The sequence below is a fragment of the Eucalyptus grandis genome, chromosome 7 (assembly GCF_016545825.1).
Source record: "Eucalyptus grandis isolate ANBG69807.140 chromosome 7, ASM1654582v1, whole genome shotgun sequence".
Lineage (NCBI taxonomy): Eukaryota > Viridiplantae > Streptophyta > Magnoliopsida > Myrtales > Myrtaceae > Eucalyptus > Eucalyptus grandis.
In genome coordinates this window covers 18880650-18941597 of record NC_052618.1, presented here as the reverse complement: position 1 = coordinate 18941597, position 60948 = coordinate 18880650, and the positions used below count along the sequence as shown (strand labels likewise).

The following is a 60948-nucleotide window of genomic DNA, read 5'->3' as shown; positions in this document are numbered from 1 at the left end:
TTGTCTTCTTTTGTATGGGAGGATGGTTATTCTCTATAAATGATGATAGAAGGCGAGTCTTTACACCTAACCATTATTTTTTCTGTTTTTAGGAAGTCATATTTTGGCTTTTGACATGTCCATGATCTTGAAATTTTGGTGATGGAAACACAACTTTTCGCTGGAATATTTGGTTATCAACGGCAGAGTTTTAGAACTAGAGATCCAACAATTTAGAACCTTAGCAAAGAGCTGAATCATAAGGTAGAAAGGGGAGTTGGGTTTAGCCTTTGGAGCTTGTTAACCTAACCTTAGTTAGGCCTTAACTAAACACCAACCAATTCCTTAAGCGTAGAAATGGATGCTTTTCTGCATTATTGTTTCTTCACTAGACGAGTCACCATCATCAATGTTCATGTCTCCATCCCTTCCTCCACCACTAATGGACAGATACTGTAGAGTTATCCATCATTTCATCCTTTGCCATCGATAATGGTCCTTCCATCCTTTTCCACCACTAATAGATTAGGCCTAATGCATCTTTCATCCTCTCTTCCACCATTAACGGACAAACATTGATTACGTACTACTCCTAGGTCTGCTCCTTGCGCAGGTCAATGAAATCATATTTAAGATATAGAAGCAACATTATAATTAAGCTAATTGTTCGATTAGAATGTCAATTGTAATTATTGAAACTTCAATTAGAATTATCATTAAACTTTCTCCGTTATTTATTAACATTTTAAACATGTTTGCTTTCTTAAATACTGCAACTCTTTAAATGACAAATCAATATATAAACAATTATGAGCATTTAACATCTAAATTTTTAACGATTCATATTAATTACATAAAAAATTATGAATTAATTTTTAGTGTTTGAACAAAAACGATTTTCATTAAATTGCAAAGCATATAGATATTATGAGTATTTGCATTAATAGCAATGGAATCTACTAAAATTTAGTTAAAAAGAAAGAGAAAAAAGAAAACGAAAATAAAGAAAAGAAACCTGGCACGCTTAGGCTCGGCCCACATACCAGCCAGCCTCCTTTCATTTTCCTTTCCCCTTTTCTTTTCTTTCTCCCTTTCTCCCCATCCTTCACTCTACTACAGTAAGGATGTCCTCACGAGAGGATACAGAGCAACGACAAGCGTCGAGACCAGTGGAGGACCGTAACGACGACAACCCCCCCTTTCCTTTCCCTTGTAGCATACTTTGTTTTGCCTCGCCTCGACCAACCGAGGCCCGAGACTCACCGGCGACTATTCACGCTCGGTTTCGAGTGTCGGCAAGCCTCATTGTCTGTTGTGGCGTCGACTATAGGCATGGAGTCGAGCTCTAATTGACTCAAATTTCCCCTTTCTATTCCCGTCTAGCGGGTGTTCGATGAAATGCCTATGTGAATTTCATTGCCCATCTTCTTTGTTCATGTTCAAGTCCGGCACCCATGTGGCGTTCGAAGAAATCGTAGTTTCTATTTTTTATTATATTATGATCTCTCTTGTACAGACTGTATATAAAGATATTACAAGAGCTCTAAATTAGGGATGATTGAGGATGCTTAGAGAAATTATGGGAACAATATCAACAATATCTTAAATTAGATACAAGAAATAAGATTGCTGACTAGGAACGTCCACTAGGTGTTCTGGGGGCTGATCCTGTCCGGCGTTTTTGGGGCCATTCGTGGTGTCGTTTCATCTTGGCCTCCCTTTATTTCGTCATTTCTGGTGTCTGGCCGGGAGTGGGGTTCTTGACCGAAGGAGTTGAGCCGACCTAGCAGTGGTGACTCGGGCGGGTGTCAAGTAGTGGTTGTGTCGAGGCTGGCCGCGTGGTTGGACGTGGCCTCGGCCGAGCAGAGAGTCTAGGCCGAACTTTGGGAGTGAGGAGGCCGAGCCTAGTCTCGATTAGTGGCGGTGGCTGGACGGGCGGAGGGCGAGCCCTCGGCCTAGGCTGGCCGAGGTGATGCCGATGTGGGCAGGCAACCAATTCCAGACGTGCGTTGTCGCTCGCTTCAACCATTCTCATCGAGGGGGCGAATAGCAAGGGGACGAATTAGGCATAGCTGCATAATGGGCTTATTTTGCTTTCTTGGGCCAGACTTAATTCATTAAGTTTTTTAGGGGATTGGACCCAAATTTTTTCTTTTTTTGAGCTGGATTGGGCCCGTGAATCAAGTCTAGTCCGACTGAGGATCCTGTGACCTGGATCGGTTGACCCAAGCTGATCTCGAAAAGGGCCGGACCGCACGTCCGACCTGATTCCCTATTTTCGGGTTAAATTAATTTTAAAAATTCTTTTATAAAAAAATTATTTTAAAGATTTTTTTATATATCTTTTAAAAGGTATTGTTTTTAAAAAAATTCTATAAAATTTCATTTCTTAAAAAATTAGAAAAAAAATTTAAAATTGGTTTTTGAGTTCTTTAAAAAGTGCGAAAATCCTTGATAAAAAATTACGCTCAAAATAATACAAACTCTTTTGGCTTTGCCATAAAATTTAAATGTTCTTAGAAATAAATGTTAAATCGTTGTTTGTGCATTTCTATTTCAATAATCACTTTATCGCGCACTTCCAATATGTTGATTGTGATTCCCTTTAGCTTAGCGTTATATTCTTGCTTTTCCTTTACAATTTATTTAATGCTTCATTGGTTGTTTATTATTATTTTAATAATTACGCACCAGCATGATCATCTCGAATATTAGTAGATAGGTTTAAATCCAAACTGCTTGACAAACATTTTATTCAATTGAACAAGTCTATTTGCCTTTGCATCCTTTACACTATCTATTATTACACATCTTTTTGCTTGACCGTAACCGTTGACAATTGCTTTTCTGGATACATGTTGGCAGCCGAACAGGAACTCTTGTTGCAGCTTATTTGTTTCTTGTCCTTGGCTTGATGGGTCTGACATGGGTATCACTAAAGGCAGGACATTTGCGTGCGATGCTGTTACTCACTTGTGCTATTGTCTGTGGTTATATATATAACGTAGGTACTCGGAAGTGTTCGTTAAAACTTGTACTTTGTTTAGTTGGAATGCACAAGCGTCTGAGCTGATCTTGTGAGGTTGAAAGTATAAGATTGATGTTCAAAGGGCAGCAACTTCGTCTTTCAAGCAACTTCGTCTTTCAAGACTCATCACACCTTGATCCATTTCAAAGACTGTTCTTTCACATTTACCCAAATTTTCCCATCTGCAGTGTCCACCATTTTGATTAAGCTACCATGGACTTGGAGAGCCATTGTGCTTCGCAGCATTTGGACCTTTTGCTACTACGGGCTTTTACTGGTTAATAGGCAACAACAGGTGATTGTATATGATTTTCGACTCAAAATCTGCTGCTCCACGATCATGACAGGTGTTTTGCTTATATGTTTTTTATTTGACAGTAGCGTGAGCTATCTTCCCTTAACTGGAACTGTTCTGTGCGCATCTCTCCTTGTTGGCTTCACAACCTCTTTAATCCTCTTCTGCAGTCATTTTCATCAGGTACTTTCTACTTGATCCAGATTTTCTTACAATTCTTGGGATCACAACTTAAGACTCACCGTCGGTCATTTTATCTTTCGGGTGGAAGAAAATACCGAAGTCGGAAAAATATCACCTCTGGTGACTTCTCTCTCCCTATTATGAGGTTTGGTAAAACAAAATCAGACATTAGCGCTACAATTTCATGTGCAGGTTAGGCTTGGCACAGAGAAAGGTTCATCAGTTGTGAAAGTGGCAATCACAGCACTATGCTCTCTTCTACTAGCTTTCAGTCTCAACAGAGATCTTCCTTCCTTTTAGAATAGCTGACAGTGGTCCACATAACATAATTATATATTTAATCACACTTTCTTCTAACATAGAAAATGCCACATGAACTCACTAATAGGACTTTCTTAGGAACATAGACCAGATGCAGGTCGCGTTATTTACGCTAGATTGGGCATGTGATGCCCATTAACGTTTGTCAAGTTTCTCCATATTATTATAGATAAATAATATGTAAACTTTCGGATCTTACATTGAAATTGCATAATCGTATTTTTGCTTCACATTAAGTGTATTCTACTCTCTCATTTCATTATTGGCTAACAAAGTAATATCTTGAACATAGGGAATCATTGACCATTTAATTAATATTGGGTGACAACTTTTTGAGTATGGCGCGCCTTCATTTAATAACAGAATAGCTGGCAAAGTGGCCCACATAACATAATTATATATTTAATCACACTTTCTTCTAACATAGAAAATGCCACATGAAAAATAAAATGACTCACTAATAGGACTTTTACACTAGGTTGGGCATGTGATGCCCATTGACGTTTGTCAAGTTTCTCCATATTATTATAGATAAATAATATGTAAACTTACCACCCCATGTGGTGGCTGCGTTGGCTTGGGCTTATATCCCCCTCACGAAGGGGATGAGTTCAAATCCCAGCGTGGTCGCTAGTGGTCACTAGTGGTCTTAAGTGTGACGCTGTGGTGGTGGGTCCTGCGCTAGCGTCACCGGGGGGTTTACGGCGCGGCTGTCGGCTGCAAGTTGGTTCCTCTTGTCCCCAATATATATATATATATGTAAACTTTCGGATCTTACATTGAAATTGCAATATCGTATTTTTTGCTTCACGTTAAGTGTATTCTACTCTCTCATTTCATTATTGGCTAACAAAGTAATATCTTGAACATAGGGAACCATTGACCATTTAATTAATATTGGGTGACAACTTTTTGAGTATGGCGCGCCTTCATTTAATAACAGAATAGCTGGCAGTGGCCCACATAACATAATTATATATTTAATCACACTTTCTTCTAACATAGAAAATGCCACATGAAAAATAAAATGACTCACTAATAGGACTTTTACGCTAGATTGGGCATGTGATGCCCATTGACGTTTGTCAAGTTTCTCCATATTATTATGGATAAATAATATGTAAACTTACCACCCCATGTGGTGGTTGCGTTGGCTTGGGCTTACATCCCCCTCACGAAGGAGACGGGTTCAAATCTCAGCGTGGTCACTAGTGGTCTTAAGTGTAACGCCGTGGTGGTGGGTCCTGCGCTAATGTCACCGGGGGGTTTATGGCACAGCTGTTAGCTGCAAGTTGGTTCCTCTTGTCCCAAATATATATATGTAAACTTTCGGATCTTACACTAAAATTGCAATATCGTATTTTTTGCTTCACGTTAAGTGTATTCTACTCTCTCATTTCATTATTGTCTAACAAAGTAATATCTTGAACATAGGGAACCATTGACCATTTAATTAATATTGGGTGACAACTTTTTGAGTATGGCGCGCCTTCATTTAATAACAGAATAGCTGGCAGTGACCCACATAACATAATTATATATTTAATCACACTTTCTTCTAACATAGAAAATGCCACATGAAAAATAAAATGACTCACTAATAGGACTTTTACGCTAGATTGAGCATGTGATGCCCATTGACGTTTGTCAAGTTTCTCCATATTATTATAGATAGATAATATGTAAACTTTCGGATCTTACGTTGAAATTGTAGTATTGTATTTTTTGCTTCACGTTAAGTGTATTCTACTCTCTCATTTCATTATTGGCTAATAAATTAATATCGTGAACATAGGGAACCATTGATCATTTAATTAAATATTGGGTGACAATTTTTTGAGTATGGTGAAACGAATAATCCGAACAAGAGACTGGAAGGAGGATCTTGGAAATCTGGGAACAGCTTGATTCCATAACCCAAGTATTGACACTGTATAAAACGACCGACTCTTGATGTCCACGAGCCACAAGCTAAGTTGATGAGAGCAAAGTTTAGATATAGAACAGACCAAAAAAAGAGGTTAGAGATAGAGAAGAAGAGAGTCAGCTTCGCCTCAAATGGATACCGTCTCCCCAGTCGCACCACCACATCAAGAAGCTAGTACTCCTCAGCTCAAAATAACCAGTGCTAAGACTCTAGCTGAATCTACCAACCTCGCTTCCATTCCCTCCCACTACGCCTTTACCACCCCCACTTCTGGTGATCAAGCCGTTCATCCCGACCACGATGACTCCGTCCCCGTCATCGACTTCTCTCTCCTCTCCTCGAGTAATCCCGATCAACGGTGTAAAGCCGTCTCGGATCTTGCCAAGGCTTGTGAAGACTGGGGCAACTTCATGGTACACATGTTCCTAGCTTGTTCATTATCTGCTTCATAGTAATTTTCTTTATTTAGATTTTGTCGCGAGCATCCGAAGCAAACAGTTGGTATCTTTGATGAGCTTTCGCTGGTCAAACTTGTTTAAAATACTCAAAAGGATAGGAAAAATATAAAGTCGGGGACACTTGGGACGCGTTTGGCAGTTGGCCAAATAATAAAAATTTCTATTCTTTTGTTTCCATGAGTAGATTTAGAATAGGAATCCGTTTGGTAAAAATTTTGTTTCCGAAAACAAATTTCTATTTTTTTTTTGTTTTCGGAAGTAAATTTGGAACATAATCGAGAAAAAAAAAAATACATTATTTGTTTCAGGGAACAATTCCAGAATCAAGCCAACCCATATTTTTTCTTTTCTTTTCTCTTCTTCTTTCCTTCTTGTTTTAATTCATTTTCTCTTCTTTTTCCACCACCGCTGCCGCCATTAGCCGTTGCTGCCTCCTCCGATCGCCAACAACCGGTTGGGTGAGCTTCAACAAGCCTCGCTTGGTCGGGCGAGGCTCGGTAGAGTCCTAGCTAGGCTGGGCGAGGCTCGACCTTGCCCGGATCTGGTGAGGCCGAGCTCGCCAAGCTGCCAATAGGGCTTGACCTCACCGGGCCACCATGAAGTTGATGTCGCTCAACCAAGGTGAGGCCGACCTCGTGGTGGCGCCACGAGGTCGAGCCTTGCCCAGCTACCAACGAGGCTCGACTAATGAGGCATGGCCTTGCAAGGGGTTGACGACCCTCCGATGAGGTCATCAGCCCTCGTCTGGCCAATTGCCGGTGGTTCTAAGGCTGACGACAGGCTGAGGAAGAAGAGAGAAAAAAGAAAAGAAAAAAGTAATAAAATTATTTAAAAATTAAAAATAAATTATTTGGAGTAGAAATTTTGAGAACGGTACCAAATACAATGTTATTCCAAGAATAAAAATTTTGGACAATTATCAAACGCCTTAAAATGTTTATAAATTGTTTCTAGTAGCAGAATAAAAAAGAATCATTTCTTATTAGAAATTATTCATGAGAATAGAAGCGTTACTAAATGCGTCCTTGGAGTGCCAAAATTTGGCACAAATGAACACTTAAATGCTAAAAGTTAGGAAAGTGATTCTTAAATGCTAAAATCATAGTAAAATAGATTAGTTAAGTACCAACGACAAGAAAATTCAGCCAAAATACTAACGTGACGATTTTCCGGCGAGTTAAGTGCAAAACGACGTCGTTTTGCACGCGACATGAGTAAATAATTAATATAAAAATTAATTAAATTAAATTTAAAAATAATTTTTTTTAAAAAGGAGGAAGAAGGCAGTCGGCTGCTGAGCTCCTCTTTTTTTTTTAAAAAAAAAAATTGATTTTAAAATTAATTTAATTAATTTTTATATTAAAATTCAAATTGCACAAAAACGACGTCGTTTTTGTGTTTCTTTGCTGAGTCAGCCTTCTGGCAAGCCACGTAAGCGAGTAAAATTAATAAAAAATTGCCTCTGCATCCTTTACGTTTCCTATTATCACACATCTAACTGTTGTCAATTGCTTTTCTGTATACATGTTGGCAGCCGAACAGGAACTCTTCTCGCAGCCTATATGTTTCTTGTTCTTGGCTTGATAGGTCTGACATGGGTGTCCCTAGAGGCAGGACATTTACGTGCAATGCTGTTACTGGCTTGTGCTATCATCTGTGGTTATATATATCAGGTAGGTAGTGTGAAGTGTTCTTATAAACTTGTACTTTGTTTAGTTGGAGTGCTCAAGCATCTGAGCCGATCTTTTGAGCTTCAAAGTATAAGATTGATGTTCAAAGGGCACAACTTCGTATTTAAAGATTGATCACATCTTGATCCATCTTGGAGACTGTTCTTTCACATTTACCCAAAATTGTCTCATCTGCAGTGTCCACCATTTCGATTAAGCTACCATGGACTTGGAGAGCCCTTGTGCTTTGCAGCATTTGGACCTTTTGCTACTACGGGCTTTTACTGGTTAATGGGCAACAACAGGTAATTATACTTGATTTTCGTCCCAAAATCTGCTGCTCCACTATCATGACATGTGCCCTTTTATGTTTTTCATTTGACAGTAGCGTGAACTGTCTTCCCTTAACTGGGACTGTTCTGTGCGCATCTCTCCTTGTTGGCTTCACAACCTCTTTAATACTCTTCTGCAGTCATTTTCATCAGGTACTTTCGACTTGATCCACATTTTCTTGAAATTCTCGGGTTCACAACTTAAGACTCACTGTCAGTCATTTTATCTTTTCAGGTGGAAGAAGATACGACAGTCGGGAAAATATCCCCTCTGGTGACTTAGTTGTCCCTTGTAGTATGAGGTTTGGTGAAACAAATTCAAACATTAATGCTGCAATTTCATGTGCAGGTTAGGCTTGGCACAGAGAAAGGTTCATCTGTTGTGAAAGTGGCAGTCACAGCACTCTATTCTCTTCTATTAACTTTCGGTCTCAGCAGAGATCTTCCCTCTAGTTGCATTGTGAGTGTCTTGTTGACTGCATATTTCCTAAATCTCTTAGTATCTCGTCCTCAAGGATATGTTGAAATAATCTGTGTTTTCCTAAATCTCTTACTCTGTTGTACTTATTTGCATCTTGACGACAATCTACTCCAGATACTGTGCCTTCTGACCTTACCTATGGGAAATCGGGTCGTTAGCTTTGTGGACGAGAATCATGAGGTAAGCAGAGAACATCGCAGAAGCTGAGTTTTTTTTTTTTTTTTTTTTGTTGAGGGCAGGTTATTAACTTTGTCGAATATATATTTTGTGCTTCGTTTACATATTTAAGTAGTAGAGTAATGATGTTCCTTTTTCTTCAAAATGTCATCGTGAAGGACAAGAGATCAATTTTCATGGCAAAGTATTATTGCGTGAGGTTACATGCTTTGTTCGGAGCTTCATTAGCTGCTGGATTGGTGATAGCTAAATTTGTCTCCAAGAGATATATTCCAAGGTTGATCTTAGCCTAAGTTCTCGACCTCGCCTCATGCATCAAGGACTTGATGAGGTACGAGCTTCCATGCGGAAAGTGACGAAGTACTTGGTTGGGCGCTTGGTTGGATTACCACCATGCGTCAATGTTGCCAAGAAAAGGCCACAATTTTGCAATCTGTTTGTAGTTGTATTAAAGTGTGGGCTTGCCTTTCTCTGCTAGATGAGCAGACTTAGGTACTAGTTCTGTTTACATTGATGTATACAAAAAGGGAACCCATTTATACATTATTCTTAGTTATAATGTGTCATATTAAGTTATCTTATGCATGATTATCGATTAAGTCATCACCATGTGAGCATGATTGTCGAAATCAATGAAATAATTTGGATTAAACTCCTTGTGTATCATATAACTTGATGGAAGATAAATGCTTGCTTGACAAAAGATGATGGTAATTTTCAACTGCCCAAATTGAAATCAATAGACTATTCAAATGAATATTCAGAACACATGTTGAAAGCTCACAAATCATAAATTGATGCCGACATAACAGGACATGATAGGGTTTCAAAGAAGGATCATCTTTCCAATTGTTATGCGAACCCAGAGTGTTCAAAATTCAGAAAATGAGCAGAGTATGATAGAATGAAAATGAAAAGCAAATTAGTAGGCAAAACGCACTTTTATTAAGAACATTTCTAGGAAGTACAATCCACAATGTCAGGATCTTGTTTGAAGAGAGCCATCTCATCTTGGTTTAGAGTAATCCAAGCATCAATTCCACCATCAACTGGACTATCCACAAGACCAACCGACCTCAGAGGAGGGCTTGAGTTGCTCACCATGTCTGGCTTCCCCCACCCAAAATCACTGTCGTAGAGCGGGAATCTACACCAGCTATCGATTAGAATCACGTCTGCTCCATCTCTGCCTAATACACTCACCAATTCCCTGAACGAATCTGCCACCACCGAGCACAACACACCAGCGTCTGCTATCGGCGTACTTCAATTTGGCATTCCTATGCGCGTTGCCTAGCTGATTCAGTATTCCATTGAAAGAGGGCTCTGTCTCTTCTACAGCAAGTGGAGTGGTGATTTGAGCAAAGAAGTTGCCGCACGCGTTCATCGGCGTCTTTAATTGTACTCTTTCACGCAAGTTGATAGCTGTGGAACACACAAAAGGCCTCAGCAGGCCTTTTGTCACGCGATCAACGGTGATAAGAGCCTTACATATCAGCGCAGACACGATTTCCACCCGTGACCTTTGGCTGTTATTAGCTATTGAATCCGATGAGTCGGAAGCATCGGAAGCGGCTTTCATTCTCGACAGGGCTTGGCCGCTGAATTTGAGTCTAGCCAGTGCGAATTTTTTTCTGAAGGGGAGTGTGGGCCATTGTATGAGTGCGGGTTCTTTCACCGGGAATAGAGATGGCAGCTCGAAATTTGGCGGGACTACTTCCTGGATTCCGCTCCGGCATGCTGTGGCCCACGAGTTCATGAACATGGCCATGGTGTACATGTCGCCTATCTTGTGAGAAAAGCGCAGGCTAATCGCTAATCCGCCACAATTGAAGCTGTTCACTTGAACTACGACCAGTGGATTGTTTGCTGCTGGCGGCGGAATTTCGACAAGCTGTTAAGAAGGTCATGGTCAAGATCTCCTGGAGGAGCTGATCTAGAGTGCCATCCACTTTGGCTTGGATAACTTCCGCTCCTTGGTCGTTGCAGTCGATGAAGAGCTCTTCTTCGACGTACCGACCGGCTAGAGGGTAAAAGAGGGCTAGTGTTTCCGAAAGCGACTCCTCCAAGCGGTGAAGCCTCTGAAGCGTATGGATCTCGTGCGTACTTTCGCGAGCTCGATAGTAGTAAATGATGCCGGCATGTTCAGAAAATAAAGGTCGTCAATGAAGGACAGGCCGAGCTTTCGACTTTGATTCGGCGTCGGAGCAGATGGCTCGACCGGTTTCTTGGACTGTACTTCGACCTTCATGTTTGATACACTGTCAGATCGCTTCGGTACCCGTTTAGGTATTTCAACGGATCTTCTTCATGCACACCTCGAGGTTATGAGCCAGAAAAGAAGAGAACACAAAGTCTGAGTTTATTGCGGAGGAAATGTGTAATTCTCACTGACCTTCATTACCGGCTGTGCCGACATCTTTCGGTGCAGAGGCATCAAAATGACGTAAAGGTCCTGTAAACCCCAAGAGCCGATTCATCTCCTGCTGTTGACTTTTGTGGGTGATTCTAACTCAGATAATTTGCACGTGATTCGTGAGACTCGAACAAGCAATGAAATCATACAAAAATAAAAGAAAATTAATCAAGCTAATCGAATTTGAAAAAAAAAAAAATTGAATCCAGATCACATAGTTCTAAAATGTAAATTTGTGTCTCCAACAGCAATTTTGGATGATATTCTATTTATTGAAATATTAGTCTTGGGCTTAACTTGGACCCTATATCTTCTTATTGGCAAAGCACTCCTCATTTCAATAATGAGAAGCCTTTACCTAAAGCTGCTTTTTAAATGAGTCAATCTCATCTACGGTGCCAAAAAGAAGACAAACCTAGAAAAGAGAACGACACATCCCTGGTTAAAGCCTACCTGAATAGAACCCCAAAATCACAATCACAATAAAAAATCATAGTAAAGTCCGGCAAATGTGCCGAGAAGAGCGTCTTTCCATTGAAATCAAAGCTCTTACGTTGTCCTTATTAAAAAAAAAAAAAATGGTTGATATTACGAAAAATCTTGAATTGATACATTTATGATAAATTTAATTCAAATTAATTCTATGACCATCAAAAATCAGGAACTAGTACATCTATGACAAATGTACTCAAAACTAATTTTTTTACAATAAAAATTCCAAACGATATACTTATAACAATTATACCATCTATTAACTACCGTTAAGTCTTTTCGTTAAATTTGCTGACATAGATGACATGTTATGGTGATGTGGCAAGTCCACGTGGAAATCCATAAAGTTAATGTCACAAGAAATCCTAAATTTGTCATAGGTATATTATTAAATTTGTCATATGAATATCATTAAATTTGTCATAGATGTGTCAATTTAGAATTTTTCGTGATATTTATCCTATGGATTTCCATGTGGACCACAACACGTCACCATGCATCACTTGAGTCAGTAAATTTAATGATTAAATTTGATAGAAGTTAATAGAAGGTAAATTTATTCTTAGTGTATTAATATAGGATTTTTATGGTCAAAATATTAATTTGGAATAAATTTGTCAAAAAGAATACTAAATTTTTATTTTTCATGATATTAACTCAAAATAAAAGAAGATAAATTTAAAAATATTGATTATTAATTTAAAATAAGCCTTGACTTTTCATGTATTGTCTTTTAAAGACGCTCAGTCGAGTGTTTGCTAGCTGTGGCGAGCGCAATCGTGGCATTTGATGTCAGAAATGCACCTTCAGACCAAGCCCAGCGTCTTCGCATCAGTCTCTACCCTACGCTATGGTTTAAATTAGCAAAATCTATTTTGCTATTTCCAGCTCTACGCGAGGTCTTCTTCGAAACTTGTATGTTGTGATTGTCTCTGGCAATTGCCCTTTTGGCAAGATAAAAAGTCCATTTCATTTTCACCGAAAGCTCTGATTTCTCTTCAAAGTAACATCGACACGGACATACAATGTGTAACATGACACGGCATTTCTCAAAAAATAAAGAATCTCGACATTTTGGACACGCATATTAAATGTATATTCTTTATATATACACAATAAATTGTCATTTTTATAATTATTTCAATCAAATTAATTTGATTCAAATTCACAAAAAAAAAATAATAATAAAAAAAGCCTAAAATGAATTTACACTAAAAATTGTGAGTCATGTTAAGTGAAAGTTAGAGAAAAGAGAAGATTAAGTTTTCTTCTTTCCCCTTTATTATTTTTATTTTTTTAGATATTTACATTTTAACCCCTTATTATTGAAAATTTTTAAAATTGGCTCCATACGTGTTAAAATTCTAGACTTGCATATCGGGAGAGTTGACCATCTATTGGATTTTCTAACATCTATTAATTGCATGTCGAAGCATGTTGGACACGACACGAAAATTCTTGAAAAGTGTTGGTGCTTCCTAGTCTCTCTCCTTCTCCTTCTCTTTGAATGCCAGGGGGTCTAACTCCAAATTTATTGGACTGAAGGGATTCCATTAATGTCTATTATTCTCAATAAATGGTGATAGAGGGTGAGTCTTTATATCTAAGCATTATTTTTTTTTTTCTTTTCACAGTGAGTCGTATTTTGGTTCTTGACATGTCCATGGTCTTGGGATTTTGGTGATGGAAACAAAACTTTTCACTGGAATATTTAATTATCAACAGTTGAGTTTTAGTACTAGAGATCAAACAATTTAGAACCTTAGCAAAGACCCAAATCGCCAAATCATGAGGAAGAAAGAGGAGTTCAGTTTAGACTATGGTGCTCATTAACCTAACCTGAGTTAGGCCTTAACTAAGCAGTTATCAATTCTTTAGTCATAGAAATGGATGCTTTTCTGCATTATTGTTTCTTCATTGGACCAATCACCATCATCAGTGTACATGTCTCCATCCTTTCCTCCACAACTAATCGATAGACACTGCTGAGTTACCCATCATTTCATCCTTTGCCATCGCAAATGATCCTTTCATCATTTTCCACCACTAATATATTAGTCCAAATGCATCTTTCATCCTTTCTTCCACCATTAACGGACAAACATTGATGAGGTACTAATCTTAGGTTTTCTCCTCGCGCAGGTCAATGAAATCATAATTAAAATATAGAAGCAACATTATAATTAAGCTAATTGTTTGATGAGAATTTCAATTGTAATTGGTGAAACTACAATAAGAATTATCAGATCATAACTTCTAAGGAAATTAAACTTTCTCCGTTATTTATTAACATTCTAAACATGTTTGCTTTCTTAAATACCACCACTCTTTAAATAAAAAAATTAATATATAAACAATTGTGAGCTGTTAACATCCAAATTTTAACGATCCGTTTAATCATTTACTAATTGCATCTAAAATTATGAATAAATTTTTAGCCTTTGAGCAAAATAATTTTCATTAAATTGCAAAGCATATAGATATTATGAGTATTGGCATTAATAGCAATAGAATCTACTAAAATTTAGTTAAAAAGAAAGAGAAAAAAGAAAAAGAAAATAAAGAAAATAATTTTTTTAAAAACTGAACCAGGCCGGCTTGACCTGGCACGCTAAGGCTCGGCCCACATACCAGCTGGCCTCCTTCCTTTTCCTTCCCCCTGCTTGGGCCCGACCCTTTCTTTTCTCTATTCCTTTTCTCGGCCCAAGCTTCCTCTTGGCCCAGCTCCTTTTCTTTTCTTTCCTTTTCTCGAGTGTTGGCAAGCCTTATTGTCTGTTGTGGTGTCAACTGTAGGCGTGGAGTCGAGCTTTAATCGGCTTGATTTTCCTCTTTCTATTCTTGTATAGCGGGTGTTCGATGAAATGCCTATGTGAATTTCATTGTCCGTCTTCTTTGTTCATGTTCAAGTCCAAGTGAACGTGTGGCGTTCACTAGGTTTTCTGGGGGCCAATCCTGTCCGGCGTTTTTGCGGCCATTCGTGGTGTCGTTTTGTCTCGGCCTCTCTTTATGTCATCATTTTTGGTGTCTGGCCGGGAGTGGGGCTCTCGACCGGAGGAGTTGAGCCGACCTAGCAGTGGCGACTCGGGCGGGTGTCGAGTAGTGGTTGTGTCGTGGCCGGGCGCGTGGTTGGACGTGGCCGAGGCCGAGCAGAGTCTTGGCCGAACTTTGGGAGTTGAGGAGAAAGGTTCATCAGTTGTGAAAGTGGCAGTCACAGCACTCTGCTCTCTGCTCTCTTCTACTAGCTTTCAGTCTCAATAGAGATCTTCCTTCATTTTAGAATAGCCGACAGTGGTTCACATAACATAATTATATATTTAATCACACTTTCTTTTAACATAGAAAATGCCACATGAACTCACTAATAGGACTTTCTTAGGAACATAGACCAAATGCAGGTCGCGTTATTTACGCTAGATTGGGCATGTGATGCCCATTAACGTTTGTCAAGTTTCTCCATATTATTATAGATAAATAATATGTAAACTTTTGGATCTTACATTGAAATTGCAGAATCATATTTTTGCTTCACATTAAGTGTATTCTACTCTCTCATTTCATTATTGGCTAACAAAGTAATATCTTGAACATAGGGAACCATTGACCATTTAATTAATATTGGGTGACAACTTTTTTTTTAGTATAGCGCGCCTTCATTTAATAACAGAATAGCTAGCAGTGGCCCACATAACATAATTATATATTTAATCACACTTTCTTCTAACATAGAAAATGCCACATGAAAAATAAAATGACTCACTAATAGGACTTTCCTAGGAACATAGACCAGATGCAAGTCGCGTTATTTACGCTAGATTGGGCATGTGATGCCCATTAAAGTTTGTCAAGTTTCTCCATATTATTATAGATAAATAATATGTAAACTTTCGGATCTTACATTGAAATTGCAATATCGTATTTTTGCTTCACGTTAAGTGTATTCTACTCTCTCATTTCATTATTGGCTAACAAATTAATATCGTGAACATAGGGAACCATTGACCATTTAATTAAATATTGGGTGACAACTTTTTGAGTACGGCACGTCTTCATTTAATAACAGAATAGCTGGCGGTGGCCAACATAATATAATTATATATTTAATCACACTTTCTTCTAACATAGAAAATGCCACATGAAAAATAAAATGACTCAGTATTAGGACTTTTACGCTAGATTGGGCTTGTGATGCCCATTAACATTTGTCAAGTTTCTCCATATTATTATAGATAAATAATATGTAAACTTTGGATCTTATATTGAAATTGTAGTATCATATTTTTTCCTTCACGTTAAGTGTATTCTATTCTCTCATTTCATTATTGGCTAATAAATTAATATCGTGAACATAGGGAACATAGGTGACAATTTTTTGAGTATGGTGAAACGAATAATCCGAACAAGAGACGTGGAAGGAGGATCTTGGAAATCTGGGAACAGCTTGATTCCATAACCCAAGTATTGACACTGTATAAAACGACCGACTCTTGATGTCCACGAGCCACAAGCTAAGTTGATGAGAGCAAAGTTTAGATATAGAACAGACCAAAAAAGAGGTTAGAGATAGAGAAGAAGAGAGTCAGCTTCGCCTCAAATGGATACCGTCTCCCCAGTAGCACCACCACATCAAGAAGCTAGTTCTCCTCAGCTCAAAATAACCAGTGCTAAGACTCTAGCTGAATCTACCAACCTCACTTCCATTCCCTCCCACTACGCCTTCACCACCCCGACTTCTGGTGATCAAGCCGTTCATCCCGACCACGATGACTCCATCCCCGTCATCGACTTCTCTCTCCTCTCCTCGAGTAATCCCGATCAACGGTGTAAAGCCGTCTCGGATCTTGCCAAGGCTTGTGAAGACTGGGGCATCTTCATGGTACGCATGTTCCTAGCTTGTTCATTATCTGCTTCATAGTAATTTTCTTTATTTAGATTTTGTGGCGAGCATCCGAAGCAAACAGTTGGTATCTTCGCTGGTCAAACTTGTTTATAATACTCAAAAAAAGGCTAGGAAAAATATAAAGTCTGGGACACTTGGACCGCGTTTGGCAACTGGCCAAATAATGAAAATTTCTATTATTTTGTTTCCGTAAGTAGATTTGGAATAGAAATCTGTTTGGTAAAATTTTTGTTTCCGAAAACAAATTTCTATTTTTTTGTTCTCGGAAGTAGATTTGGAACATAATTGAGAAGTAGAAAAAAGTAAATTCTTTGTTTCCGGGAACAATTCCTTTTTTTAAAAAAAGGAGGAAGAAGGTAGCCAGTGGCTGAGCTCCTTTTTTTTCTTAAAAAAATTGATTTTAAATTTAGTTTAATTATTTTTTATATTAAAATTTGAATTGTGCTAAAACGATGTCGCTTTTGTGTTTCTTTGCTGAGTCGGTCGGGCAAGCCACGTAAGCGAGCAAAATTAATAAAAAATCGTCACGTAAGATTTTCAGTGGGGTTCATCGGATGTGACACTTAAGTATCCCATTTTTTTTTAAAAGGCACTTAAGTGTTACTTTTTTAACTTTCGACACTTAAATGTCTTCTTATGTCAAGTTTTGGCACTTTGGATATTTTTTTTGCCAAAAAATATAAATTGAATTGGCTGATTCAACCCATGATTGTTCATTCATGCCGGAGCTAAACAGAAATAATGATAAACTATTCTCCTGACATAGCATGCATGAGATTGGGCGCTGCACGTAAATCAAACCAGGCAGCTTTTGTCTTTTTAAATCTATCTTTTGTAATTGGCATAAAAGCTGGAGTCATTCCTCGTCATCAGTATGACATAAACTCTTTATACATGATCCGACAGTGTGTTGTTCGCTATGTATTGATGATAGCCTTTGGTTGTATATGTGAGTAGTTGATCAACCACGGAGTGCCCAAGAGTCAAATGAAGGCGACGGTCGACGCGCTGATGGGATTTTTCGATCTGACAGAGGAGGAGAAGAATGAGTTCCAAGGGAAGCACCTGTTGGATCCCATAATATACGGGACGAGCTTCAGAGCTTCGGTCGACAAAGTGTTCCTCTGGAGAGATTTTCTGAAGATGATGGTGTATCCAAAGTTTCACTGCCCTCCCGAGCCAGAAGGCATGAGGTATCCACTCTCTCCCTCCCTCTGTCGGTTTTGCGTGCAAGTTCTCAGTTTGCATATACGTACTGAAATTTCTGTTTTCTTAATACCATTTGTCTATTTATTTATTTATTTATTGTGGGTGAGTGATCATTAGGTTACAAATAGTGGTAATAACAACTATATTTCCTTACTGTAGCTTTAACGCTAAAGTCCAAGAAGCAGCAGAACCTTTCCCTTGGGGACAATTTTTGGCAATCGAGTATAGAATGAAATTACAGAATCTTGAGGGATCGAAAAATTCAAGAGTACGTATGTGGGTAGAGCAAAATAAGTTGTTACTCTGCGCACCGTATCATGCTAAAATAATGTTCAGAATTATCAATCTTTGACTTGGTACTTCGGAGTTATCAATGCATCCAGATCTTAGTGCACAGTAAAAGATTGCATCGAGATCTTAGTGCACATTGTAATATTATCGGGTACATCAGAAAAAGAAGACATGATGAGGAACTTGAACAAATTCTTCTTGGTAACACAAGATTCCGAATCTTCAACTTGACTAATTCCAATCTCTGTCCGTGAATAAGACTGTCCACTTGGGTGGCAGACTTGAGTTCTGAAGTTACCTATGTACAACATGACGTGATTTGGATACCAGAGTTGCCATATCTACAGGAAGCACTTGACCACTCAATCAATCATGTGGGATCTGAACTTGAACAGCTTCAACCCATCTGATGCGCCAGCTCTTCAGCATCTTGGGTTCCGGTTTGTTAGTTTTGTACTGTAGATCTATATTTACCTAGAAATCCGGTAGTCTTGAAATATAGCAATGGAAAGTACGCAGTTCTTTTGTTAGGATACCATTATTTTGGATCATCTTGATGTCAAACAAGAACAATTTTGTACGCCTAAAAAAAAAAAAAGAAAGCGAAGTGCGGATTCCATTTGATGGGGCAAAATAATTGGTAATACCCCAGATAAAAGATAAGAGTGATAGAAACCTGTGAAATTCCTAAAGATGAAAAAAACTCCACCATGGCATTTCCTCTGATAAATGTGAGCAATGTTTGTTGCAGTGAAGTTTTAGCTGAGTACACGGGGAAGCTCCGGAAATTAGCCAGGGAGTTGCTCAAGGGTGTATCGGAGAGCCTAGGACTTGGACCAGGCTATATCGACGAGGCAATGAACATAGATTCAAGCCTTCAGATATTAGCAGCGAATCTGTATCCGCCGTGCCCACAGCCAGAACTTGCTGTGGGCCTACCCTCGCACTCAGACATTGGCCTGTTGACCATCCTCATGCAGAATGATATTGGCGGCCTCCAAGTGCACCATGGCGGGAAGTGGGTCAAAGTTGATCCCATTCCGAATGCCTTTGTGGTCAACACCGCTGATCAGCTCGAGGTAAATCTACAGAAATCCACGTTTTACCTTTCTAATCTCCCTTATCTGTCTTGCAAGAGAGGTCCAATTAATTTCAAATCTTGGTGTGTACTGTGTGCCTTGGTTTATGAAAGGTAAATTGCGATACATAGAACTATAGATGTAGATACAGTGTAGGTATTTATAGAAGGAAAATTGTCATAACATAGAAATGCGGAAACTACAGTTGTCTTAAAAATTTGCTGAAATGTACTCTATCGTCTTTGTTTCTTTAACCGGATATTAATCAGCAAAAAGGTTGATACGAATCTCTGTGATTTACTCTGGTTTAGCCATTGAACGGATGAAGCTCATTGCAAATACTATTTTTTTTTTCTTGACACTTTTCAACTGTGCAAGATTATGAGCAATGGGAAATACAAGAGCGCTTTGCGTCGAGCTGTCGTGAACAACAAGACTACAAGGATATCGATCCCTTTTTCCACTGGACCGTCACTCGACACTGTAGTTGTGCCGGCAGAGCAGCTGGTGGATGGCAAGCACAACCAAGCCACAGACATCTCGATGAATTACAAGGAGTACATGGAATTTAAACAAAGCACGGTACTCCATAAAGGGTTGTGCCCGAATCAGGTAAAGATATGATTTTGTGCAGCCTACTGTTGTGTTGTATTATGTTAAAAAGGGATGTGATTGTCTACTGCTTCTAGTCTATTTGGACTCCTCGGAGAGCAACCTTATGGAACGTTTAATATTATGTGACGCATGCTGCGAGAACCGTACAATGCTGATGGATGTAAGCTGAATATTTCTGAGATGTATCTTCCTGGCATAATAATTGGAAGTGAGAACTGCATAATCTCTGATTAAACACCGTAAGATGATGGTCGGTCAGCATGACCATGCAAATTTGCCTGTCTAGATTTTCACGGAAATGGCCACTTAATTGGGTGAAAAATATCGAGTACTTGCCACAACTCGAAGAACTTGTTTCGAATATAATCTCCTCGAAAAAAATAATAATCTTTTTTTTTTTTTCTTTTGGTCTGAAATAATGACCTGTTTAGGCGGAGACAATGCGATGACCCCTAGCATCCTTGCCACAGAGGCATAGAATATTTCACAGTTTCTTTGAGAGGAATGAATGAGCGTGTGCCCTTATAACGAATGATGGAGTGGTCCATTTATAGGCTCTAAAGGCCAGCTCAAATTAGAATAAGAGAGGTTGTGATAGAAATTTGAAGGCTAATGTGTACAATATAAATCAACTGTCAAGGTCAAAATGAACATAAGACGGACGGTGAGCATTAGATACGGTGGTAAATCAAAATAGGAAGATAAGATTGCAGTTTGATCCAATGGTATGTGAACATGGGGAGAGTCAGGTAACCGAAAGCAACCGCTAGATTAATTGACAACCAAGCAATCAAATCTTATCAACAACGTGCAGCATGGTAGAGGAAAATCCCACTATATGGCCTGCCACCTAAGGACTTGATTGAGCATGCGACAGTTCGCGATATCATCTATAGGAAGGCTATGTGATTTGCACGTGAGAAAAGCATGTGCACGGTACATGACCTCCTATGCTATGCGCTTATTCTGGTGCGTGATGGTTCATGGAGATGCAATGGAATAGCCGTGCGAATGGCACATGATCTTGGCAGGTAATTGGCACATGATCGAGTCATGTGTGAGGCGTGTGACCCTTGACATGTGAGATGCCTATGTGGCCATGAATTTCAAGGCGTGTGGATGCCCAGGATCTTGTCACGTTGTGACATGCAATGCTACTTATTTGTTATTGTCGCAACCCAACCTCAGTGCCCCTCCAATCTTGGCGAGTGAACAAGTGTAAAGGTAGGGTTTAGAGATGGTTAACCATAGGAGTTCCCTCACAACATATAACTTTAAGGATGTCATCATCTCATCCTTTGGGATCGATGCCATGAAGTCACTTGATCATGATCATGAGCTCTTCCACGCTTGCACCTTGCGTGAGAGCAGGATTAGTCGTGACTCTACCTTGACGCCTGGACATATCTTGATTGACAGTAAGGTCAAAAGGAAACTGCACATCTTGATCAATGGTTTTGAACATGATAGCTCTCTCATAGTACACTATTCCAAAAGATGTCATCACCTCATCTTTAGGGATCAACCGCATGAGTATATTAAATCATGATCGCGAACCTTTCCCAAAGGCTTATAGCTCTCATGACAGTTTATTTATTATCTATGAGTTGTTTAAGACAACCTAGGTAACATTTAGGAGTCGCCACTAGCCTTATTTTGGTGGTCGGCTAGAATATCCAATTGAGAGCTAGGCATGATTCATAGATACATACACAACTAGAGATCTAAGATTCGAAGACTTGAGTTATGCTAATATCACTATTAGCATCCTTTTGGTATCTATTAGTCAACGTGCTATCTAAAGTGTTCATACATTTCTTTTTTACATTTTTGTGTAAAGTTTAAGAAAGAAGTGATCATGCATGGATGATTCTTTCATGCCATTCTAATATATTCTAATTACTAAGAAAGTGAAAAGGCAAATCAACCAAGTAATTGAAATTGTAGTGCAAGTAAACACCCAACGGTAACACAAGAGTACAATGCAAAGAGTCTACACAATTCTAAGAAAGACAAAAAGGACACTTGCAACTCGTCTGGTGTTTATGCAATGCCGAAAAAACAACTCGAGACATATGTTGGGGAATGAATATTACAAATGAGATGTCAGATTGGACATCGTTCATTCATCATCTTCAAGTTTTCAAGATTGCAATTTCCATGGGCTTATCCTAATTCTAGTCTAATGCTAGAACTAAATTGAAAATTCAAAAGGATGTTTTATGTATACGATACAAACAATAAACAAAACTTCCAAGACATTAAAAGAGAACACTGATCAATCATAAATGGCCTCAGATTTGGCCTTTGAATTTCACACAACCTGTCTAGGACGCCTACCCGATTCATTTTAATGTGAGTTATAGCTATTAGCCATCATTTGTGTTCGTCCATAGTGGGTAATACTAAAAGTCCATAACGCAGGTTTTAAGTGTAATCCCAAAGTAATCTCATGTGATCATGCATCGCATCTAAATCATAAATCTAAAAGATCACATGCGAAGCATGCATGAAAGCATGCATGCAGGTCATACGGCCTTGTTTCTCAATCAAGGCAAGGAAATAAGTGAAACTAGTGGGGGTTTACTTATTCAAACACATATGCCATCAAACATGCTCATGCAATGAATATATTCATGACAAGCAAGAATCGATATGTAATTCATGTGGTGCCCAAACATATATTGTAGACAATCGACAAGCGAAGACATCGTTTCAAAAGGATTTGATGAAAAGATAACATAATTTCATCAAATCAAGGAACATGTATAGCCATCAAGGCAAGTTTGGGTGCATCGAGGGCACAAGTGATCAAGCTTTGTAGATGTTCTAAATGTGAACTATTATTTCTATGAAGATCATGTCAAATCTTAACTTGAGAGAAATATCAAATAGGGACATGACTTTATCAAATCAAAAATCATGTCTAGTCATTAAAGTGAGCTCGGGTGCATTAAGAGCACAACTAGTCACCCGTCTCAGACGTCCTACGCGTGAATCAAGAACTTAATGAGATCATATCAAATTATAGTTCGAAAAATGTCAAGGAACTTTTCCTATGGGCATCACATGAACTATCAAAACTTGGAATGATTTTGAAATCATGTTAGGAAATCAGAATTTTGGAACATCCTACAACTTTCGGATGAATGGTAGAAATATCAAATCACATTTTTATTTTGTAAAATTTACAGTGACAAAGTAAAGCATATCACAATCAATTCTCAAGAAGACATCAAGACCCAATTCATCTCACATGATTATATTAAAATTCACAAACAAAAGCATGTCAATCAGCCAAAACAAAGACCATAGAAACAGGGCATTGATGTGAAATCTATAAATGCACGATCAATGACTATCTAAGTCAATAATTTTTATGGCAAGTAAATCAACATGTGAGGAACAAGTTTCATGAGGTAGTATCTCCAAGTTCCTAACACATGATTTTATAAAAATCATAGAAACAGATAGGTCGATCAGGGATAAAACAGGACAGGAGTAAGACCTGAGTCCTAAGGCTACTCGACCCTGTCTAATGATGCTAAAAAATTCTTAATTTTTTATAAGTGATAGACATGGATGTTATGGACAACTTTCATTAAGGACTTAGCCTTAAGATCAGCAAGCATAAAATCATACAAAATTGGCAAATAGTCGGACTCACAGAGACATAGCAGTATTTCAGGTCAGGACAAATTCTAGATTTCAAAGGTCAAATTTGAAAAAAAAAATGGGAAAAAAGGACAAATAGTGGGAAAATTGGACAAACTAGGCATTGTGAATAAGCTTAAGGTGTCCTTTACGAGTTCTTGGAAGGTGGCAAGTTGTCACGACCCGATCTCGCCGCCCTCGATCCCTCACCACGAGGAGAGGAATGGGGGAAATGTCAGATTTATGGGTACAATCACGAGGGTTCTCTCACGGCTTATGTTCCGAAAGACGTCATCACTTCATCTTTCAGGTCAAACCTCTCGTGAGTTCCTTTCACGAGATTGCGAGTTCTCCCAAACTTGTACCCCGTGTGATAGTGAAGTGTCACAATCCATACTCACACATGTGACATATTTCAAGAGAGGAAGTCGGATGTGAATATTAGATTTAAGGATACCTTTACCATGGTAGCTCTCTTGATAGTACCCATCACCCATAAGAATGACATCACTTCATCCTTTGGGTAACTGCCACATCGAGTATGCTAAACCATGGTGATTTTCATCAAAACTCATACCCCACGCGAAGGTTCATTTATATGGTCTAGTTGTTTATGACAACCTAAAAATAAAATGGGAGTTGCCACTAGCCTCATTCAGGAGTCGACTAGAAAACCCTATCGAGAGTCGGGAGTATTCCCTCGATTCGTACGCAACCAAATATCTAGGTTCAAGAACTTGAGTTACACTAATATTTCTATCAATGCCATTTCGGTACCTAAACAGTATGTTGTGTTTACCTAACGTGTCCATGCATTTCTTTTTACATTTTTAGGATTGTTAGTCCTAAACTAAGCAATCGTGTGTGATTGGTCATTTTCATACTACTTTATTTCTAGAAAACAAGAAAGAAAAATAATCAATGGAATTGAAATTACGATACAATAAGTAAACAATCAAGGAAAGTAGTAAATCTACCATGCAATCCTTGAAGATATAAAAGAGAAGCACAATTGAAAAAGATAAGACGAAGAGAGAAAACCCACAAGTCATCGGGCTTTATACAACAAATGAAACCCGAGACATGTCAGGAAAATGAATATTACATGGTAATGGTCGGAATGGACATTGACCTCCATAGTCTTCACACTTTCTCCATCTTCAAGATCCTAATCTAAACATAATCTAGAAATCTATAACTATGTATATACAATAGAAAGAAATAAGCATACACATAAAAATAATTAAAAACATGACATCATGTCAATATCAATCACTTAAAAAAAGTTCAATGTGAAAATTAGATTTTTTTGAGGCCTCGAGGTCGGCCTTTGTCTTTCATACGTAGGTCCTACTAAGGCACCTACTCAATCCATTTTTTGTGATTTATAACCATTATTGACTAATTGTGTTATTATATGGCCAATAACACTTATAAGTCTCTTAGCCAAGTGATTTATGTGATCCCAGGGTTTTCCCTTGATATCATGTATCGACCAAATTATACATCTAAAAGTCACATGTATTGTAGAAATTAAACATGCATGCAGGTCTTTTGGACCTTGTTTCTCAACCAATCAAACAAGATTGTGAACCGTCGAGGAGTCACTTATTACCAAAGGCATGCGCCAATGACAAATACATACACTTCTAAATGTATGACATAATTGTATGCATGGAGGTATATGTGATGTCTCAAAGACATCTTTTGAAATCATCCACAGAAAAATTTTGAGACAAAGTGATGTCTCGATTATGAAAGGCATTCAATTGCCAAGGCTAGTTCGGGGCTCACATAAATGCACTCATAAGTATCGCGAGCATTTTGAATATAATTCAAACCGCTACTTTCACGATATCAAATCAGGATTTTAAAAAGATTTGAAAATATTTAGGATTAAAGAATATTTAGGCTATGGACATTCAATTGCTAAGGCTAGCACGGGGCTCGCATTAATGCATTCACAAGCATCACAAGCATTTTGAATATGATCCAAACCACAATTTATCCTTAAGCCAAATCGAGCTTTGGAAAAGAACTTCTTATAAATTGTTTTTGGGAAACATCACATGTACCAAAGTATTTTTTTTTTTTTTTTTACAAATGCAATTTGGAAAGGCCAATTATTTAACAACAAAAATCAAAGCTTTTAGAACAACTTCTATGAGGTTGACATGGCCTAATTTCATGCGCAAACTAGCCTAAAAGGTATGACTAAACAAACACAATCGAAGATTCACGTCATGAAATTCTTTGATCAAGCAGAATGTTATAGCAAACTTGAATAATGCCCATCAATAATCTAGTTATGGCAAAATTCTCTAATATATAGGATATAATATATATATATATATATATATATATATATATATATATATATATATATATATATATAAGCCGTGTAGAAAGTTTTTATGAGCTACACATGATTTTACAAAAATTAGACAACAAATAATAGCATGTCAAAAAGTTGTCAAAACAGCAAGACACTCAATTAATATCAAAAGGATTTGTCCTATCAAAACAAATGTAAAAATCACCAAATTTTCATACAATATAGCCAATATGTTGACAAACAATTTTTTTGCGAGGCTAAGTATGGATTCATAATACAAAAAATGGAACAAAAATATCAAAGGTCTATCCAAATAGGGGTTAGAATAGGGGTCTGAATTTGATCTCATGTCCAGATTCTAATATAGCTTTGAAAAAATGGAAAATGGTCCAAACGATGAGCGATTTACGTGAAATTAGTGGCATTGGAAACCTCTAAGTGTGCCTTATAGGGGTGTGCATGGTCCAGGCGGGCAATTCCCAACCTAGAACCGGGAACCGCCTACTAAAGACCAGTTCCGAAAAATTGGAATCAGGATCCACCCGTTTATTGTATGGATCCACCCGGGAACCGGACTGCCAGTCCGGTCCAATTCTCGGGTGGATCCATGCAACCGATCTTGACGCGAAATAATTTTGGTTTTCAACATAGAACGGTCACAAAACAATTTTCCGCGGCTGTGGCGGGTGGCGGCTGACGCGAGGTGTGACATCCAGATTTTTCGAGTCCTAATTTCGACTAGATAAGTAGGGCCATTTTCATCGAAAATTTCAGAGGACCGTTCTTGAATTCGAAATCGGGATGCAAGTTAGATTATATGACGGGAAAAGTCATGAAATGACATGAGGATCTTTGATGGATTTATTTTTAGCTTCAATGAAATTTTGTTTGTTGAGAAGTGAACCAATTTAAGTAAAATTGAAGAGGGAAAAATAAAGAAATTCGTATGCCACCTCTACCCCCACATTTTGGCCTATCTAAAGCTTCTAGAAGGGGCATCTTTGGCAAGGAAAATGAAGTGGAAGACAGCTGGTGGCTGACATAAGAGAGAGAGAGAGAAAAGAAAGAGAAATTGGTTTTCTCTTCTTCTTCTTCTCTCCTCCTCCGTCGACGAACCCCCTTTCTTCCTCTTCTCTTTGGTTGCTCGGCACCATGGAAGCCGAAGAAGCCGAAGAAGCTCCGCCCGTCGCCGCTTCTCGTCGCCGTCGTTGCCCACCGAAGCCGGAGCTACCGCCGCTGCTCCACGGTCGTCCGCGCGCCCTCTGCCCTCTCTCCTTCCTCTGGTTCGATCAGAACCGACCAGCAGGGACAGAAGCAACGATCGGCGTTGCTTGAAGGAGCTACAGTCGCGCCGCACGCCGCCTCGCCGCCACACGTCGTTCCCGGCCCGCGTCGCCTCGCCGTTCGCCGTCCCGTGCTCCGCCTGCCTCGGCTTCTCCCTCGCTCAGCCCTCTGTTTCAGCGAAGCTTCAGATCTGGTGGAGCTCCGCCGGAGCTGTCCACCCATCCTCCGGCCACCGTGAAGCCTCGCCTTGGTTCGGTTCGACCCCTCCGTCCATTTCCGACCCAACCAAGCTTCGGATCCGCCTTCCTTCGCCCTTAATCAGCCGCGCACAGAGAGTGCAGAAAATGGGTTTCCAGCTGGTTCGAGCTCGTTTTGGGCCGTTTCCCGGCCCCGAACCCGAGGCCCGCTTTGGGAACAATCGTTCCTCGCGTCGCCGCCGTCGGATTGATCCGATTTGCGCGCGATTTGGTGAGTAATCTCACTAATCCTGAATTAGTTGGCTAATTATGCTTTAGGTTGGTTTAGTTTTAATTAATTATGTTTAGGTTGTTAGATTAGAATTAATTAGCAATTATTAGTCAATTGTGATGCAATTTAGATAAATTGATTGCGTAATTAGCAAGTAGACGTGGTCTACTATTTATTGAAGGCATCTCGGGAATTTTCGGACCCCTAATTGAGCTTCAATTTGGTGATTCGGGCCTAAGTGAGATTTTTGGCATTTAAATATTAATTATCGGAATTAAATTAAATAATTATTTATTTTCCGAAAATTTGAAGGAGATGGTTTGGAACCGGAATATTATGCTGATGATCGTGGCGAAGTCCGTTTATTTGATCGGACTTTATTTTAAGCTAAATTGAATTTTTAATATTAATTAATTTTCGAAATTAATTAAATAATTATTTATTTCCTGAAAATTCAACTGGGATGGCCCGTGACAGAAAATTATGTTGATGACCGTGGTGAAGTCCGTTTATTTAATCGGGCTTTATTTTGAGCTAAATTGAGTTTTTAATATTAATTATTTAATTCTAGAAATTAATTAATTATTTATTTATTTTTCGGAAATTAAGTTTGAGATGACCGATGACCGGAATTTCATGCTGATGGTCATGGTGTGGTTCGTTTATTTATTCGAGGCTTAATTTGTGAGAAATTGATTTATTAGTGATTTTAGGATTTATTCCTAAATTGAATAATCTTTGGTTATTACTTGAAGAATAACCGGGCATCGGTTGATAATGCCAATATATTGAAAAAGTTGCCGAGTGGGGCCGTGATGCCACTACATGCCGAGTGGGGCCGTGATACCACTACATATAGCATCCGAGTGGGGCCGTGATACCACTACATATAGCATTGCCGAGTGGGGCCGTGATGCCACTACATGCCGAGTGGGGCCGTGATACCACTACATATAGCATTGCCGAGTGGGGCCGTGATGCCACTACATGCCGAGTGGGGCCGTGATGCCACTACATATAGCATTGCCGAGTGGGCCGTGATGCCACTACATATGATATTGCCGAGTGGGGCCGTGATGCCACTAAATCTAAGAAAATTGCTTGGTGGGGCCATGATTACCACCTATAATTAAGTTGTGTCCTAAGGACCGTGATTCATAATTGGGATTTGAATTGGAATAGTTGAAATGACCGGAAGTGGTCTTGTTGATATGTAATCGACTAGGTCGATTGATCATTGCTTGATCTGATGTTGTGAATGGGCAGATTGATTGGAAATGACCATGAGATGGTGATTGACTTGTAATCGACTAGGTCGATTGATCGATTATTCGATCTGAGTGTGACTTGATGTGATTCATTGCCTTGGTTGGATGTTGTGAATTGAATGATTGAATGGAGGTGATCATGAATGGTCTTCCTGGCATATAATCGACTAGGTCGATTTGATCGATGCTTCGATAAGTGATCTGATTGCTTGGGTGCCTATTATGAATTGTACTAACTTGCGGGTGGGATATGAGGCCAAGGTACGTCTTCGCCCTATGCGTGTATAGGCGGCCTATAGTATAATAGTTTACTAATTGGGCTTAGTGGGGTAGAACTCGGCCGAGACGTAGTCTCATCCCGTTTGGGGAAAAACATTTCGGGACCCCGTTGAGGAGCCGAGGAGGAATCGAGAAGGAGAACTCGGAGGTGAAACCCGAGTAGAAGGACTTTTTGGAAGAAGAAGATAATACCGAGAGAGATTTTGAGTATGACTGAAGGGATTGAGATTTCATCTTCTTTTGTGAACTCCAATTGATGTGAATAGTTATGAAGTTCTTTAGTGGATGTCATGTACAAAAGTTTGGTTATAAATTTCAATATGAAAAATATGACCTTTTCTATCCCATCGTTTTATTGTCGGGGATTTTAAGCGCTTCCGCATGTGCTAAAAATGAAAGGGTCGGCGATACATTGTGTCGGGGATATCGCATTATAAAATCGACCAAGTGAGACGGATGTGCGTGCTCGAGGATCGGGCGTGACACGAGGGGCGAACGGCGGTGGCGAAGGAGCGGCGGCGGCAGTGTTGATGCTCGGGGAGGAATCGAAATGGCGATAGGATTAGGAGGAACCGAGGAAGAGACAAAGAGAGAGAGAACCGAAGACGAAAGGAGTGAGGAGATGAAGATCTAATCTAGGGTTTATTTTAGTAAATTTTTTTTTAAATATTAAAAAGGTTTCGGTCTGGTTCGGGTGGGCGGATCCGCCCATGGAACCAGGAATCGGACCGGTTCCCTCAAGAACCGCCGGTTCCGAGCGGTTCCAGTCCGGTTCCGGGCGGTCCAGGCGGTTCCCGGGTATTTTGCACACCCCTAGTGCCTTATAACTTCTTAGAAGGGCTCGAGTCCAAACTAGATCAATTAGATGCTCTAAGATCAAAATCTCTAAAGGTGCATATGTTAGAAAACAAATATACATTAATAAATCTCAAAATCATTTAAGTAATGCGCAAATGGCATGAAAAAATTGCATGCGACATAGAATTGGATGTGACAAACAATTAAGGTGATCATCTAACCCTAAGTCGGCATGAGAAAATGTCATACAATTCGATGACGGTAAGAAATGATTCAAGATTCATAATGAAATGCTTGAGGGTTTTTAGGTAAACATGCGCTCTTACGTCACATATTAATCATGCAAAATGACACTCAAATGGAATGACATGAACATGTACTCAAACCTTGTAACATGTAGTTTAAGTGTCAAGAAGACATTATCGCAAAATTTAGTTTCTAAATGTCTCAAACAAGCATGGTAAGATACATACATGACAAGATTTCATTTTAGAATTAACTTCATAGAACATGCATGATTTCAGCCATCTCAAGGCATGCAAAAATCTTACAAAGAATTTTACATACAGAATATGCAATGATGAACGCTTCTCATTAAGAGTTAAAAACCCAAATGTGATCGCATGAATCGTAGCAAAAATGACAAAACATAGAAGAATATTTAAATTATGTACTATTGCAGCACATTTTCACATTAACTCAAGACTTTGCAAAGCATGCATCAATTGTATGTATATTAACTTTCATGGAGGATTTAAGACCAAACAAACTCATTTGTGGACTCAATTTTACCAAAACACAATTCGGATCAATGCATGGCATACTATCCTATGTTCAGATCTAAGCAATTTTGACCTAGTTAAATATGTCTAAAAATTTCGAAAAAATACAAACATACTCTACACTAATATGAGAAACTTTCATGAAGAAAAGTTATTCTAGAACTCAACATAAAAATTTGTACAAAAATGGAAAAATCAAAGATCAACACGGAATAGACTAACCTAGGCTTGGATCTGAATAGATTTGACCTAGTTAAACAGATCTAAAATCACTAAAAAATTACAGAACATGCAAAAGACGATTTAAAACAAAACTCATGAAGGCAAGATTATCCAAAAATTATCATAGAAGGTTACACAAAAATAGTAAAATCTCATTTCGGAATAAGAACATAACCAAAATTCTCTTAAACTACTGCATAATCGCTCATTGTTGGAGGTGTCTTTTGAGCATCAAATGACACTCACTTTAGGCATAAGACCTATGGTTTCAAAGCTTGAGATGTATATTATCTAAGCTAAGAGGACTCGAGTTGAAACGAGGTCGTTTAGGACCTTGTTTTGGCCAAAACAGTAGGTCATTCCTAGAATTACAAAATTGCATATTTCACCTAAATCAACCACAATCATTCAAGTTCATTGTCAAAGAACACTCAATTGCAGCCAATCATCATCTAAATCCATCATCTAGCATCTAATTATCATTTATTTACTTAATATTGAACCTAGCCTTGACTGGCTAATCCAGCCTCACTTTACGGGATTCGAGACTGAGAAATTACATTTTTATCGTGATTTGGTTAATCAATTGAAGTTTTCGTCAAAACTTCGATCAAACCTCCACAAACCGCCAAAGACTAGATCTGGACAGTAAGGAACAGCTTCGAAAGGTGGCTGAACCACTTACAATGAGGGAAAATAGAATCTGTCCAAAACTAGATCGGTTTGGATGACGCCGGAGTAGGTCAAGTCACCGATGCTCTTCCGATGACCGATCAATGAGGACCAAACCGCAAATAGGTGATTGACAAGCTTGAGGACAGATCGGAGCAGGAGCACCGCCAGCAGGGGGCTAGAATTGAAGGCGATGGCTTTGCCAGAGAAGATTCGGTCGAACCAACGAAGAAAGCACAACCTTAGTATCGACACTAAACAATGATCGACTCTTGATATCCACAAGCCACAAGCTAAGTTGATGAGAGCAAAGTTCAGATATAGAGTAACCAAAAAATAGAGTTTAGAGATAGGTATTTATGGAAGGGACATTGCTATTATACATAGAACTATACTACATTCAGTCGTCTTAGAAATTTGCTGAAACGTATTTTATTGTCTTTGTTTCTTTAACCGGATATTAAGCAGTAAAAGGGTGATACGAATCCCTATGATTTACTCTTGTTTCTCCCATTGAACAGATCAAGCTTATCGCAACTTTTTTTTATTTTCTCCACACTTTTCAATTGTGCAAGATTATGAGCAGCGGGAAATACAGAGCGTTCTGCATCGAGTTGCTGTGAACAGCAAGGCTACAAGGATATCAATCCCTTTTTCTACCGGACTATCAGCTGACACTGTCGTCATGCCAGAGGAGCAGCTGGTGGATCGCAAGCCCGACCAAGCCAAGTACATCTTGATGAATTACAAGGACTACCTGGAATTCAAACAGAGCAAAGTACTTGATGGGAAATCGTGGGTGAATCAAGTAAAGATATGATTTTGTGCAGCTTACTGTTATGCTGTATTATTTTAAAAAGACGTGTGATTGTCTACTGCTTCTAGAAAGTTTGGACTCTTTGGAAAGCAACCTCATGGAACGTTTAATATTATGTGATGCAAGGTGCAAGAACCATACAGCACTGATATATGTAAGCTGAGCCTTTCTGTGATGTATTTTCTTGTCATTATAAATGGAAGTGAGAACTACATAATGTCTGATCAAACACCGTAAGTTTGCAGTATTATACCAAATTATGATGGTTGGTCAGTATGAGCAAGCAAATTTACCTGTCTAAATTTTCACTGGAAATGGACACTTCATTGGGCTAAAATATTAGGTACTCGCCATGACTTGAAGAATTTGTTTCGAGTATAATCTCCAAGACAAAAATACTGATATGTTTAGGCTGAGACAATGTATTGACCCCTGGCATCGTAACCACAAAAGCATCTTAGGACTTTGGTTAGTCTGACTCTAAAACCTTGCTTTCTTTTAGTTTTCACAGTTTCGACTAGACACTGCACTAATGAAACCTGATTTTGTCCAATCTTGATAGAATGCTGAGAATGTATATTCCCACTATGTTGAGCGATCAAACAGACCGATTAGTTCTGGAAGCAAATCAGGCATTTTTCAGATGTTTCACAAGAGAACCCACCTTGTTAGGACAACTCTCTTAGTCTCTGTAAAAATCTTTCTGAACAAAGTCCAGTATCTTCAGTTCCATGCCAATATCAGTGAGAATAGCTCATTCTCATTCTCTTGGTGATAGTGAAGTGTTCAGGCCAATCCTGTGCTTGCAACGGTTTGTGCCCATTGACTACAGTGGAAAGTAGGTCAAAGTCAATCTCATTCCCACCCAATTCCTACTTCTCTTTGCATTTTCCAACACCTCTATCTTGGTAAGATTTCAGTTCTTATTTTGTTCCTCTAGAGTCCCAAAAATGGCTTTTACGATGATACGATAATCTTTCAATCATAGCCAACACTTTTGGGATGTCAATTCCTTTTCCTTTTCTCTGAGCTTTTTGATTTCGCCATAATGCAGGCTGTCATTTGAAGGACATGGTTATTTTGGCATTGTAGAATAGAAGAAACATCACTGTACAGACTTTGACAGAGCAAAGGTTTTGGTACTGATTACCGATCTTGCTTGTAGTTGTGGCTATTTATTCCCTAAATTATAATTTCGTTGATTCAAACTGAAGCATGACATCGAAACATGAAGAATTTTTTTTTTTTTTTTAAATGCGAGTTTACTTCATTAAGTTCACAGGTATTTACAATAAGGTATTGAACGGTTTCTTGCTAGAAAATCATAACCACCCTGAAATTTTCACTCTTTTGCGGTATATATACTCACTCTTCGCTTTCTGACTGGAATCCAGCAAAATTTGGAAGAACAAAAGGTGCAATCTTCCATATTTCCCTGTAACGTCTTGCGATTCCAGATTAAGAGATGACTATTGGTACAAAAGCCATGATCTTCTTGTATTCATATGGGATCAATCAAAACATAATTGAAATTACAGATATATCATCGAGGCAGTAAATGTGAAATAGTTAATTCATTGGCTGAAAATTTGTTATGCTTGCCGGCGCTTGAAGAACTTGCTTTGGACACAGACGTCTCGTCAAAAAAACCAGGCTGTTCAGGCTGAGGCAATGTGTTCTCACTGCCCAACATCATAACCACAGACGACATATCCGGTCTATCACGCGGATTTTTTTGAACACACAACAAAGCCACATGGATGGATCGTAAAACTTCCACGGGGTTGAATGTGGATGCAATTGACGGATCTACGAGCTTCATAAAATTTTGATCTCTTAACAGTGTCCAGGCCTGCATTATTGTGTTAGTCATCTAGAATAAGACTAGAAACTGACTGAAGACAAATAAACAGAGATCTGAAAAATCTTTACGCTTACATGTCCAAGAAGGCTTAAAGGGTTGTCAGGATGATTGAAACCTCGATTTCTTTTCCCGCTCACGATTTCCAGTACTAAAACGCCAAAACTGAAGACATCTGATTTGACCGAATAAAGACCGTGAATGGCATACTCCGGGGACATGTAACCACTATGCAAAAAAGCCATTGAAAGGACTGATTAGTTCTTAAAGCAAATGGACCAAAATCAGTGGAGATCATTTGTCAAGAGAACTCACAATGTTCCCACCACTCTCTTCGTATTCGCTTCACTCTCATTACCTCCGAAACTCCTTGCCAAACCAAAGTCTGATATCTTTGCATTCATCTCGATGTCAAGCAGGATGTTTTCAGCTTTCAGATCTCTATGAATTATTCTTAATCTTGAGTCTCGGTGAAGGTACAGGAGCCCTGAAGCTACGCCATTGATGATAGTGAAGCGCTTGGGCCAATCCAGTGAAACACCCTCCTCTTGGTCTGCCAAATTACAGGCCTTATGAGTCGTGAAATATAAGCTTCTTCACACATTTTCTATGAAAAAAGAAATGAAATTGTAGGGACTTGAGGGAAGCGAACTGAAAATGAAACAATCCAAGCTCCGGTTGGCCAAGAACTCATAGATTAACATCTTTTCATCTTGTTCAATGCAGCATCCTAGAATCTTGACCAGGTTTCGGTGTTGAAGTTTGGCGATGCAGATGACTTCATTCTTGAACTCGACCTGTCCCTGCCTAGAGTTTTCCGACAGCTTCTTCACAGCAATTTCTTGGCCATTCTTCAGAACACCCTAATAGATTGAGGTTTGTTTTTATTCTTTCATTTCGTTGTGCATTTGAATAGATAGGCAGATTTAGAATTCCAAAAAATTGACAATAGTAACCTTATAGACAGCTCCAAAGCCTCCCTCTCCGAGTTTGTTATCATCAGAAAAGTTATTCGTCGCATTTACAATGGTTGTGAGGTCAAACAGAGGTACCTCTAGATCCTCACTATGGCTTTGACGGGACAATGCAACGATTTTCCCTGCAAGTTGAGATTAAATTGAGTAAATTTCATCAAATGTAAACAACTCATAACTGAGCTTTAAACATCCCAAAACAGACTCACAGCAACAAACATTTGATTCATTCATATTTTTCACGCCCCTTGGTTCATTCAAATTTCAAAAGAAAGATGATCTGATGAAACTTTGCAATTGATGCGGTGCAGCAACATTTAAAACATAAGGTAACAAGGGTAAAAAATGACTCTTGTGGATCAACATAAAAATTTTGTTTGGAAAGCATAATTATCTGCTAAAAACAACTTTACCAGCTCTCTTATACTTCACGTAAATAACCGTGATGCCGAGAAGAAACACCACGAAGAGCACGATGCTGACAATGATGCCCGTGCTTTTCCTTGTGCCAGTAATCCTACTCGAACTGCCACCTTGATATATATCACAATAAATCAAAAAATAAAAGTTAAAAAAACTATCAAAATTATTTTCAAGCTAATCTCTTCATCGTGTCATCATGTCAAAAGTAATTCATGTTTGAACACATACCGACTTCTGATGCAGCCATCCTTACATAAATATCCTGGCCGTTCTCGTTGAACTGTCTAATATCCATCAGGTCACCGAACCAAAGCAAGCACCCACTTCCTTGTCCTCTAATATCCAAGTTTGAATAAGCCGTGCACGAGCAGTTCCCCAGGCATATGTACTCGCATTCTCGAAGGTTAATGTTCTTGTCGAACCACGAAAACCTTGTATCGGGTAATTTCACTTCAGTGATCTTCAGAAACTTATCTCCTCCCTGGCAATCCAGTTCCGTCCTCCGGACACACCCAGATGACCAATCCCAAAATCCCCAGTCCATCGGGAATTTTGGCACAAACCCCGTCAAGCACACACATTTTGGTAAGCTGGCAATGTCACAATTCCCATTCGCTCCACAGAATGCATAAGTGTCACAGTCATCAGTTTGTGTGGGCGTATACAGTACCCGAGGGTTCTGGTCTACCCAAGTGGAGCGCTGAATGCTCCCGTTCTCCTTCAAAAACAACATTGACGTGATGGAGCTGTTCAGAATGTTATAGTAATAGTAGATTTCATTTTGGTTGAAGACAAAGCCAAACGCATAAATTGGATTAGGCCTCAACTGAGGGACCCCGCTAAACCGAATGCCGTTCCAAGGTCCCGTCCGGAACTGCACTTTGGATCTGTTCCTTAGGATCATCTGCGGATAACCTGAAGAATCGAGTCTATATGTGAAATCACCTGGTGAAGGGTCGTCCGCACTTTTCCATGAGGTGAAGTACCGGTCCAGGCCTTTCTGTCGGTCTATACCGAACTTCATGCCAGCCAGGAATGAATTACAAGGGTAATCAAAGCTCTGCCAGATGGCATCATCCAAGTCATCATTGTTCCCTCCTTTTACAATGAAATTTGCAGAATCCAAAAGTCGTGCGATCGGATTCTGGGCTGGTCTCAACGCATTGGCAGACCAAACGATCCCATTGGTGCGGTTCAGTAGAGTCAGGACACCCTGGGGAGTGAGCTTCAGGACTCCCGAAGAGTCATTCAGGGGATTCTCTCGGTTGGCGACCCAAATCACTGTCCCGGCTGATATCTTCTTGTACCATATGCCCACATACCGATTTTTGGTGCTGCCAAGGCTGAAGAATCCTAGCTCAAAGTTCTGGCTAGCTGAGAGGATCGTTTGCCCATCGGTGATGTTCTGGCCAGCTGAAATGGAGTCTAAAGCATAGCTGATCTGCAACACAAGGGAAGTGAAGCAGAAGCTGTGCAGAAAAAATGGAAAACACGATTCCATATATTGTGTTGAGCTGATACAGTACTAAACTGACTTCTGATTCACGAGGTAATTAAATAACAGAGAAAATTTGCCTTAGCAATCATCTCTCCGTTTCTGTTGCTATATGAAGCAGGAATCAGCCATAATGTTGGACCTGGACCACATAAAATCATAATTGAATCATGTGCCAGAGCAAGAACCAAGGAAATTTGCACTTGTAAAACATTTTCCAAAATATGTGATGCAATGAAAAATATATTCATCATTCACGAAAATGGACATGTTTCGATGAATAATTTTTGAAGCAATATAACCAAACATTTTTTCAAAAATATTTTTCAAATTTCGAGTTTTCCGTGAAGCAAATGCACCATAAATTTACTATTGATCACGTTTTCAGCTCAGGGGTGCACTCGAGAACTCTATCGTGTATGTTGAAAGAACAAGAAGCACAGTGACCAAGACACTATTAGCTATATGCCCTAAAGCAATCATATAATAGTTATATGTTATGAATTATTTAATGGCAAAGAAATATTCACGCATTGTTGGGAGAAAGACACCAGATGTCACGCTCTGAACCTCGAGCGTGAACATCCCTCGATGGTTGATAGAATTGCGACTTTTCCAAAACGTGTCGCCGACCCTTTCTTTTTATGCACATGCGAAAGTGAATTCATAATTACCCAACCAACAAACACAGGGATAGTAAAAGCAGGACAACCAAATATCGCAAACCAAGTTAAACCTACATGTCTATACACACTAGTTTGTCTCCAAAAAGAAACTACTAAGCCACCTACGGTCCAGACCCTTCATCCTCGGGCTCTAGGTTCTCTACTCTAGGGACCTGAAATTATTTAAATCACGACGGGGTGAGAATAAATCTCAGCGAGTCAACATCTTAAACCCTGATTAGAACGAGAATTCACTCAGAGGCATCCTAAACATGCACCATATAGGACTTACCTCACCTTGGCGCGTTCCTGCACATTAGCTCATCACATATATCATTTGCACATAGCAGACATATTTCATAACTGGAACACATCAATTCAACTTCAAATAATCACAGGGGTCCCGATTATAAGGCCAAATCATTATGACACGTCTCATTTCATGCCACACAATTTTGCCTCATAATTAGGCGCGGCTATCTCAATTATTCAAGTGTGTCCCAGTTAAAACGGCCCAACTGCCACAGCACCCCACTGAGGAGTTTCATTCAAAAACCCATTTGCGAACGGTATTGTCTAGCATCCTCCGCCTAGGCGGCACCCCACTGAGGAGCTTCATTCCGGAATCTATTCGCGAACGGCAACGTCTAGCATCCTTCGCCTAGACAGTACCCCACTAAGGAGCTTCGTTCCGGAATCCCTCCGCAATCCTCCGCCTAGACAGTACCCCACTAAGGAGTTTCGTTCCGGAATCCCTCCGCGAACAGCAATGTCTAGCAATCTTCCACCTAGACGGTACCTTACTGAGGAGCTTCATTCTAGAATCCCTCCGTGAGCAGCAACGTCTAGCATCATCCGCCTAGACGGTATCCCACTGAGGAGCTTTGTTCTAGATTCCCTTTGCGAACGGTAACATCTAGAACCCCCACCTAGACGGCATCCCACTAAGGAGCTTTGTCCCGTGTAAACGCATTATGACGGGTTCACTTAGTGACCACACACTAAGAACACTGTACTTCGCACTCAAATGCCTCAATTTCAAATAATAGACTTAGCAAATTTTCTTCATATTAAAAATTCCCGATAAAATAATTGTGCGCGGTCACACCTTTAATTTGAACCTTCAAACGTGGTACTCTCCCATTTTAAAATCCCACGATTTTATATAATACATAAAATATTTTTGGCATAAAAAATCGACAATTGGTATTTTTCTATTGAAATACTAAAAAATCAATTTTGCAATAATAATCCAAAACGGCAAGAAGCACTCAATTGCAAAATTTAGCAATCAATTTCACAAATCAATTCAACCACGACGATCAGCATAAAATTCCACTAACCGACTATCTCGGTATAATTTATGCTAATTAAAATTAATTAAATAAATCTCGATTAAATAAATAAATTGTGACTAATTAAACTGAACCACTTAATTAACCTAACAATGGAGGCACCTCATCAATCAGGTCAACCTTATCCTCCTAGTCATGAACACCAAAAATCCCTTTTTAAAATTCACTTGGCAACCCTTTTTTTTTTTTGTTCCAACTTTCTGAAATAAATTCGAATTGGGTCCCATATTTGAAATTAACCCACCAAACTTTGCACTCATCTCGTATAAAACCTCATCATTTTATTGAGCACATAAAACTTGGTGTCCAAACCCGACACCATATTTTTTTTCTAATTTCTTCTCCAACCACCCTTTTTTGAAAACAAACCTTAGTAATCCCCCCCTCTTTTTGTTCAAAACGTTTAGAAATAAATTCATAGGTGCTCATGTACTCAAAATTAATCCATCAAACTTTGCATGTATCTAGTTTAAAACCTCATTATTTTATTAGGAAAATAAGATTTAGTGTCCGGACCCGACACTTCATTTATTTTCTATTTAATAGTCCATAAGGTCACCTTTTCTTAAGAATACTAAATAACCAACATAGAAAAATCCATCTCATCACATCATGCATAAGTTCTAAGCATGCCTAAAGTCAACCACATCACTAAATATGCATTATCCAGCAATCACGACGCTAAGAACAACCACAAAACCACAACCGGTACTAACCAGCAGAAACCGAGCCACTCGCGTGCCTCCAAGTTTAATTTCAGAAACATAATCAAATGAGCTCAAAAAATTCTCACATTTGAATATGTTCTAAAGAACACTTAAAAGAACATTTATTTATTTATTTATTTATGAAAACACCTTAACCCAAATCTTTTTAGATTGAGAGCAGTAAATCGTACAAACCGTTACAAAAACTGTGTTCGTTTCCAGAAAGTCTGTTTTCCAAAATCAGCTTAGTTCAAGATCCAAACCTTATCCGTTTGATCTGAAATTTGTTTATGTTAAATTACAAGATGTGATAAACAAATTTTGTGAAAAAAACCCTTTCGAAAATTGAACCCTAAGAGTTGATAAAAATCCATCGAACACTAAAACGTCACAAGTTCCAACATAATCTGAGATTCTGTTTTGCAAATAACAAAGTTGAAATCTCATTCTTTTAAATCCATAAAAACTTGATTAAAATATATGTCATAGTTGAAGATGTCTAGAATATTTTTCAAGAAGGAAACAACCTCAAAATCGCAGCACATTTTTCCCCACAAAAATGGCAAATGGCGAGTGTCCAGTAAACCGAATATGAAATTAAGCTAATCCACTTAACACTAACCTAATCAGGCTAATTAACAGTAATCTAACTAAACTAATGAACACTAAACTAATCTCCTAAGCTTAATTAACAATCTAATCGAGGATTAGGGAGTTAACTCACCGGAATTCAACGGTAACGGGTTCATGGTGACGGCGGCGCAACGGCGGTGACAACCCGAAACTACCAGGTCTCACTTGGAGGCTTGGTGGAGGTTGCTACGGCCTCTCAAGCTCTCGGCTAAAGAGGGCTGTTCGGTGGGGCTGAGGGCCTCGGCTTGGGCTGGTTTCAGTGGAGTTGGCTGCTGGAGATGCCGGCTGTACACGAGGTGCTGTTGGATGGGGCTAGGTGGTGCCGCTGGGCTGAGGTCGTGTGAAGACGATGGCTCTGGATGGTGAAGTAGATGGTGCTGGCGTGATGTGCAGCAGTACAATGAAAGAAACGCAGAATAAAAAAAAAACTAGGGGAGCGAAAGAACGTGAGGAGTGGTGGCTGTTCTATCGATGGGCATGAAGGTGGGGTGGAATTTTGGTGGTGGGATATGAAGGTGGGGTGGAATCGTGGGGCAGCAGTAGGAAGGGGACGTGAGGGGAAAGTGAAAGCAAAGGGAAGAAAAAGAGATGAAAAGGGAAATTGTTGCTTGAGGGTGGGGGAGGGGGTGTGGGGGGAAGAGAGAGAAGAAGAAAGTCAAGCCAAGCAAAGACTTTAAGGGAAGAATATCTCCATTTTCACCATCACCTATACCCCAAAAGTCTTCAAATAATATCTACACTCCCCCAAATACTTTCCTAAGCTTAATTTTCCAAAATTAAGCCTTTTTGGGCAGCCAAATCCCAATTGGCTTCTTAATCCGAATTTCAATTTCTTGTTTGGCTAAAATTGATTTTTCCGCAAAATCCCGAACGCGACGAAATTTCTCCAAAAGATGACAACGTCACAAAAATGAATTGTGACACACTTAAACGTCGATTCCCAAAACCGAATTCAATTTCATGGTTAAAATCGATCGAACGCGATTTTAGTATGACCTAACATATCAAGTAGCTTTTAGGGATTTTAGCGCGTTTGACCCGTGATCGATAATTTTCGATCCACGTTTGTGCATTTCCGATTCGTAAGTGACTCTTGATTGTTGTAAAAATCGCAAGATTTCAATTACGCGTACCAAGTATAAAATCAATAGAAAATTGGGTTAGTGCCATTGGACACAAATTTCGCAATCATGTGGAATCACCCGCAATTCAATTGTGTGTGTTCGTCGAATCGACCTATATCCGATTACTAGTCGATTATAACAGTCCTTGCTGATCATCACAGTCGAGCAATCGATTTCTAATCAAATTCTCAAGTCTATACTAGTCGATATCGCTTAGTGCAATATAAATTTTCAACCGATTACTTAAGTGCTATACTTTTTAAAAAACGCTTTATATGGGAATAAGGATACCATAAATGTCATAACTTCTCATATGACTTTTACTTAAGTGCCATAACTTTTTTTTCCATCACTTGAGTTTAATATAATTTTTCAATGATTACTTAAGTGCTATACTTTTAAAAAACGCTCACCACAAGTGCTATGCCATGTTAGATTTTGAGCACTTGGGAACATTTAAAAAAAAAAAAATTGGCACTTAAGTGATCGATTAAAAGTTGTGGTACTTAAGTGAGCATTTTATGAAAGTTAATAGCAAAATTAAATTCCCACCTTGTAATTGGCCATTCATCACATTAGTTTACCAGACTTCTTTTAATATTTCAGTTGGGATAAGGACATTGCGAGTGTCATAACTTTTGTACGGTGTTCAATTAAATGTCATAACATTTTTTTTCAATTACTTAAGTGCCATAACTTTTAAAATAATATTCACTTGAGTGTTATAACTTTTAAAAAGCATTCACCCATGTGTCAAAAATTCGATGTGGCATAAAAATTGTGGTGAACATTTTAAAAAGGTTATAGTACTTAAGTGATCAATTGAAAAGTTATATGATACTCAAGTGATATGGAAAAGTTATGATACTCAAATGAACATCAAACGAAAGTTATGTCATCAAGTGATCAAAAAAATTATGGCACCGTAGGTTGACACTTGTGGTGTTCTCTTTTATATTCCAATTTGCTCTTTTCTAATCAAGCTACAAAATTTTGTTTTTGCTTATAATCATGTGACACCCTTATTGTAAAAAATATTAATTGGGCTAAAGGTGGAGAATATTTGATTGGGATTGGACTACTGATTAGTGGCATGATGTAACTTAAGCTACAATTAAGTGACCGGGGGAATAAGGATACCGTAAGTATTTTAACTATCATACGGCATTTAAAAAATTCTAGCATTCAAATGATTAATCGTGAACTCGTGAAACTTCTATCGTCTTTCAATTCATGCACAGGATAGCCAAAACCAGTCACAAAAGCTAGATCATCGGTCCTAACCAACAATTGCAGCACCAAAACACCATTCTAGAAAATTAAGTAAATAACAGGCCTTTTAACCTACCCAGTTGAGCGCGAAACAGACCATTCTGCCCCATACCCAGAATAGTAAAAGAAACAGAGGAAGCTTGCTTGACCAACAATCGCTAGACCTTCCATCCTTAATCAACTATTGCACCACAAAACACAATTCCAGCAAATTGAGCACAAAACATTCAATTTACCAACAAAAATTAAAGTTACTTTCCAATAAGTAGTTGAAGCTTGCTTGCTTGAGAAAATTCATTGTATATTTGAGCACAAAAACAACACTTCCAGCATAAAATAAGCTAATAATTAACGTACAATGCCCATATACATCAACATATCTCAATGATCTTACATTTGAGAATAAAGCAGGTCAAGCTAGACATCAACAACACTAGCAACGCTAGATCGAAGTAGCACTGGCGAGTAAAAAGTATGAAATTAATACCAGGCCCAATTTTCTAGAAGAACCCATGTCTTCAAGTAAAAAGTAATTCATACAATGCTTATACCACGTTTGCTTAGCAATAACTTAAACATTTACTTTGAATTCTCACCTGCATTTACTCTCATAGCCACGTTAGAAAACCACGTGCATAGAGACATTTCGTCTATTCGTTTGTATCAAATAACCACATCACATCACGTAGACAATCGGATACTGATTAAGAGATTTCCACGTCTTCTGCCCCTTCGCTTAAGCAAGTGAATAGCTTTCCATGGACAAGAACTGAGGAGGGGATTGAACAGTTCAATGCATCCTAGACGGTGTAAAAGTCATTCCTGTTTGGACAACCACGCAACGTCACCGTCACTTTTGTCACGAGGTGTTAGGAACATGATAACGAAGTTAACGTGGAGGACGACGTGTAGGAAGACTTCAGAAGTCCAGCTTCAAGTCGACGTCAACGCAAAAGGACAAGGATTTTTCTCCTTCGAACCAAACGAGACGGCAAGAAGAATGCGAAAATTTCAAAGCAAAATTTTCGAAGTCATTTTTGGAGTAGAGCCCTTCTATTTTATTGGACTTTAAAACTCTTATTAAATTTGGGATAAGTGCACCATAAAACTTATAAAAAAAAAAAAAAAGTAAAATCAAATTCTAAAATTTTTAAAAAAATACGGTCAAGTCCTATCGTAAGTATGCAATTAAGTTAGTTTTAAAACTTATCAAGTTAATGCAATCAAATCTTAAACTTATCAAATTGGTGCAATCAAGTCATAAAACTTGTTAGCATTTTCTGTTTATCAAGTTGGATTGAGTTAATAAAAATAAAAAAATTGGTTGCACAAACTTGACAAGTTTTATGATATAATTGCACTATTTGAAAATTTTAAGACTCAATTACACTTTCGTGATAAGTTTTAAGACTTCTAGTAGTGGATCCCTATTAAATTCAATTCTCACTAGAGAATCAGTTATTTAATGAATGCAGGGGTTTAATTCAATTTGCTCTCTCTATTGTCAGATGGTCTTATGATCTAATAAATAATGGAACGACTCTGATTGACTACAGTGTCGTTGAAGAAGAGAACAGCTCAATGAGATGAATTGTTAGGTTTCACTCTTTGAAAAATCTAGAAGATACCCAAAGATATGCTCACGAACCATAAAAATAATTAAGACGATGTTAGAGTTATACTGTCTGTCGCAGGTGGAACCCAAATCCTTCCGTCAGTGGAATACATTAGAGATTTCAACTGATTGAATTAGTTGCTCATATCTTGTTATAGTCGATGTATTGGAAATTCTTGTAAAGGTGAGCTAACATTAATCGCATTATATTTTAGTTTTTGAAAAAGATGTTGCTCGAAAGCAAACAAATTATATACTACATAGCCCCAATCCGGTTACGTGATTACATTATATTGGACGAAGCACATTTTGGATACAGTAATAATATTTTTGGGCGATCAGTGTATGCTAGTATTTTAACAATGAGCCGTGATGGATGGGCCTTTTAAACTATTCAAAAAATAGGCTATGTACCTGTTTCTCCTCCTCATTCAAAACCATTGTGGGTTATCCATCAAGACCATCTAAGGGAAAAGGAGACGATGGACTAGGTCCTAGGGCTTCATTTGTATCGATGAGTCAGCGACAGTAATTAGCTAAACTAGCTACGCTTTTTCGATTCAATCTTATGTATTATAGATTCAGTATATGGGTATTAGATAGTTGATTTCTTTACGCAAAATTTATATCTGTAAGTGATGTTTCCTTTCAACATAGCAACTTTAACAAAACTTTTTTCTTTTCGTTCTTTTACGTAGGATAGGGCTTTCTTATTATTTTTCCTTTACTCTAACGACGGTGGAATTCCGACTCTGTGGCAGACGGTGTAATAGGCCGTAAAGTCTAATGCTTAATTGATACCCTCAGACCTGAGGAAGCAAGTTGAATTTTCACATTCTAATGTCATGTTAGACATAGTGTAACTTACCAACGGGGCTTATTGTTGCAAAATCCTAGGCATGTCATCGACCCATTTCCATCTTTTTGATTTTATCTTGTTCTTATGAGTATGCGGAAGCGTGTACCACAATCATCTCCTAGACAACACAACAATCAAGCAGCCAAGGAAAATACAGCACGAAACACACTACTTCCATTCACCGTTAGTATATTTACAAGTCCTTTTCTAAGGGCACTTTCTTATTTACATTAATCTTCTATTAGTTGTAGGTTGGGGGATTCCTATCTCCTCTAGTGTGGCCTTGGCTCTAAAGAAGTGAGACTTTCATACCTACAAATCTGAGGAAAGACAATGGGATGAGTAGAGGACTCCGTAAGTAAAATCACTAAACCTCAATTAGGAGGATATCTCATCATTGAATCGAGTATATGAATCTCAACCTCATTAAGGCATCAATGACATATCAATAGCAAATCGATTGCAATATCTTGACTATATGCATGTGAGCAACTCGGCTTACTTATGATGCAAGCACTACCAAAATCATCAAAACAAGACAAAGAAACATGCCCTGATCCTCTGAGCACGTGTCCATCCGTCTACGGTCGATTAATAGCGACATTTCAAGACGCATCGCCGACCCTTTTGTTTTAATATGCATGTGGAAACAGATAAATAATCCCCAGATAATAATACAATGAGATAGAAAAATAGAGTCACAAATTTTTCGAATTGAAAACACAACCACACTTATATATATACATAGCAAACCATGTCATATATAATACAAGGTGGTCTATTTATAGCATCTACAAAATAGGGGGGATTTCACAAAACTACGGGTCCTCATCCTTGATTTCACCTTCTTCCACACTCCAACTGGAGCCTTCAACAGATTACATCGGGGACTCTAGTACTTCAAGAGCCAAGTCTACTGCATCTACGACCAAGCCTTGAGGAGAATCTGCTATGCCCTTCCCAAAAACGACCTCCAGAACATACAAAGGAATCTTAGACTCCGGTATGGGACCCTCTCTCTGACCATCCTGAGCCTAGCTGTACCACGATCTGTATCGGTGGGGCACCTTATGGGTGAGACCTGCATTGACCTAGAATATGGACCTTACCAGCTCATAGTCCTAACCCCTAAGGCCCTTATGCATCGGAATATAAGAAGTATGCTCTGTAACCTTCTTAGGCCATCCAAAAAAACTCATGAGTTATATCGTCTATGGACCTGAAATGTTATCCCACAACAGGGTGAGACGACGTCTTAGCAAGTTCTACCCCTTGAAATGTTATCCCACAACGGGGTGAGACGACGTCTCAGCAAGTTCTACCCCCTAAGACCTGACTAGGAAGAAAATACACTATGAGGGCTACCTAAGCACAAACACGAGCTGGAGGTCTTACCTTTGCTTATGTTCTTTCTTGTAAGTTAGTATAATTGACATTTCAACCAATCATTTCAACACATCAAGACAGATTGAATTTGTGCATGAGCAACTATTGGGGTTTCATGAATCATGTATAAGTAAAATCAACATAAGAATGTAGCAGAAACAAAGATAATATATTTTATACATGATTCTTCGAAGGTGTTATTCATGCGTTTTAATTAAAAAATATGAATATAAAAAGGGAGTTAAACAAATTACCTCTCAAAGTGTGCTTTATACGAATTGGTTCAGATGTTTTACAGTTCGAGCCCCACAAACGTTGATCCTCTAGTTCAAACATACCAACAATGGACGTCGAACGGAAGAGAGAACTTTCGGATAATCACCACTATGATTGTGCTAGCAATCTTGTGGAGACAATCCACCGTATCCTTGATGTTTTTAGTCACAACCCGAGTGAGAGAAAATCCTTTTCTTTCTTGCGTCTTGAAGACACAAGAACAAGCACACACTTTTCTCTCTATTTTTAGCAACTAGTTCGTATGTCCACACTTCAGCATTTTAAAATAATTATTGTTGAATCAGCAACCATTGCTAATCGTCCGCTTGCTCATGCATGATCGTGCATGAGAAAGGTCAACAATAACCATTCATGCACGATGCACCCCTTTAATCTTATATATATATATATATATATATATATATGACATAATCTTTATGTGTGCAATTAGGGTACATTAACATGTATCCACTTTGGGCATGCGTGTGCATCATATGCAAGTAGGCCGGTGACTATAATACAAGTTAAATTAAATCTCGTTTAATTTAATTTCAAATTGACTTAACTTGATTGTAGTAATTGCAAACACATTTGCAACATTATTTCTCTTTTATTCCACGTTATCCTAATTGTTTATAGTGTTGACATCCCTAGGTTCATCATTAAGCTGGTAGTAAGATTTATGCTAACACATTAGTACTCCCAAAATAATTAATTGTCCCGATTAATTTTTGGATTCTACAAGCCATGATTGAAATCTAGCAATATGTCATGGCTACCTAGATATTGTGAATGCTTTAAGAACATAATGAACTTGTCAGTTTTGGCTACAATGTAATTCAATCCCTCTATCTTGCTATGTCCTGATCAAACAAAGACCATGGAATACTTGTCAAGTCACCAATTCGATCATATGCACAAATATAATTGACATGCATTTTATTTGAGACATAAACAATTTATTCTCGGTTACAATCCCGGCCGAGGATTTCAATGCATGTCATAATTAGATAGCATAGAACATCATTATTATACCTTGCATTTAACAAGGAGACATATTTCATATTGTGCATACATGCAACTTTGTATATGAACAAACTATGACCATCAGATATAAAGACGGATCAACGACTCGGCATCAAGTGCACCCGTGAACCATAGTTGTTCGACACACAAGTTAACATTGTGCCTCAAGTCTAAGGATGTTGAAGAGACAATTATCTCACTTGCAAACATATCTGGGGGGGATTAAATATATGACAAGGTTACATGATACTGTAATTATCTAGGTTGTACCTAAATGTGTAGAAGAAGCGGCATATTGATAAAGATATTTTTTTCCAAAATCAAAAGAGCGATTGGGTTGATGATTCGAAGCACTTTTTTTTTTACACATTTATATAAGACCAAAACATGAACAATTCGACATTGACAATACTAAAAGCTTCTATGTCACTAACCGTTACATATGCGTCACGTTCAGTGAACTTGTCTAATACAAACACCTGTATTCTAACTCAGACATCATAATTACCCAATAACATGTGACTTATCATTCCCTTAATTATCCAATATTTAATGGGGAAGTTAAGAACACACCGGTCTCAACAGGATTATTAATATCCACTCAATAATCCATTGACCGGGAACAATTTAAAGATTCGGTCTAACTATGAACCCGTCCCATATATTCTTAAAGTTTCAAGAATAGGTCTAGTTGCAACTGATCTTATGGAATCATTCATAAATATAAATAATTGGACAAATGAATGAATACGTCATTGCCATTAATTAAATAATAATAATGATAGTATAACTGAAATCCCTAACAAGTAACTATTACATAGTAATTTTAGGGTATACATCCAACATTGGAAGCAGCTTTCAATCTCGACAAGGCTTGGCCGCTGAATTTGAGTATGGTAGCTCGAAATTCAGCGGGACTACTTCATGGATTCCACTCCAGCATACGGTGGCCCACGAGTTCATGAATGTGGCCATAGTATACATGTCACCTATCTTGTGAGAAAAGCTCAGGCCGATTGCTAATCCGCCACAATTGAAGCTGTTCACTTGAACTATGACCAGCGGAGTGTTTGGTGCTGGCAGCGGGAATTTCGACAAGCTGTTAAAAAGGTCACGGTCAAGATCTCCCTGGAGGAGCTGAGTCTAGAGTGCCATCCACTTTGGCCTGGAAAACTTCCACTCCTTGGTCATTGCAGTTGATGAAGAGCCCATCTTCGATGTACCGATTGGCTAGAGGATAAAAGAGGGCTAGTGTTTCGGAAAGCGACTCCTCCAAGCAGAGAAGCCTCTGAAGCGTATGGATCTCATGCATACTTTTGCGAGCTCGATAGTAGAAAACAATTCCGGCATGTTTAGAAAATAAAAGGTCATCAATGAAGGACAGGCCAAGCTTTCGACTTTGGTTTGGCGTCGGAGCAGATGGATGGACTAGTTTCTTGGAATATACTTCGACCTTCATGTTTGATACACTGCCAGATCACTTCGGTACCCGTTTAGGTATTTCAACGGATCTTCTTTATGCACATTTTGAGGTTATCAGCCAGAAATGAAGAGAACACAAGCCCTTGAGTTTATAGCGGAGGAAATGTAGATGATTCTCATTGACCTTTATTACCGGTTGTGCAGACATCTTTCGGTGCGAAGGCATCAAAATGATGTCGGCGCTGGTCCCTACATTTTCCTTTTCAAAGATCCGGAGTTCTCGTGACCCAGGAACTCGAATCCAGATGCCCGTGTTACCTGGAGGCTAATGTAGTACTCTACAACCCTCATGAAATCGGTTAAGTTCGATCTAAATGTCCTATAAGCCCCAAGAGCCCGTTAATATCATGTCTTCGTAGGTGATTCTAACTCGGAACAATTTGCACATGATTCATGAGAGAGCAATGAAATCATACAAAATTAAAGAAATAATATTATAATTAAGCTAAATATGAAAAAAAAAAATTGAATCCAGATCGAATAGTTCTAAAATGTACATTTATATCTCCAACAGCAATTTTGGATGATATTCTACTTTATTGACATATTAGTCTTGGGCTTAACTTGGACCCTTATATCTTCTTATTGACAAAGCACTGCTCATGCCAATAATGAGATGCCTTTGCCAAAATTTGCTATTTAAATGAGTCAATCTCATCTACGGTGCCAAAAAGAAGAGAAACCTAGAGAAGAGAACGACCCATCCTTGGTTAAAGCCTATCTGAATAAAACCCCAAATTAAAATCACAATCAAAACTCAGAGTAAAGTCCGGCAAATGTGTCGAGAAGAGCGTCTTTCCATTGAAATTAAAGCTCCTACATTGTCGTTATTGCAAAAACAAAAGGGTTTTTGGTAAGAATTTTTGTTTTTGAATATCACAAAAAAACCTCAAATTTGAACACTTATAATAAATTTACTCTAAATTAATTTTATGACCATAAAAAAATCAGAACTAGTACACTTGTAATAAATATACTCAAAACTGATTTTTTTACATAAAAAAATCCGTAATTGATACACGCGTGACAATTATACCCTTTGTTAACTTCCGTCAAGTTTTACTATTAAATTTGCTTATGTAGATAACGTATTATTGCAACATGGCAAGTCCACATGGAAATCCACAGGGTTAATGCCATGAAAAATCATAAATTTATCATAGGTATGCCATTTAATTTATTATAGGAGTACTGTTAAATTTGTCATAGATGTATCAATTTGGGATTTTTCATGATATTTACCCTATGGACTTCCACGTGGATCATAACACATTACCGTGCATCACCTAGGTCAGCAAATTTAATGATTAAATTAACATAAGGTAAATTTATTAAGTGTACTAATATGGAATGTTCATGGCCAAAATATTAGTTTAAGGTAAATTTGTCAAAACAAATACTAAATCTTTATTTTTTGTGACATTAACCCTGTGAAAGCTAGTACGAGCACCTAGAGAGGGGTGAATAGGTGTAAAAACAATTTTATGAAATAAATGTGAAGCACTACTCAATAATAGATTATGAAAAGGAAATTTGTCTCTTGTAACCAAAACGAATTGCGATCAAAGTAAAAGAGCGTAGGGAAGATAATATGAACACAGAGATTATAGTGGTTCGGCTTAATTCAAGCCTACGTCCACTCTTCCGCACTGACAGCCCACCGGCTAGATTTCACTATGAACAAAAGAGTTGTTACAGTAAAGATCTTCCTTGATTCCACAGTGTAGAGACTCTATTACACTTCCTTGAGGTCTCTCAAAGATATAAACTCTCTTTTGCATACAAGATTTCGCTCAACAGTTTAATTGACTAAGAACAAGGAGCTTTAGATTTTGAAATTCTTCTATTACGCACACACTCAAATAACTGGAACGTCTTCTTTATATACTCCTTTATGCCATCATATCTGTTGGCACTTACCAACGGAATTCTTCCAATCTACCCGTTGGACAGAATCAATTAGGAAGATCTTCGAGCTATTTAAAAAACATGACGATAGCCCATCTGTCGCGACCAATTTTTTTGAGTGTGAACCACCTAGGGTTTGGCTAATGGATTGCTAAGTCTAGACTTAACGCGGGCTCTCCCAAGCCCATACCAATTCGCGACTTAAGTTCAAGTTCTTAACATGTAGATAGATTTTATCTTGGAGTCGCCACTAATCTATTTTTAGTGGGTCGATTAGAAACCCAAGTAAAATAACGGGAGAATTATTTTACTCCTACGAACCAGAGACTATGGGTACGGGGACTTGGTTACGCTAGAATTCTCTAACGCCCTTTCGGTACCTTTCTTTTTATTTTGAAAAATGTTTGGCAAGCAGTTTGGATTGATTTTAAATTTATTTACCTAACATGTGAGGTGATCATGCGGGTGCGCAATCCACCAATTTAACACCCAGATAAACAATAAATTGCAAATAAAACTTACCTCAAAGCAACGAAAGCATCTGCAATGTTAAATTAAAATCCACATCAACCACCCTAGATATGGTTTCTAGTTAACACGCAATTTCTTTTTTTTGTTTTCACTTAATTAATGAAAATAAATCATGCAATATGCAATGCAATATTAACTAAATGACATAATTCTAATGACATGTAATTTTTAATTAAATGGGCCTAGCAAAAAGACTAAATGACATGCATCTCAATTAATCGAACCCTAATGACGTGCATATGACAATTTTTCTTTTTCCTAAAAGAATGCATTTTTTATCCTAAATAATAAAACCAAATCAACCTATGGCATTTTCTGTATTTTTCATGAAATTCGAAATTAGGTGAAATGTGAAAATTACCTAATTAGATTAAGATCCTATTTGATTTATATTAGGAATTAGGTTGAGCCACATCTTAATTTAAACTAAAATATTATCTTAACCTAGATAATCCTAAAATGCAATCTATTTAATAAAATACCTAAACCTATAGTAAATTAAGAAATTATCGAAATTAACTTAAGTGCAATTTCTATCCTAATATGCAATGACGTGCAAGATGTACTCTAATTCTACATGAATTATGCATGATGATTTTTATTTTTTTTTATGTTTTTCCTTTTTTCCTTTTTTTTTTAAAATTTCGAAATTAATAATTGCCAAATAATTAAACATGCAATCCAAAGTTTTAAAGAAAACTAGCAACTTGAATTAATTGATTTGATTTTTTATTTTTGAAAATTCGAAATAAAATACCTACTATGAACATGCAAACCCTAATACTACATTTTTTTATATTTTTTTTAAGAAAACTAATTTAAGTAACACCACAGCAAATCAAGCCATATTGATACCCAAATCGACGAACCATATCTCGAGCATGAGATCGGGTTGGCCAATTTCACATAAATCACGAATCGGATCTCGAGCGGGAGATCGGATTGGCAATTTTTTTTAAGTAATTGCGAGTCGGATTTCGAGCTTGAAAATCGGACCGACAATCACTAATTTCAAGGCAATTTCATATCATGGAATTTCAATTTCACATTAAAGGAATAATTACACTAAAAGGATAAAATAAAATAGCAAAAATAATAAAATAAAAATAAAATAAAGAAAATACCTAAATTTTCTTTTACTTTTCTCTTTTTTTCTTTTCTTTTTTCCTAAAAAGAAAAAAGAAAAATAAAGCTGGTGGGTCCGGTGAGGGAAACCTCCGGCTAGGGTTCCGGCGCGGTGATCTGCGAGGCGCCGGATTTGGTGGTGTCGGGATTCGAGCGGCGGGGATCGGCGGAAACGAGGTGATGCGGGCGAAGCACGAGGTCACGGGCGGGGAGATCTCAAGCGCGGGCGAGGCGAAGGCGGCGTCGGGCGGCATCGGGGCGGCAGAGCGAGACCGGCGGGCAGCGTCGCGAACGGAGCAGGGGCTTCACGCGTTCCGGCGAGGCGGATCGGGCGAGGCGGGCCAATCTGGAGCAACGACGTCGTGGAGCAACTCCGGTGCGGCGGATCGAGGTTGATGCGGCAAATCGGCGACGGCGGGGTAGTAGAATCATCGGATCGTCGCCGGATATGGGAGTTGCGGGCGACGGACTGATCTGGCGGGTCTTCGGGCGCGGGGCTCACAGATGAAGATGCGGCGGCGGAACGTCGGGGCGGCTCGGGCAAGGGGCGGCGTCGTGGCCGGGCGGATCGGCGCAGAGCACTCGCGGACGGAGGCCGGCGGCGGTGAGCAACAGCGGCGCCGGCTGCTCTTCGGAGAAGATGGTGATAGCCGATTAGGGTTTCGGCTACTTTTTTCTTTTTTTTTTCTTTTTTTTACTTTTTCCTCTCTCCACTCACTTTTCACCTTATTCTCTCTTTTTACCGACGGAAAAGAACCCCCCTTTTTCCACCGTACGCAACTCTTTTATACACCCAAAAGAATGTATCTTTGCGGTATATTTCATTGCCGATTTTGTTCATGAAAAATTCCATTGAATATATCGTTTCACCCTGCGCAATATTTTTTTGCATATCCGATCAAAAAAATTCCCCTTTTGCGCAAAAATGCATCTCCCGGTGCATATTAACTAAATATGTGAAGAATTTGAACAGAATATGTGAAAAATTTTGCACTCGCCGTCGGTCCAATAAAATAAACAAAAATGTTCCTAAACTATATGTCATGTGATTTTATTAACCCCTAATTTTTTAAATGTCTAAATGGGTCGCCAAAATTTAGGTGTCAACAGCTGCCCCTATTTGAAGGTGAGCTCGTAGAGGTTGCCTTCAAAGACAAATTGAGACCTAAATTTTGACCATGCACATGCAGTGAATGATTTTTGTTGGAAAATGAATTTCATTTTTGAATGCAATATATATGATGCATGAAAATGGAAATGATAAATGATAAATGAACCTACTTGGAATAACTTACCTTCAAGGAGGATAGAGTAATTCAAGGTAGTGAGTGTTACCTGTCCAGGATCCATATCATTCTACAGTTGCCTAGAATAGTGACATGACTTTGTGAAGATGCTGCTTTCCTAGGACCCGTACCATTCTACGGTCGTCTAGTATGGCAGAAAGGAGCTGCTTTCTCAGGACTCGTACCATTCTACGGTCACCCAATATGGCAGAGAGGTTTCGTAAGGAACTGCTTTCCCAGGACCCGTACCATTCTACAGTCGCCCAGTACGACAGAAAGGTTTTGTTTAGGACCCGTACCATTCTACGGTCGCCTAAACGGGGATTCATTTTCCATGACCCGTACCATTCTACGGTCGCCTGAATAAGGGATAGGTGTTGTCAAGGACCCGTACCATTCTACGGTCGCCTAAATGAGGAATAAATGTTGTCTAGGACCCGTACCATTCTACGGTCGCCTAGACTGAGGTTTTGCTTGGCTAGGACCCGAACCATTCTTCGGTCGCTTTAATCAGATTGAATCTGGAGGAAAAATCTTTGGGGGACAACTCAATTGAGTGTCGGTATGCTTAAAAGGGAATACCTGTGCAATGACAAACATTCAAGGTATGGATAGAGATATACTTACTTGGTAACATCTCCGATCTTCGGGGATACGTCTCCTACAAAACATGGTCGTAGGAGAGACAACATGCATTGGTAATCATAAACATGCATCAATTTAATAGAGGTTCATGATGATTTCCATTAATCTTGCATCACCTAATTTCCATTTTGAACACATGAGTGTCATGAATGTGTCAAATGAGGGATCCTTTGGTCTAAAAGGACTTTTTCTCTCATCCTCATTAAAAATGGCAATTTCATCCTAACCTTTGATGCAGGATTTTGTCAATCACTCTATCTCACCATCATCATGCCAAACAAGGGTCTAAGCAATCTCGCAAGTGGTACGATCTCATCAATTTGAGAGGTCTTTAAAAGGGACCGTAATGTGGGTTTGGTCAACGGCTTAATAAAGGGGACTCTTTAAGCCGGGGCTATTTGAAAAATGACATTTCATAACTGTCTTGGGATTTTCAAGTCAAGAAACATATGAAATGAGGAAGTAATTATCTTACTCGTACTTCTTCAAGCGATGCTTTCAAGCATATGAACTCTTACGTTAATTCAAGTGCCCTAATCTGAAGAGACTTTGCAAGGGACGTAACGTAGGCTTGATTCATGGGTTGTGAAATGAAAGGATCATTAGGCTCAAAAAGCGTTTAGAGGGTCAAAGTTGGTGATCATCTTGACATTTCCACCACTTTCCTTCTCCATTGTCGGAGATTTTTTTTTTTTTGTTTGCACTCATTGGTTGCAACAGCATTTGAGTTTTTTTCTTTTGGGCATCGGCCTTGCTTTTACCAGGCACACTGCTTTTTCATGCCCCATTTTGCATTTTTTTTATAACAAAATCTCCATTTTTGTCAGTATTCTAGTTCATGCTACTTGAGTGCTTTTGTTTTGCCCTAGTGTGGGGGATGATCACCAACTGGGTTTAATATGAAATGAATTCATAAGCTCAAGTGGGCTATGCAATGGATAAAAGTGTGTAGGATAGAGAAATGACTGCTCTTCATCATTCTAAGGCACTTTAAATTATCATACGAGTTACAACGCGAGAGCAATACTCAAAGATTGATGCAAGTGTGAATAAGAAAATTCCTTTCATTCATTTCAAACTTTGTCCCAATGTGGGATGATCCTTAACAGGGATGATTTAAAAATTCTTCATGTGTGTGGGCTCGAAGGGCTAAACAATGGGCATACCTGTAGTGTTTCGGGTAGAAGAAGAAATTGCCTCTTGTCACCTTGGTTAGTGTAGCCTTTGTGAGATCACCCTCTTCCTTACGGGCATGGAACTCTTTCACACAACTCACCGAGGATTAGTGTATGGGGTAGTGTATGGAACAAGGCTTGCCTTTCATCATTCCAAGGTATCTCATTTGACACATTCAATTTATCTCACATGATTCATTAAGGAAGAAGAAGGCAAAATTTATGACAAACTTGAACAATTCAACTGATTGAGGCATCTTATTCATGATAAAATACTTGCAATTCAAGACAAGACATGGCAAATTCTATCATGGATAATACTTCTTGATGATATCGTAATTAACTGGAGTGGAAAACTCACGACCATCCATTTCGCCAAGATCAAGGCACCTCGGGGAAGTACCTTCTTCACCACATATGGACCACTTAGTAATTTGGGGCGAACTTGCCCCCAGGATCGGGAAAATTGGCAACAGCTTTCTTAGAACAAGATCATTTACTTGAAATGTCTCGGTCGTACTTTTCGGTTGAAGGATGGCAACTCTTTGCTGATAAGCTTGGCCATGACAAAGCGCCTTGAGTCTATTCTCATCAATCAAGTTTAACTGTTCAAGTCTTTGTTGCGATCATTCAGCTTCAGACAACTCCACTTGGGATAAAACTCTCAGAGAAGGAATCTCCACTTCTACAGGTAGAATTGCCTCCATGCCATACATCAAAGCAAACGGGGTAGCCCCAGTGGAAGTGCGGATTGATGTCCGATATGCCATCAGCGCGAAGGTTAACCTGTCATGCCAATCTCGATAATTCTCGGCTGTTTTAGCCAAAATCTTCTTAATGTTCTTATTAGCTGCTTCAACGGCCCCATTCATTTAAAGGCGATAAGGGGACGAATTCAGATGCTTGATCTTAAACTCGTTGAACAACTCATCAACAAGCTTGTTGTTCAAATTTGTTTCGTTGTCAGTGATAATTGTTTCAGGGACACCATAGCGAGCAATTATGTCACGTTTGATGAACTTCACAACATTGCGGGCAGTGACACTTGCAAATGGCGTAGCTTCAATCCATTTGGAGAAATAGTCTATGACCACTAAAATGAATCGATGCCCATTAGAAGCTTTCGGATTTATTGGGCCGATCACATCAATGCCCCACATTAAGAAGGGCCATGGCTCGGAAAACTGATGCAGCTCAGTTGGAGGAACATTTATCTTATCACCATGGATCTGGCAACGATGACAACTCCGTACATGCTTGATGTAGTCACTTTCTAGTGTGAGCCAATAGTAGCCTAATCTCATAATCTTCTTAGCCATCATGTGCCCATTCATATGAGGGCTACATATTCCTTCGTGCACTTCTTGCATGATTTGAGTGGCTTCGGTTGCATCCACACACCGTAACAAGACTGAATCATAAGATCTCTTGTACAAATTCTCGCCACTGACGAAGAATTTTGAGGCCATCTTCATGATGTACTTCCTATCAGCAAGAGTGCTTCCTTTGGGAAATTCCTGCCTTTTAATGTAGTTCATGATATCGTAATACCACGGTTTTCCATCAGGTTCTTCAGTTATAATCATATAGTAAGTCGGCTTCGGCAACACCTCTATCTTCAAAGGCTCAACCTCTAACCCGTCAGTGACTTGCAACATAGATGACAAAGTCGCGAGTGCATCCGCAAATTGATTATGAGCCCTTGGCAAGTATTCAAATGAAATTTCGTCAAACTCCTTTACCAGATCTTCTAAGTACTTGTGGTACGAGAGCAACTTGGCATCCTTGGTCTTCCACTCACCTACAGTCTGTAATATGATCAGTGTCGAATCTCCAAATACCATTAACTTGGCCACACCCATTTCGATTGCAACTTGAAGTCCGAGGATGCAAGCCTCATACTCGGCCACATTGTTAGTGCATGGGAATATCAATTTTGCAGCTACCGAGATAGTTTGTCCACACTGGGATATCGAGCGCCCGAGTGCAGAACCGCAGACAAGTTTACAGCTCCATCAAAGAACATCTTCCATGAGTCTTCATTTACACTTAAGACACGGTCATCAAGGAAACTGTCATCGTCATTAGAGACTCCTGAATTCTCGGCCAATAGATCAGCGATTGCTCGACCCTTAACCGACTTTTGTGGCATGTGTTGCACATCAAATTCGGAGATCAAAATTTGCCATTTGGCCAACTTACCCACCAAAGCTGGCCGATCAAGTAAATACTTGATGGGGTCGTTCTCAGTCACGAGAAATTTCTGATAATGTAGTGTGTATTGTCGCAATCTATGCAATACCCACACCAATGCCACACAAGTCTTTTCAACATCAGAATATTTCAGCTCTGATACAGTGAACTTCTTACTCAGATAATAAATGGTTCGTTCTTTTTTATCCACAGGACTTTCCTGAGCCAACATTGCACCTAATGACTCACTATGAATGGTGAGGTAGAGAATCAAGGGATGCCCCGATGATGGTGGGACAAGAACTAGTGGATTCATCAGGTACTGCTTTAACTTGTTGAACGCTTCTCGACACTCATCATCCTAGTTGATTCGTGCATTCTTCTTTAGGAGCTTGAAGAATGGCTTGGCAGTTTCAGAGAGTTGGGAAATGAACCGGGCTATGTAATTCAGTCTTCCTAGGAGGCTTCGAACTTCTTTCACTGTTGATGGAGGTTGCAATTCGCATATGGCCTTAGCCTTGGATGGGTCAATCTCAATCCCCTTACTGCTTACAATGAATCCGAGTAATTTACCGGATGTTGCCCCGAACACGCATTTAGTGGGATTTAGCCGAAGCTTGAATTCACGGAGTCGATCAAACAACTTCTTCAAGGTTTCCACATGGCTTCTTCCAGGCCGAGTATTTGCGATCATATCATCAACATAGAATTCAATCTCCTGATGCATCATATCATGGAATAGTGTTACCATGACTCACTGGTAAGTTGCCCCTGTGTTCTTGAGTCCAAAGGGCATGACCTTGTAATGAAAGGTCCCCCACGGGGTGATAAATGCAGTCTTCTCCTTGTCTTCCTCCTTCATCCTTATCTGATTGTACCTGGAAAACCCATCCATAAACGAGAATAGTTCAAATCCGGCGGTACTATCCACGAGGACATCTATGTGAGGCAGCGGGAAATCATCTTTTGGGCTAGCCTTGTTCAGATCTCGATAGTCGACGCAAACTCGAACTCGACGATCCTTCTTCATCACCGGCACGATATTAGCCACCCATTCAGGGTATTGTGAGACTTCAATGAATCCCACCTTCAGAAGTTTCATCACCTCTTCCTCTATCTTCTTCGAGAGCTCGAGCTTAGTTCTCCGCAGCCTTTGCTTCTTAGGTGGCATGTCCGAATTAGTAGGCAAGCAATGCTCGATGATCGATGGGTCTAAACCAGGCATGTCAGCATAGGTCCATGCAAAGACATCCTGATATTCCTTCAATAGTTGAGTTAGGCGTTCGGCCTCGTCTTTGGGGAGATTTGCTCCAATTTTAACTTCCTTGACTTCTTTGGTGTCATCTAAATTAATAGTGACAGTCTGCTCAGATGTAAGAGCCTTGGCTCTCTCATGTTGTTCCCAGCTTCGCTGCACCTCAATGGAATCTTCATTCAAGTCCTCAAGGTCGTCAATGTCAGCATTTATTGCATTGGGTTGGACCATTTCCATACTTTTGTAGGCCATAAGATTGCTCCTGAAACATGAAGTAAATAAATTAAAAAGACAAACAGAGTAATCTATATATTTTTTTAAAAGCAAAAACATTTTTTTTTGAAAAATTTTGACACGAGAAAGCATGATGAAGCCCGGGCCTCGAATTCTCCTTGGATTTTCTTTTTCTTTTATCGGTTGGATATCATCACCGGGCTGGTTTTGTGTACCTCATCATGCCCTCAAAATAAAACTTGTAATTTTATTGATATTCATCAATCAATTACATTTATTGAATGGAAATGCGATTTTCAAGCCCTAAAAAGAAAGCGAAAAAGAAGAAATCAAAAACAAGCCCTAGAAAGCAATAAAAATTCCCGCGCAGGGGAATGTGAGAAAGCAGTAAATGAGTTACTCTTGTGGGCTAGAGCCCATCTTCTCCGGAGGTCCTTCGTCAATGGTCCCTATGAAGACATCATCGAAGAGACTAGAGATTCCTTCCAATGCATCTTCGGGGTTTTCTCGTCTCCGGGGATGTCGGATCATCCATGCCACCCCATCCATCTGAGACAATGTCGCGGGGATCAATGTAGAAACTGGGAGGAGCTAAATACTTCACCAGATAGTCGAATTTTCTGCTTGGCTGCCCCAGGGTGTCTATTATTTCTGCTTCATCTTGCATCATTATGGGAGGACCAGGGAATGTCTCACGAATGTTTGGGAGTATTGGGTTTTGCCTTTTTCGCCTGTGGTCAAGTGGCGGGTTCCGCCTTTCCTGTCTTCGTCCTCCAGAACTTTCCCCACCTCTTCCATGGTACCCTAATCCAGCAGCACGGGACCTCTGAGGGGCTTGAATGGGGTTTCGAATGCCCTGACCATTTCTTCCAAGACCGTTACCAGGAGCGAAACCATTTCCAACCATTATTTTTCCCACCATGAGAGCAGCATTTGAAACTTCAGGAATTGGTGGTAGTGAGTCTCGAGAAGCATGAATAATGGATACCAACTCAAATGAGTGGTAACTCGATT

At 39.0% G+C, this 60948-nt stretch overlaps 5 protein-coding genes across 5 annotated transcripts; 2 read left to right on the top strand and 3 right to left on the bottom strand.

Annotated features, from left to right (window-relative positions):
- Window positions 1–8473: 8473 nt before the first annotated feature.
- LOC104452885 (2-carboxy-1,4-naphthoquinone phytyltransferase, chloroplastic-like) lies at window positions 8474–9379 on the top strand. The gene is made up of 3 exons (XM_039316709.1): window positions 8474–8653; window positions 8789–8854; window positions 9010–9379. Exons 1-3 carry the CDS (start codon window positions 8522–8524, stop codon window positions 9142–9144), a joined length of 333 nt encoding a protein of 110 aa, XP_039172643.1. The 5' UTR covers window positions 8474–8521; the 3' UTR covers window positions 9145–9379.
- A 429-nt stretch (window positions 9380–9808) lies between these two features.
- Window positions 9809–10631, bottom strand: LOC120295943 (acetyl-CoA-benzylalcohol acetyltransferase-like). Its single transcript, XM_039317566.1, has 2 exons — window positions 10096–10631; window positions 9809–10007 (listed from the first exon to the last, which is right to left on the bottom strand). Exons 1-2 carry the CDS (start codon window positions 10629–10631, stop codon window positions 9809–9811), a joined length of 735 nt encoding a protein of 244 aa, XP_039173500.1.
- Window positions 10632–16350: 5719 nt separating this feature from the next.
- Window positions 16351–32564, top strand: LOC104455150 (protein DMR6-LIKE OXYGENASE 2-like). The gene is made up of 5 exons (XM_039317565.1): window positions 16351–16632; window positions 17614–17849; window positions 18908–19235; window positions 19614–19742; window positions 32313–32564. Exons 1-5 carry the CDS (start codon window positions 16351–16353, stop codon window positions 32430–32432), a joined length of 1095 nt encoding a protein of 364 aa, XP_039173499.1. The 3' UTR covers window positions 32433–32564.
- Window positions 32565–33859: 1295 nt separating this feature from the next.
- On the bottom strand, window positions 33860–41026 carry LOC104455149 (G-type lectin S-receptor-like serine/threonine-protein kinase At4g27290). Its single transcript, XM_018859738.2, has 8 exons — window positions 40634–41026; window positions 35916–37324; window positions 35678–35797; window positions 35247–35389; window positions 34943–35153; window positions 34606–34843; window positions 34368–34518; window positions 33860–34281 (listed from the first exon to the last, which is right to left on the bottom strand). The coding sequence occupies exons 2-8, from the start codon at window positions 37186–37188 to the stop codon at window positions 33973–33975; spliced, it is 2445 nt and encodes an 814-aa protein (XP_018715283.2). The 5' UTR covers window positions 37189–37324; window positions 40634–41026; the 3' UTR covers window positions 33860–33972.
- A 16098-nt stretch (window positions 41027–57124) lies between these two features.
- On the bottom strand, window positions 57125–58677 carry LOC120295942. The gene is made up of 2 exons (XM_039317564.1): window positions 58261–58677; window positions 57125–58216 (listed from the first exon to the last, which is right to left on the bottom strand). The coding sequence occupies exons 1-2, from the start codon at window positions 58675–58677 to the stop codon at window positions 57125–57127; spliced, it is 1509 nt and encodes a 502-aa protein (XP_039173498.1).
- Between the last annotated feature and the right edge of the window lie 2271 nt (window positions 58678–60948).

What these genes read in the sequence shown, in the direction of transcription:
- LOC104455150 (XM_039317565.1), top strand. Translation starts at nt 16,351, where the DNA reads ATGGATACCGTCTCCCCAGTAGCACCACCACATCAAGAAGCTAGTTCT. An exon ending in CCCGAGCCAGAAGGCATGAG is followed by an intron (nt 17,850 to 18,907) that starts GTATCCACTCTC and finishes TGTTTGTTGCAG; the next exon opens with TGAAGTTTTAGCTGAGTACA. An exon ending in TTGTGCCGGCAGAGCAGCTG is followed by an intron (nt 19,743 to 32,312) that starts GTGGATGGCAAG and finishes CCAGAGGAGCAG; the next exon opens with CTGGTGGATCGCAAGCCCGA.
- LOC120295943 (XM_039317566.1), bottom strand. Translation starts at nt 10,631, where the DNA reads ATGTACACCATGGCCATGTTCATGAACTCGTGGGCCACAGCATGCCGG. An exon ending in TACGCCGATAGCAGACGCTG is followed by an intron (nt 10,008 to 10,095) that starts GTGTGTTGTGCT and finishes TCTAATCGATAG; the next exon opens with CTGGTGTAGATTCCCGCTCT.
- LOC104452885 (XM_039316709.1), top strand. Translation starts at nt 8,522, where the DNA reads ATGCTGCAATTTCATGTGCAGGTTAGGCTTGGCACAGAGAAAGGTTCA. An exon ending in ATCTTCCCTCTAGTTGCATT is followed by an intron (nt 8,654 to 8,788) that starts GTGAGTGTCTTG and finishes AATCTACTCCAG; the next exon opens with ATACTGTGCCTTCTGACCTT. An exon ending in TTGTGGACGAGAATCATGAG is followed by an intron (nt 8,855 to 9,009) that starts GTAAGCAGAGAA and finishes GTCATCGTGAAG; the next exon opens with GACAAGAGATCAATTTTCAT.
- LOC104455149 (XM_018859738.2), bottom strand. Translation starts at nt 37,188, where the DNA reads ATGGAATCGTGTTTTCCATTTTTTCTGCACAGCTTCTGCTTCACTTCC. An exon ending in CGTGAAGTATAAGAGAGCTG is followed by an intron (nt 35,390 to 35,677) that starts GTAAAGTTGTTT and finishes CTCAACTTGCAG; the next exon opens with GGAAAATCGTTGCATTGTCC. An exon ending in AAGAGAGTGGTGGGAACATT is followed by an intron (nt 34,519 to 34,605) that starts GTGAGTTCTCTT and finishes TTTTTTGCATAG; the next exon opens with TGGTTACATGTCCCCGGAGT.
- LOC120295942 (XM_039317564.1), bottom strand. Translation starts at nt 58,677, where the DNA reads ATGTTGGCTCAGGAAAGTCCTGTGGATAAAAAAGAACGAACCATTTAT. An exon ending in AGATGTTCTTTGATGGAGCT is followed by an intron (nt 58,217 to 58,260) that starts GTAAACTTGTCT and finishes TCGATATCCCAG; the next exon opens with TGTGGACAAACTATCTCGGT.